General features: G+C 35.5%; 3 protein-coding genes across 6 annotated transcripts; 2 read left to right on the top strand and 1 right to left on the bottom strand.

The window, feature by feature from the left end:
- Positions 1-21,470: 21,470 nt before the first annotated feature.
- LOC120081451 (stress response NST1-like protein) lies at positions 21,471-24,820 on the top strand. Its single transcript, XM_039036331.2, has 2 exons — positions 21,471-22,126; positions 24,407-24,820. The coding sequence occupies exons 1-2, from the start codon at positions 21,716-21,718 to the stop codon at positions 24,575-24,577; spliced, it is 582 nt and encodes a 193-aa protein (XP_038892259.2). The 5' UTR covers positions 21,471-21,715; the 3' UTR covers positions 24,578-24,820.
- Positions 24,821-25,286: 466 nt separating this feature from the next.
- LOC120081438 (alkaline ceramidase-like) lies at positions 25,287-28,596 on the bottom strand. 4 transcript variants are annotated; one of them, XM_039036322.2, is made up of 4 exons: positions 28,362-28,596; positions 27,348-27,662; positions 26,177-26,345; positions 25,287-25,635 (listed from the first exon to the last, which is right to left on the bottom strand). In XM_039036322.2, the coding sequence occupies exons 2-4, from the start codon at positions 27,596-27,598 to the stop codon at positions 25,630-25,632; spliced, it is 426 nt and encodes a 141-aa protein (XP_038892250.1). In that variant the 5' UTR covers positions 27,599-27,662; positions 28,362-28,596; the 3' UTR covers positions 25,287-25,629. The 4 variants fall into 4 exon arrangements, with proteins under 4 accessions (XP_038892250.1, XP_090172384.1, XP_038892232.1 ...); XM_090316258.1 differs by having other exon boundaries at positions 27,348-27,677; positions 28,362-28,502; XM_039036304.2 differs by having other exon boundaries at positions 25,629-26,345.
- A 10,500-nt stretch (positions 28,597-39,096) lies between these two features.
- Positions 39,097-47,134, top strand: LOC120089418 (S-adenosyl-L-methionine-dependent methyltransferases superfamily protein). The gene is made up of 16 exons (XM_039046877.2): positions 39,097-39,568; positions 39,890-39,991; positions 40,173-40,239; positions 40,472-40,653; positions 40,882-41,142; positions 41,809-41,892; positions 42,012-42,059; positions 42,150-42,214; positions 42,564-42,612; positions 42,687-42,942; positions 43,476-43,603; positions 43,874-43,954; positions 44,028-44,102; positions 45,813-45,973; positions 46,337-46,487; positions 46,589-47,134. The coding sequence occupies exons 1-16, from the start codon at positions 39,215-39,217 to the stop codon at positions 46,784-46,786; spliced, it is 2,262 nt and encodes a 753-aa protein (XP_038902805.2). The 5' UTR covers positions 39,097-39,214; the 3' UTR covers positions 46,787-47,134.
- Positions 47,135-72,089: the final 24,955 nt, after the last annotated feature.

Genomic DNA, 72,089 nt, shown 5'->3' on the forward strand with positions numbered 1-72,089 from the left:
ACTCGTAGGTGAACGAGATTCTTATTCAAGTTTCGTCACAGTATCCGCTTCGATTCATGCAGCTACTATGGGTCGGTATAATGCACGCAGGCCAAGTTTTTTTTTACCCCTTGAGGATGAAAATGATGTAAGCATGGTTGTATAATTACTCTTTTGCCCCTTACCACCAACCTACCAAATTTCTTCACATTCTCCAACTAAAATTAATTTATCCAAAAACCATTAACAAAAAATTATTCACAAAAAAAAATTTCCACCAAATTTGTTGGTTATATAATTACTCTTATACCCCTTATTAAATTCCCACTTTCAATTTCAACCACAACCTACCAAATTAATCCACATTGTCCACCTAAAATTAATTTATCAAAAAACCATTAACAAAAAATTATTCACACCAAATTCGATTTGTTTACAACCCCACAAAAAGTTCTCTTCGCCAAATTGTTTCCCGAACGAAATTCGTCAAGTCAAAAACTTGTATTTCACGAAGTTGTAATTTTGTACACTCCGTCGTAAGAAGGTATGCATTTCATTTTTTTATGTATCCTCAATAGTTCACAAATTTCTGGGAAAGTTGACAAAACTAAATGACACTTTTGGAGTTCAATTTATGCTTACTTTGTTTATTGTTTGTTTGTTTTAATAATGCCTTGCATTTGATATTTATTTATAAATTTATAAAAAAAAAAAAATTAAAAATAGCAATTTTTTTTTTTTGAAGATACCTGGTCGGGCTTCACCAGGTAGAAAGCAAATGAGTTCAAATTACCTGGTCGAGCTTCACCGGAACAAAATAAATGTTGGAATAAGTTTGATACCCGGTCGGACTTCACCAGGTATTCACCGTTAGAAAGAAAATGAGTTCAAATTACCCGATCGGGCTTCACTGGGTATTCACCGGGTATGGAATAAAATGATTGACCCCTCACCGAGTGACCCGACCGAGACTCATCGAGTCTTTCTCGAGTCTGAGCCCAGTAGAGTCAACCCTAGCCCGGCCGGGCGCACAAAAAACATGATTCTGTTTTTTGGCCCAGTGATCTACCCGGCTGGGTGGACAACCGGGCCAAAAAAAACAAAATCATTCTTTTTTTTTTTTTATTTTGCTTTTTCTTTAACTACATTATATTAATACATTTTTTTTATATAAATTGTAGGAAAATGCCTCGTGTTTGGATTTGTTTCAATGGCGTTTGAAATGAAAGGGAAAATGATTACGATGGAGGAAAGTTGCGGGGGTTTGACATTGAGTTGAGCACGACCTATAATGAATTCCGGACCGAAGTTTATAGGATAAGTGGTATAATGTCATATGAGTATAATCTTGTTATAAGATGTATACTTCAATTGAGATCCAAAGCCCCTGCATTTGTAATTCGGAATGATGAAGATCTACACACATTCCTTACATGGGAAGAGGTCTCAGTAATACCTCTTTACGTATCCACGCTTTCAAAGTATTCAACAAATCAAGGATTTCATCCAAAAAATTCATATGTCCGACGAACTGAAGAAATCCCTTCAACATCTAGGCCAGTACATTGGAAGATGGAGTCGGATAGTCCATTTTCTCCCACATATTTTAACCTATCACTTACTTTGTCGCCTAGTAATTTGACGACTCTTAACTTAAGGGATGATATAGACCAAGGTCAATATTTCAATGATTGGTCTTGGAGGGAGAAGGATGATAGAGAGGAACCCAAGATTAATACCCACCATACACCTCATGCAAAAGAACAAACAATCGAAGATTATGGAGGCTCGTCACATGCAACCGGTCGTGACTTGTCACATCCTTCTAGTAGCACAATCACCATGCCAGGTCAGTCTTATTCTTCTGAAGATGTGCAAGTTGGTGACATATTTATATTTAAGAAGGATTTAAAGATGCAGTTTATCTATGTTAGTAATTAGAGGTAACTTTCAGTTTAGGGTGAAGAAGTCGACCACAACATTATACAAAGTTATATGCTTAGTTAAAGAATGTAAATGGAGACTTCGAGCCGTTAAATTGAAAAATTGTGAAATATTTAAGATCTCTAAGTATGACAATGTCCACACATGTAGAAATGAAATATTGACTAAAGATCATAGACATGCTTCTAGTTGGGTTCTCAGACATTTAATTTCGTCAAAGTTTGAAGATGTTAATCGTTCATATAGATCGAAGGACGTTGGGAAGGATATAAAACAAGAGTATGGTGTGAGTTTAAGTTACGACAAGACATGGAGGGCAAGGGAATAAGCGTTGGTGCTTGTTTGGGTGTCACCAGGAGAATCGTACAAGAAGTTACCTAAATTTGGTGAAGCCTTACAAATTGCAAATCCTGGTTTAGCATTTAAATATGATCTGCAGGAAGACAAATATTTCAAGCACGTCTTTATGGCTCTTGGTGCTTCCATTAGGGGGTTTCTAAACTACATTTGCCTTGTTTTAATTGTAAATGGAACACATTTAAGAGCTAAGTACAGTGGTAAACTCCTGCTTGCGATTGGGGTTGATGGAAATAATCAAATATACACAGACTCGTTCGGTATATCTGGTGGAGAAACTGATGAATCTTAGGTGTGCTTCCTTCCTCAATTAAGATGTGCAATTGGGAAAGTTCATGATTTGGTTATCATATCAGATAGACACCCTAGCATAAAAAAGGCAATTATCACAGTCTTCTCAGAAGCATTTCATGGTTTATGCATCCATCACTTGAAAGCTAATTTATTAGTTAATTTTAAGAATAAAGTTATTTTGGATATTTTCGACAAAGCAGCCAAGGCACGTCGTGAGTCTGTGTTCAACTACCATTGGAATCAATTTGCAGGGTATCCAGATGCTCGTAAATACCTAGAAGATATTGGTATTCGGTGGTGGGCTAGGGTGTACCAATGTAATAAAAGGTACAATCAAATGACAACAAATCTAGCCAGTGCATAAACAAAGTGTTAAAAGATGCACGACAGTTACCAATCACGTCATTTTTGGACCATATTAGAGGTTGGTTACAGGACTTGTATTATAGATGTCGAACGGATGCATCAAACAGTACGTCAAGACTGTTGGACTATGCGATGGCAATCATTCGTGACGCGGCAGACAAAGCAAGAAAACATGAAGTTAGGCCAATTGACCAACATGAGTTCGAGGTGATAGATGGAGGTTTGGGAGGCCGTATAAATATTCACACAAGAACATTCACTTGTCGCAAGTTTGATTATTATGAAATCCCTTATTCACCCGTCATTGCTGCATGCAAGCTTCAAAATATTGATCCTATCTCTCTTTGTTCAGGGGTATACTTTATTGATGCAGTGTTGGCTGTGTATGCTGAACCTATATGACCACTTGGACACTTTTCTGAGCGGAAACAATCATCAGCCTTCGTCGATGTTGAAACATTGCCTCCAAAAAGAGTTCCAAGAGTAGGTCGCCCACGAACAACAAGATTTCCTTCTGCAGGTGAATTTTGTCAAGTCCACGGGTGTTCTAGATGTGGGCAAGAGGTTACAACAAAACAACATGCAGTCAACCTTTTAATATTGTCAAGTGATGTATGGATTTTTTATTTTATTTTGCATGATATTTTTGTGAATTTGGATGATATTTTGCAATCATTGATATATTTGTTGCTTTTTTTTGCATGCGTCCGGCCCAAAATTGGTATATATTTGTTGTTTTTTGCATGCGCCCAGCCGAGAATTGGTATATGTTTGTTGTTTTTTGCATGCGCCCCGCCGGGAATTGGCACCAATTTGTATGCGCCCGGCCGGAAATTGGTATATATTTGTTGTCTTTTGCATGCACCCGACGGGGAATTGGTCATTTCATATGCCCATACCTATATGAAATGTAAGTGTGTATCAGTGGTGTACTTTTATGAATATTCATTAAATCAAACTAATTAAGTTACCTGAAAAGCATGGAGAAACCCGTAAAGACTGTATGTCTGTTGTTTTCCATCTGCATTGCCCTTATACGCCTGTGCTTTAACTTTCAGTCCTTGTTTGAATCGTTTAATTGTATTCGCAAAAAAAATTTTGCTCCAGTCCTCATTACAAAATCTATTCTAATCGTCTATGATTGCTAAATTTTCAAAATCTATTTGTTTTTCCTCTCTCTACCCATCATATCAAACTCAATAAAATAAAACATTTTCACTGCATCAAAATCGTTTTCAAACTCAAGTCTTGGAAAAATAGAGTCCAACTCGTATGCCTTCATGCCTTCATTATTGTTTAGATACTTAGCTCTAAGTCTAACAAAAGAATTTTCTCCCCTCACAATTCTAGTTTGATGTTCTAGTCCTGTAATAAGGTTAAACTCTACTTGGCTGAAGGATGCTTTATTCCCCATAAGAGTAAAGCTAATAACATCTCTCCTAGGTTCCTCAACCTCTCGAAGAAAAATATAATGAATTAGTGGTCCATTGAAGATGATATTTGTGTCAAGGAGAGAACCAAAACATGTTTGTCTAAACATGGCTAATTGTGTCGGCGTTAGTTTTTTTCTTAATTTTAGGGATAGTTGTTGGGATATTTAGGAACGCGTTTTGTTTTGTTTTATTTTTATCATTTAAGGTCGGATGGGTTTGAACATGAAATCATGCGTTAGACATAACTGATGCGTTTGCTCCCATGCATCGGAATGATGATGCGTTAATCTTAGCATGTAATGACCACGCATTCCTATCACAAGTTTTCTTACGCTTGCGCCAAGTATAACACAAACGCAAGTTTCTCGGGTAATCCGAGGTCGAACATAAGGACTTGTCACTCAATAATATTTGTGAAATGATACGTTTGAGGCGATGAATAAGAATAAAAATAAAGTGAAGAAGGTTTAAATGTTTTACACACTACTCCTACTCCTAACTAAACAGATTGAGCAATAGAAGACTTACAATGAGAATAAGTAGAAACACAACAACCAATAACACATAGTAATGTTTACTACCTTAATTCGCCCGAGTAATCCCAACTCGTTGCACTAACACATCACACCTCTCGATGGTCAGTCGCATGACTATATCTCTATAGTGCATAGTTGTGTCAAGCATAAGATTGTGCCTATCTCTAGGAACAATACGAAACTTACTTAGTGCGTTCTATCCCTTACCTTCTCAGGCAGTTGTATACGGCTACTTAACTTATAGACAAGCAATGCAGCATCCCATAGACAGGCGTTGCCATAGCCTTTCACCAAGCAAAGAGGATTAACTCACTATACTCGCACAACGCACACCTCTCAATGGGTTGCTACATGCGTCCTATCTCTAGGCTACATGATTAAGCATGCAATTGACTTTGATAAATAAATTGAAGATAAACTATGATAAAGATAGAGATGATGAAGAATACGACAATGAAGGAATGAAGATTTGCATTGATCACAAAATATCTTAATCTTTCAAGCTAAAATGTAATACAATACAGAGATTAGAAGGGAGATTAAGGACTCTGCGTCAAGGCTGCCAGTGGTGCCATGATTGAATGGTGGAGATGTCTCTGTCGAGCTCTATCTTTGACGAATACTCCGATCGTCACTTGGTCTGGGTTATGGAGATGAAGAATTCTCACTGGAAATCTCTTTCAGGCTCTCATCTGTGATCACAAACTTCTGCCTTGAGGTAGAATTTCGGATGTCTTAAAATGAAGGTCTCAAAGGCTATTTATAGAGTTTGGACGCCGACAGCTGTAATGATGAAGGTATGGTTCACTGCTGCTTTTGTCGCGGTATGGGCATTGTCACATCGCCTTATCTTGTTGATACTCCCAAGGTATGCGTTCAAGTTGAATTCAGCTGAAGTTATCAACGCGTTCTACCCGTCTTGCGATTTTCTATTATGGTTGTCAATCTGTGGCCGCATTCTCTATTTGTTCACTGCTTTCTCCATACGTTAGACGCATGTGTTTACCGTAACTTCCATGCGTTAGACGCATGTGATTGTCGTCCACGTCGTCTTTGCGGTAGACTGGCTTCAACGCATGTGTTTGTCTGTGATTGTTAGCTTCAAATGCATACGTTTGATTCCTGCGATAGCTACAAATATAGACACTTTAGCACGGAATAATGCATAATATTGGGTCAGTGAGGATTTAGGTGCTAATCGATGCAAAACTCAATTTTTCACAAATTCTAAGTATTATCACTGTGTTTTCTACCTGTTAGCCCTCATAATTCTAAATAAAAGGCTTATAATAACTAGCATTTCTTCCAGTTATCAATAGCCTTTCCTATGTGGAACAACATGAAATGGCTGCAAGAAAATGGTCATTAGGATGAACCTTCATATCTAGTTCCATTATAACTTACATTTTTCATGAAATAGATAAATTAAAAGACAACACATCAACACATCAATGAGTACTTAAAAAGAACAAAATTAGAAGACAACACATCAGCACATCAAATGAGTACTTAAAAAGAACAAAAATTATATATAAATATAAAGAAAAAAAATTGGCTTGGCCGTGTACGGGACCAGGCCAAAAACCAGTAGTGATTGCCTACCCCTACCCGGTCCCGCCCGCCCCCTTTCCGGTCCAGTCCACTTGCCCCCTTCGCTTATTGATTTTGGCCTGGTCCCGACCCGACCGTACCCTTCCCAGTCCCAGTCGGGCACCCCCTACCCTTACCCGGTCTCGGTCGAGTCTACCCATTCCCCTCCCCCTACCCGATCCCGGTTGAGCCTTCACTGAATTTTGGCCCGGTCGGGCGTCGGATCGGGCCATATACCAATCTTCCCCTCCCCCTACCTGATCTCGGTCGTGCCTTCATGTGAAAGGCTTCTGGATTTTGGCCCGGTCCAATACCTGGTCGGATGCCAGACCAAGCTACATACCAATCTTCCCCGCCCTTAAGCCCAGCCACCCTCGTATGAAGCCCAGTCGGGCGTCTCCTACTCTTACCCGATTTTACCTCCTTCCCCTGTTAGGTTTTGTGTCCTAAAGTCTCGTGTCCAGTAGTTTGTAAACAACTTTGTACGAACACTTGTGATGTATAATATAAATGATATTTACTTCACTACTTGACTTTGCACATTTAGATGTTTTTCATTTTACCACAAACCAATAAACTTAATATCCATGATTGTCTTTATGTAACTTAAGCATGTATGTAGTGACATACAAGTGGATCATGTCTTAAGTTACAACAAAAAATAGTCTGTAGTATATGGATATAGGAAGGAAACTTTATCCTGATAACACTACAAACGCGGCCCGCTTTGTGGAATTGTTACAAATATTGCGACTTGTCATAAATGGTCTGATTCTGATCATTCGTGTAGTGGACATGCGAGCAGGGGCATCCTATACAAAGAGTTTGTATAAGACTTGACCTCGAAGTGTTAATGTCTTGTCATATAACTTCGTTCATGATTGAGACTTCACTTCACTAGGATGACCATAGGTAACATGATCTCATTCCTTAGTGAGTTGGGAACTCCTGCCATTGAGGGCGGTCCTTTGATTTGCATGGGTAGTGGCCAGAGCGCCGACTCAAACCTACCATTTTGGGGATTCATCTGATTTGGGAGCTGGAAACTTAGCTTCACAAGATGGAGTTCACTTCTTCCCCAAAGTAGGGGTAAGTAGATAGATTGCTCTCTTAAGGGCTGATCCCAGGGCTTGAACGATGTGGCTCCACGTACCTTCTCATGGCCCGAGAGGTGTTCACACATAGTAGACTATGTTGTATTGTTCATTAAAGGGATCGGTGGTACTTAAGGAGGAATATGTAATTACAAGGGCAAAACGGTAAATTGGCCTATTGTAATTACGAGCATCTGTGAAGGGTCATTGTACTAATGATTGGTTACATCCAATGGACATAGAAATATATCTATGGCAAGAATAGTTCAACTTTCGGTCTTTAGTGGAATGTCTAGCAGTTAATGGATGGTGGCGTGACTAAAGAGTTTAGTCAGCTATTCACGCACCGTTGGAGCTTCGAGCCATAGGTCCATAAGGTTCCCTTGGTAGCTTGGATACAAGTTGAGAATCGGTTTTTGGGTCAATTTGAAATGTTCAAATTGACAAGAGGGAGTTCGATTATATATGATATAATTGAACGAGTTAATTAAATATGATATAATTAACTTTATGTATGAGATACATTAATTTGGAGGAAATTGATATAAATATGATTTATATCTAGTAGAGGAAAATATTATAATTAATATATGATATTAATTTACATGTTATGAATATGATAAGATCACATTCATTGGACGGTTATAAAGGAAATGAGACGGCGTCTCTTCTATTCTAAATAATGAATGAGTGCATTATAAATAGTTGATGGTGTGCAGGAGTCAGCGGCGTGGACATTGTGTTAAAGATAGTATCATCGTTTAGAAAATCAGTGCCTATACGATAGTGACTACACGATCGCTTACATATACAATAATGTTAAGCGATCACTTACCGATTACACCGTCGCGCACTGTTAACTAAACGATCGTTTACCTTTTCCTAAGTGATCGTTTAGCTCTCGATATTTACTAAACGATCATATAGATGATCGCTTAGTTTTTCCTACGTGATCGTTTGGACGATCGCTCACCCTTTTCCTACACGATCGTTTATACAATCGCTTACCTTTTTCCACACGATCGCTTACTTTTTCTTGCACGATCGTATACCTCACCTAAACGATCAAGCATCTTGTCTATGCGATAGACGACCTCATCTCCTTGCTTGATCGTTGTGTACGGTCTCTCTTCCCTTTTCCCTCTACTAAATCCAAACAAAGCCCACACTTTGGATTCTCACTCCAATAATACTGAGGGCTCTGAGTGGTGGTGTCTTCTCTATTTCCTTATGTCTGAGTGGTGATTGTTCGAGGTAGACGATTGGGTTTTTAGACTCGCTATGAAGAAGAAATCTTCATCTGGTAAGATCTCTTGAACTCTTAAGCATTATGAATGCATATTAGCATTGAACTCTTAAGCATTAGAAATCTTCAGCCCGATCGGGTAAGACTGATTTCCAGAAACTCATATTTAGGTCCAAAATTATTCAGAAACACTGAACATGATGTTTTTAGGAAAAAAAAATTAACATTCAATATAGATCTAACATAGATTTCAAACAATCATTTTATAGCATCTAAGATAAACTAACATTGAGTTAAAAAAATGAAAATTCATACCTGATTAGTTGAAAAATCCCAAATAATCTTCAATGATAAGAAAAATGGCAAGGAAAATGGAGATAAATGGAGTGAGATTGAGGAAATGGTAGGGAAAATGATGATGACCGAAAATGGCAAGGGAGAATAGTGAGAGTGAGGTTTTGGAGGGTTTACGTCACTTTTGAAATGTGAAGGGCATTAGGGTAATTTTACTTAGTTTTCAAAATTGTGGGGGTCAAAAAAGCAATCTTTTTAAAAATGGTCTAATATTCAAAACTAAAACTTTAAAAGGGCTATTTTTGTCAATTATCTTTTTTTTTTGTGTTTGGAAACAATCCTTTATTATATATTTAGATATAAAAAAAATTTGAAAAACAATTTTGGTCCCTAAACTTTAATGAAAATAACAATTTAGTCCACAATTTCTAGTTTATAACAATTTAGTCCATGTACTTTTAGTTTTGTAATAATTTTTAGCCTATGAGTTTTTGTATATAACAATTTAGTTTTTGTACTTCAAATTTGTAACAATTTAGTCTTTAACGTAAAATAAATTATCAAATTTTGATGTCATTTTTTTATTATTTTATGATGTAGACTTTATATTTTATAATAATATTGAGTCTCTAATTAATTTATCAATTTATTTATGTAAAAAAAAATCTTACATATCAGTACTAATTTTTATAATAAGATTAAAATATTACAAATTTTAAAATGCAAATACTCTAAAGTTCCATCAAAGTTGAGGTTTAGAGATTAAAAATTGGTTTTTAACATAAAAAGAAAGGAAAATTTGTACGGATTACTCAATTTTTGGGTTCAAAATGTCAAATGACCCATTTTTAAAAAAATAATGTCAATTGACCCTCTGCTGACATCATCGCTATAACAAATTACGTAAATTGCCCTTACTGTTGGGTTTTATGTCCTAAAAAACTCGTAGTTTGTAAAATGGTAAACATTTTCTATTATCAGTATACTTGTTATTGATCTCATAGATTGTATGAAAGTCTAAATCCAATAAACTAAGACCCATGACTATTGTATGAGTACTTGAACTTTATGTGGAGACATAAGAGTGGATCGGGTTCGAGTAAATAGTCAAAATGATCTATGGTACATGAATGAGATTGGGTACCTTATTCTGATAATACCATTGGATGTGGCCTACTCTGTAGTTATTACGAAGAGTTGTAAAGTGTTGCATACGATGTAATCTTAATTCGTACATGTTATGACATGAGGAGTGGGGGCGTCCTATGCAATGAGTTTGCATAAGATCAGGACCAAGAAATAAGTCACTCTTATTTTATAACGTTGTTTACTGTTTAAGACTGACTATTTCACCTAGATGACCTAAGTAACTCGATCTTAATCCTGAGCTAACTATGAACTCCTATTTATTCGGGATTGCCCTTAGATTTGCATAGTTGAGGGTTGGCCCAACAGCACCGGCTCAATAAGACTTCCATTTCAGGGGTAAAACCGGATAGATAGTTGGGGACATAGGGTGCAAGACGGAGTTCACGCCTACCCGATTTAGGGATAGGAGAAATTTTTTTCTCTCAAGTATTGAATATAAGTCTTGAACAAGGGGACCCACCCTCTCACTGGGCGGAGAGAGTTTGGTTTGGTGATTGGATCACAAACTAGTTGTTCATTAGAGGATCAGTAGAGACTTGAGGAATGAGACGTAGTCTCAGGGGTAAAACAGATATTTGACCCAGCCGTTATTACGAACAACCTATGAAGGGTCGACTTGCTGATTATGGTTAAATCATGTGGACATAATATATCTATTAGGATTGGTGTCCTAATTCTCCCGGGGTCTCGTTGTTTTGTAAAGATACACATTGTTCAATGAATCAAATAAGTGTTATTTAATTTTGACATTTACTCATATCCAATAAACAAAGCTCTTTGGTTATCTTATGTGAACTTAAGCATGTATATGTGATATACAAGTGGATCATACCTTAAGTAATAACCTAAATTGGTCTGTAGTATAAGGATTAAAGTGGGATACCTGATCCTTGTGACACCACGGATACGGCCCGCTTTGTAGAAGTTTGCAAGTGTTGTAAACTACTACAGATGGTAGATCCTGACCATTCGTGTGGAGACGTGGAGCGGGGGTGTCCTATACAAAGATTTTGTATAAGACCTGGACCACGAGATGACTAGACTCTGTATATAACGTCGTTAATACTAGAGACTTGCATCTCACCTAAATGACCATAGGTGACACGACCTCAATCCTAAGTGTTTTGTGAACTCCTGCCTTTGAGGACGGTCTTTTGATTAGTATGGGTGAAAGTAGCCAGATTGCCAACTCAACATGCCTACCTTTTTGGGGACTTGTCTGATCTGGGAGCTGGGGACTCAATCCACAATATGGAATTCACTACTTTCTCGAAGCATGGATAAGTAGAGAGATTTCTCCATTAAGGGTTGATTCTGGGGCTTGAACATAGTGGACACAACTTCTCTTTGGAAGAGAAGACTCAGTCATATAGTAGGACTATGATTTATATTCATTAGAAGGATCAGTGGTACTTGAGGAGACAATGTAACTATAGGGGCATAACGGTTATTGGCCCAGCTGTACTTACGAGCGATCTGTGAAGGGTTGTCGCACTGCTGATTGGTTAAGATGGACACATAATATATCTGTAGTGAGGAGAGTTCAGCTGTTAGTCTTTAGTGGAGTGCCTGGCAGTTAACGGATGGTGGATCCCGTGACTAAAGAGTTTAGTCAATTATTTACATACCGTTGGAGTTACGGATCTACAGGTCTATGAGGCCCCCTTGGTAGCTTGGATTCATGTTGAAGGACCAAGTTCTTGGTGTTGATTTGAAATGTTCAAATTGACAAGAGGTATTTTGATTATATGTGATACAATCGGTATGATGTATGAGATACATCTAGTGGAGGATTCATGTAAATGAGATTTACATTAAGTACCATGGAATAGGAAAAGAACTATGGTTTATATGTTTCATGAGATAAAATATTACAATTATAGGTTATAAATATAGTATGATAAGTTGGTTATCATTTATATTTATAATAATATTAATTATTAGATAATTAATAATTTTTCTTTTAAATAACCAAAGTAGTGGGTGGTTATTAATCATGGTAATCGTGAGTTTAAAAGAAAATCGGTTTCCTATTTTGAAAAAGAGTTTTTATAGAAGTTTTCACAAAAGTTTAAAAATAATTTGAGTTTTCTCTCTGGCGAAAAGAAACTCATGGAAGTCGTCAAGTAAATACATATTTACTAAACGACGGTCGGGCTAGGTAAACGATCGTGCAGGTGCTAGCTAAATGATCGTGCAGTGTTTACTAAACGATCGCATAACTTTGCTAAACGATCGTTGGCCCAAGGTAAACGATCATGTAGAATCGATCAAGCTAAACGATCGCATAGCTTTTTCTAGACGATCGTATAGTTTTATCTAAACGATTGAGCATCGACCTATACGATAGGTCTCCGACTTCTCCCATTTGCCCAGTCGTGTACGCGATCGTTGTTTCTTCCATTCATCTGCCTCACACCAAGTCCAAACAGAGCCCACCCTCTCGATTCTCACACCGAGAATACCAAGGTCGCCTTGTTGGTGGTGTCATACTCAACTCGACACCGTCGAGGTTTTCTGGAGGCCGTTCGTGGTGCTGCGGAGGCCATTCGCTGTTGCGAAGGAGATCGTTAAAGACGAGCGTGAAGTGTTCGTGCTGTGTTCGTGCGGTGTTGCAGTCATGTAGATCGAGTGTTTGTGGTTGCTGTTGTTCGATCAGAGTATGCATCGGAGCGTGGAGACGCTTCTGCTGTTGTTAATACAGTTTTTCCTTCTGTACATTTGATGTTCATGCTGTAATTTCACTGTACATTGTAATAACTGTTTGTTTTAAAGTCGACTATAAATGATTTGTTGATTCATGATTATAATTTGGAATGGTCTTGCTTCCGCTGCTCACGAAAATCTCGTTTCTAATTTCCTTCAATATCTACAGTGAGGGGAGTGCAACTATGAGCTTTAGTGGAGTGACCCATTAGTTAACGAATAGGGATTAATTTGGTCTAATGAGTTTAGCCGAATAATCTTAGATCGTTGGAGCCCATGATCTGTAGGTCCGCGAGGTCCCCCTACTAGCTCGTAACGGACTAGCTCTAGAATAACGTGATAAGTTAATTTGAAATGTTCAAATTAGAATTAAGGGAATTAGTAATTATATGAGATATTTACATGTTTAATTTTAGAATTAAACGGAATAGAAGAATTTATATATTTAAATATTATTTAAATATATAAAGATGGATATGTGTTAAAACTCAACAAAAACACAAAATGGAAAAATGGGTTTTTCCATTATCCATCTTTGAAGTAGCTCACACATGAAGCAACATCTTGGCCTTGTCTTCTCCTAGCATGAGCTACAACTCATGCAGCTCTTCTCTTTGCATGTTGGTTTACAATATAATGAAGAGATTGGAGTGAAAATCGTGTATGCAATCAAAAGAGTTTTGAGAGAAAAACTGGTTTGAAGAAAGGTTCTTCAACAATGTTGCAGCAGTGAGCTTTTCTCCTTCATCTCTTGATTCAAGCTTGTTGTCCCATAACTCAATCTAAAGTACTAAGAGAATAGTGGGGAAGATCTTGAGGTGGTCTACAACAAGATATGGAGAAGATTGCAGCTGAAGAAGGATCTTTGAAGAAATTCTACAAGAGGTATGCCTTGAAACCCATTTTTCTGCAGAAGCATAGTTTATATTATGCCAAAATTAGTGAATTTGAGTGCTTAGATGATCCTTGTGCTTCCGCTGCTGTTGATAACATCCTACACTTACCTCTTTTTCTTTGAAAACCCATCAAAACTAAAAACTCTTCATTCAAATTTCCCAAGGCTAACAGCTTCGTATTGCTCATAAACTAAAAACTCTTTAAAATCCATCATTTCGGCTTGCAAACGATTCCACTGCCGCCGAAAAATCGAATCTGATCAGTAAATCTTTCAATCTGTGCCTGAAAATGTCTTAAACTGATCAGTAATAGGGCTTTGTGGTCGTTCTGGGTTTAGAAATACTATGAACCTATGGTTTTTTTTTTCGATGTGTTTTGTGGTTAAAGACGAGTAGAAAGAGTTTGTAAGCGAGATAAGTGAGAGTGAAATTGGTAGATCGATACTAGAGAGAGCGACACCAGAAAGGGTGGGTCGTTCTAGGATTTAGAAATACTGTGAACCTATGGTTTTTTTGTTTGTTTTTATGGTTTTCGATGTGTTCTATGGTTGAAGACTAGTAAAAAGAGAGAATGTGAGCAAGATAAATGAGAGTTACTAGAGAGAGCGACACCAGAAAGATCGATATCGAAGAAAGCGACACCAGAGAGAGTGATGCTAGCGAGAACGAATCCAACAAGAGCGATGCCAGCGAGAGTGAATCCAGCGAGATTTAAACAAAATGTTGTTTTACAATTTTTTTTTTTCCTGAAGGAGTTTACTAATTGAATCTTTATTTCATGCATGAGTGATTTAAGATGGTAACACGTTTTAAAATACTCGTAGCCGACCGATTTCCTGGTCAAGTAACAAGTTTGGCCCACATTGCTATTGCAAACAAGATTGTGAAGGAGAAGCTTACGCCAAGGCAGTTAGACATATTCAAGAGAACAATTTTTAGGCGATTTGTAGATATTGACATGGTGTTTAATAGCCCAATTATCCATCACATGTTGCTGAGAGAAGTGAAGAGGACGAGATCATACTCAATGTCATTCTCTGTTTGTGGAAAGGTTGTCACTTTTTCGAAGGATGATTTTTGGTTGATGACTGGTTTGTGGAAATCCTCAACACGAGCTGATTAAAACCAGCAGTCCTCGTATGAACTTGCAATCAAGTATTTTGGTAATCGAGTGACGAAGGACACCTTACATGTCCGTCAACTTGAAGAAAAATACAAGAAGTTGGAGTTTGAAAATGATGAGGATGCTGTGAAGATCACAGTAGTTTACTATACTGAGGTTACAATGATGGAAAAAAACAAACAGAAAAATGCAGTGGACTTCAAACGTTTTAAGGACGTTCAAAACTTATAGTACTACAACAATTTTGATTAGGGTAGCATTATTTCGGAGAGGACACTAGATGCCCTAAAGACTGCGTTGAATGATAAGAGCAGTCTATACAAGGCAAAGGTCAAAGGAAATAAAAATTACATTGTGAAGTACTCTTTGCGTGGATTTCCACAAGCGTTCCAGGTAAATTTGCTTAACATAATAATTGTGTTGTTTGATTTAACATTACTATTATTCTTAATATATGTTAAATTTTATATAGGTATGGACGTACGAGATTCTAGTTGCATTGATAGTTGGGAACATTGCGGAGCAAAGGAACAAGATGGCTTTGCCCCGCATATTACGATGGTTATGCTCCCACTTAGTATCCTTCAAAGTACTCGAGAGAAAGATATTTGAGTCTAACAATGTACGTTTACTCTATGCATAATATGTTTATCTGATTGTTAAATTGACACTAACCAGTTTACTGGGTTGTTAATACAGATGAAGATTAAAGAGGGTACTGTCATGACAGATGTTGAGAGAGAGTTTCGGGATACCCCAGTGGACAGACGACCTATATTTGATCTAGGTGCGGATGATGATAGTTCTGAAAGTGGCAATAGGTCGACTAGTGATGAGGGTAGTTCAGAAAGTGAAAGTGACGGTGATGATCATCATGGAGATGATAATGATGAAGTTATTAGGGTGGAGGGAGGGGATGAACACCAGCATTCTGAGTACGATGATGCTGAATGTGGAAGGGTGGAAGGAGGGACATACACACCTCGTGATGATATGTTCCATGATGTGGTGGGAGACGTACGCAATGAGAACGAGTTGAACCAACCTAATGTCCATCTTGCGGACTCCTGTATAGAGCGATTTATGGATGAGGAGCGTCCTGAGTGTGCTACCCGCCGTAGGGAGGGAGCCAATCCTGACGATTCTATTTATTCATACCTGCAGACTATTGACAACTCACTATCGAGGTTTGATGGTCGTATATCGGGTTTAGATAGTCATGTATCCAATATGGAGGAAAACATGATATACATGAAAGGACAATTGTCGGCCATCCTGTTACTGTTGCAGTCTATGTGCAAGGTTTGCATTTACTATCATTTTATGTCTTTACGTGTTTAGTTTTTACGTGTTCGTGAACTCATCATTTTACATTACTAATTGAAGGGTTCCACGATGAATGAGGAGACGACAAGGTCACCCATCCCATCTCGGGATCCCGACACCAATAATGTAACTGCCTCTGATACTCTCATCCTCCCTGTAGAGCCTTAAAATACCACAACTTCACCTACTCTCATCCCCCCTCTAGAGCCCGATACCACCACAACATCACCAATTGACGTCGAACCTATAAAGGCTAACGTCCCACAAACAGAGCCCGACATGTCTGCCGTACTCACCATGCCACATACAGAGGCTGACATGTCTGGCATCCCAGAGGCCGACACTTCTGGGATTGTTACTACCACAGAATGAGTTACACTGGTGAGTAATTTATTGATCAGTAATCTTTGTTTATATTTTTATATTTCTTGATGAGTAACTTTTTGTATCTCTTTATGTAGGAATCTCGGAGAATTAGCCGTAAGAGGAAACCTGTTGATAAATATACACCTCCAGCTCAAGTAAAGAAGAAAAGTGTGGTTAAGCATCCTCTCCCAGGTGTAGCTACGTCACTATCTAGAGCGATCGTCGCATACAACGTAGCATATGATGTTCCACACAATATCGTTACAGAAAGGATGGGTTGGATCTCGGACGAGAATACTGACAACAAGGTTCGAGAGAACTCCTTTAAACCACTCGCCAAGCAATTCTTCAAGGAATTGATTTCCTTGAGTTCGTGGGTCAAGTGCGGCTTTACATGTTGGATATCTTGTCCTTTTACTGACATAGTAATTTTTTTGTGCAGACCATAAATACTTTATTTTATTTTATGAAAGAAAATTTTTATACCCGGCCCGACATATGCATGCACAAGTTCACCATCTTGCCAATTGGTGTAACGGTAAATATTGATATTTCGTTTTTTAACTTCTCATTTTATTTCGTTACTTAACTTCTCATTTTATTTGACAAAGTCACCTTAATGCTCGTGGCGGGGTATTTAAACGAATAAAGAATAAGACACTTCTGGAGACTCCCCTAGCATGGGAGGATGAAGACGCGTATAAGGACTACATCACCGGTAAATTCGATGTCAAATGGGCAGATGTGGATTTCGTTTATACAGAAATGAATATCAGTGAGCACTGGATGGTCCTTGCAATGGACATTAACAGAGGCCACATATTCGTGTTCGATTCACTTTCGTCGTACACACCAATGATAAAGTTGGTGAATTGGCTAGAGCCATTAACTGTCGCAGTACCATCCCTACTTCACTACTTGTGATGTAGATCGTTCAAAGCTGGACCTATCCACAGCCCGTTGGAAAATCTCGCGACCTATGAACGTCGACATACAGCATGGGTCGCTTGATTGTGGCATCTTTGCAATAAAATTACTAGAGTACCTAGTGACTGGTGCTGATCCATCGTAATCACTCAGGAGAATATGAGTGAATATAGGATGCAATTAGCATATCAACTATGGGCGAACACTCCATATTTTTTATGTGTATAGAACATGTATTTTTTATTGTATTTTTTATGTATGTAAAAATATTTATTTTTTATATATGTAAAACATGTATTTTTTATGTATGTAAAACATGTATAATTGAGCTACTGCTCTTGTCATTGTATCATGTATCAATGGTATACATGTATAATTGAACATGTATTTTTTTATGTAAGTTCAAAGTTCAAAGTTCAATATCATACATTTTATCAGAACATGTATAATTGAGCTACTGCTCTTTTCATTGCATCAATGGTATATAGAAAATTATATCAAAGTTCAAGGTTCAAAGTTCAAACATTGAGAGAGCGAGATTTTGAGAGAGTATGAAGTTGTTGTTTTTTGCTACAAGTATGAAGATTGCTATTATAGAAATACTCCAGCTTGTTATTGTTTTTTGTTTACAAGATGAAAGTATGAAGTATGAAGTGTTACAAGTATGAAGTATGTTACAAGTATGACGTATGAAAAACTGATCAATGGTATTTATAATAAATGAAATGTTACAAGTTAGTTATAAACTAAACTATATGTGGGGTGTATGTGTCACGGTTTCTGGCATTTTCAGTACGTCGCATGGTTGTGAGCGGTTCGCTACAATTTTGGCAATTAGGCTCATAATTCCCACACCGACCACATTTCATTTATCTGTGAAATTCTCCTCTGGATGGTATTCTTCTTACTCTCCATCGCCCGACTTGTGCCAAAAACTTCAGAGGAATGATAGTCTTTTCTACATATCCAGGAGGTATCTTCCATTCAGATATGTGGCCAAGTGGATTTATAGGCTCCGCATATGCAGTCATTAGAGAATCCACTGTATAAAATCGACTGCAAAGACTTTATATGGGTATATTTCATTCCTTGACAGCAACAATTGCATGTGAACACGGGATACCAAATGAGTTGAATTCCTTACACGTGCATTCCTTCGTGTGAAGATTGACAATACCGTCCAATCGATTATCTCGCACGTGGACCCGATAACAATCAATAGGCTCAACCCGATATCGTTTGCCTTTATCGGCCTCACTTGCCAATTAGGTTTCACAGTAGTTAGAGTGCAATGTCGTTCGAGATGCCCAGTTATTCCTCCGTTCATAGAATCACGATTGGAGCATTCCTCTAACATGTTCAATCAAGCATACTATAGGCAATAGTCAATACTCTTTAGTTAACGAATTGAAACACCCTGCACTGTTGGATGTCATGTTATCATATCTTCGTTTTATTTGGTAAACTCGTATCCACCTTTGAAGACCGATGTCTTTCAGATATTTTGTGATAGCACCGTCTCAAAAACTATGGAGTTCGTCCCATTTTGTCTGGAACTCTGTCATGTGAAATGTGTCTGCTGCATCTCTAAATATCCCAACAACCGTGCTATTCTTAAAGTTTGTAATAAAATTTTGTTCTATATGCCATGTGCATGATCCATGAAATGCCGTGGGAAAAAATGCACGAATAGCATTGCTGATAGATACCATCCGATCAGACACAAACACCAGATTATCGGGTTCTCCAATACGGCATTTCAAGTTTGACATAAACCATTTCCATGATCGATCGATTTCATTGTCCACTATTGCATATGCTAGTGGGTATAATTGATTGTTCCCGTTCATAGAAACTGCAACCAACATGGTGCTTTTGTATTTTCCTTTCAAGTGTGACCCATCAACAATTATCGCAAGCCGACAGCTTGTGAAACCTTTAATACAAGACCTTGATGCCATAAACATATACTTGAAATGCACCTCATCTTCAAGTTCTATCTCAAAGATTGTACCCGGATTCTCTATTTTTAACGCTTCTCCATAAGCATGTAGTATGGAGTATGAGTATTTTGGAGTACCTCTAGTGAGATCATACATGGCTTCCCTTGCACGCCACGCTTTATCATAACTTATGTTCATGCTATAATCTATCCTCATATCCTCAACGATATGATAAGGTTTATAAATACGTCTTATTCCCGTGAACTTATGTTTAATCACTAACCAACAACCGTATCAGTTGCTTGTCTATGGTCGTGATTCAGAATTCCAATGGAACATGTGTGCAAACTGCAGTATTTTGTGATCTTAAATATATCAGACACTTCCATTTTGACTGCACGAAGGCTCTACTTACATGCCTCCCCAATACATTTGACAGTAAACAGAGATTTGGTTAACTTTTTGACCTTAAATTCGAAATTTTTGTTGATAAACAGAATAGGTAATCTCATTTTCAAGTCATTTTTGCTCAAAAATAGTTTACCAACTTCAACGTCCTCTGTCCCAAATGAAGAGGTGTCAGGCATAATCAAATTTTGTCATGTGACTTAAAGACACAAATGGTGGAACCATTGAAGCTGCTGTAGAATGACGCACATCTCCATGATCCCGATCCATTCCATTCAATCCTGTTGGTTGCTCATTCACATCCACTGAATGACCACAACTTTGCTCTGGATGACCACAATCCATATAATTGAATCTAGATGGTCTTTCATTACCAACAACTGAAGCAACGCCCAATTCTAAATTCAATCTTGCTGGATTAGTGCGGTCGTTGTCTAGTGATAATGTTGATGGTACAGTGTTGGTAAGTAGTGGAATATCATCCTCTTCCCGATGAAACTGATATCATTCCTCGTATTGTCTGTCCACAGTCGTATCATCATAACTCACATTTCCAAACCTCATTCCAATATTTTCGTCCTGATTCGATTTCAACGTTACAGCTAACTGAAGTCTACTAAGCTCTTCTCACAAAAGAAGGAAGCGAACATCATCATCATTCCTTATGTATTTTGGAGGGGCTTCATATTCAAGCTTATATTTAACTTTCAGTATAAGATCAAACTCTGAAGAACTGATATTTGTAACCCTATAAATGTGAGATTTAAGTTCTTCATACTTCAATGTATAAGGCACAATAATTCCTGTCAACTGTCCCCTAATATACGAACTTTCGTTCTCATCCCAATCACCTCCATATTGAATAAGTAGACACTTTTCTGTCATCCTACAAAGCAAGAGAACATTTTTCATTAAGTTGTACAAGCAATTGAAGTGTACTCTCGCTCTCAATCTCGCTCTCTCAATTTCGCTCTCTCTCAAAATCTTACTCTCTCTTAATCTCACACTCTCTCTTACTCTTGCTCTTTCTCACTCTCTCCCAATATAAAATTTCGTAATGCTACCTTTCCAGAAATAACACAACAAAAATAATTAAACAGACTCAAAATAATGAAACAACTTTATTAAAAACATGTTCCGTTCTGAAAAATCCCCGTTCGAAAAATCTCCGTTCAACAAAACACTGTAAAAAATCAGATAAGTAATCACCCTTGAAATGGAGTTTAGAGTTTAAAGAAATCGCCATTGTATTATGTTTAGGTATTGTTGATTTAATTTGAGGTTTTCGTCATGAAAATTATCAAATCATTCGTACACTGACGAGCAATCACATCAAACCAGGGAATTTCAAGCGAGAGCGAAAGTGTTTAATAAGACGAGAGCGATATTTACCTCGTGAAGTTGGTGTAAGGGTAATAAAAATAGATCCTTTGACATTTTGGACCCAAAAATTGGATCATCCAAATAAATTTTCCTAAAAAGAAAAACAAAATGAACCCTATAACCCATATGGGTTTATTTCTCCTCCCTCACTAATTACGGCAGCCACGCCAACCCTAGTCGCTCCGCAACTGCCATTTGCACAATGCTTCCATCTCGAGCTCTATGATCCAACTTTTTTCTTTTTTTTGTTTCCCCTTTTATTCTTCTCCATTTAGATAATTCGAAATCTTGTCAAATCCGAAAATAAGATTTCAGATCATTTTGATTTTGAAGCCCAGAAGCTTGTGCGACATCAATGGCGTTTACGCCTCGTTCCGCGATCCGCACTGCAACCGATCTCTCTAATAACCTTCTTCGCTCCTTATCCACTTCCACTAAATCTGCTCACCACAACAATCACCAGCAGACGCACAAATACTTGGAGGCGAACGCCTTTATTGGCAGCTGGGAGGCGCCGAAAGACCCCAAGGAAGCGCAGGCCAAACTCGCTCAGCTCCGAAGGGACTACGCCAAGCAGATGAAGCAGGTACGCAAGAATTACATCCAGGAGGTTGAACTCTTGAGACTCGAAAAGGAGCGCAAGGACGAAGCCAAAAGAGAAGCACTTAGGGTTGCCAATGAGGAACGCAAGAAGCTTAAAGCTGAAGCTGCTAAAGTCCGAGCCGAAGAGCGTAAGGTTGCTGACGAAGAGTTCCGACTGACTTTGGTAAGTTTTTTTTTTCTATCTTCTTTAACATTTACGTCGTGAGATATTATTGTTTGAAGATTCTAATTGGTGAGAATTTGGTTGGAAATGCATCCGCTACTTCTTCCAATCTATTTGGATTCAGAAAGCAATCTGTTAATTTTTCTTTTAGTGATTGGGAGAAGTGCAATCTGTTTTCTTAGGTTCAGTCGAACAGTTTCCTTGCCTGAATTTGTATATTTATTCTTATATGCTACATGTTAGTATTGCTGCTCTCGTTTTCTTGTCTTAACTTGGCTGAATGTAAAGGAAGGACCATGGAGCAGACAAGTTTTAGAATGGCTAAGTTCTTCGATATTTTATTGAATTTCATGTGCTGGGTTACTGGGTAACTCCTCTAATCCCAGTGAGCACCAATTGTAAGGCCTCCCTCATAAAGCAGATTGCCCTTGATTTTAGTGGGTGCCAAATGGGCAAGTTGCCCATCTCTAGAAGAGGCTTAGTCACTCTTATTCAAGCCTATTCAAGCCACCCCTCAAAAGTAAAATCTCCTTATTTATGATATGCCTCTCTTTTCACACTGCCTTCAAAGGTGGACCGTGAGGCTTTTTCAGGACTTCCGTTCAGGAGTGTTAAAGAATAAGGGGGTTGCCACTTGGTTAATTGAACTAGAACCAAAGTCCAGCTTCCTTTAATATGGAAGGGCTTGGTATCGGCAACCTTAGAATTGAAAATTATTTTGTCTTTCTAAATGACTTCAGAAGTCTCCTTTCCGTTAGCTTCTAGATTGATTTTGGGATATGCAGTGGCTCTCTCTCAGAATTCCTAAGTAAGCATTTAAGAATAATAGTAATAATAATTGCCTTGCCCCACTTATTTTTCATCTGCGTGGCTTCTGAGTCTAAATTTCAGCTTCCGTTATCCATCCTCGATTGAAAGATTTCTAATCTCCAAACTTGTACTATCTTGGGAAACAAATGCACGAGAATCCACCCAGATGTCATTCCAAATTTTAACTGGAAAAATCCCCAACTGAGGAGACCTAGAAGTTTCGGAGATTGCTCTTGGTCCTAGAAATGTACCTACCTGATGCTTCTAATGCCTGCTGTAATTACACCTTCCGGTAAACTAGCGTGAGCTATGCTCTAATTTTCTCCTGGAGTTGGTTTATCTAGAACGCTGAAGACCACCTAGGAAGAAGAGCTATATTCTTTTTCAATATTGTTTAAACCAACCCGCATCTATACAGTCTGTGGCGGAAAGAAATTCCTGCTTGTTGATACGGATACTCTTAGATATAACAAAAACGTATAGATGCTTTATAATAAGTTTCTGTATAGATCTTGTTACTCTTAGTTTTGATTTTTATTCTTATCTTATATCTTGATGTCATTAAAATCATTAGTGTATATAATTACGCCTCACGAACCTTATCGTGTTGACATTCCATAGTCATGCTCATGCGTTAGTCCTTGTTGGTCAAATGATATGATCGCTATTCTTGCATTGGTCTTTGTTGACCATCCCTTCCTTAGTGTGAGAAAGACATTATTATGGTCATTCAACAGAAATTTCTTCTGGTCTAGTTGGTGGTAAAGAAATGCAAGAATTTTCAGAGATGATGGGTATGTTTAAAATACATTTTCAAGTGTTTAATTTAAAAAAATAAGTCATTTTGAAAAAAATTGGAGTGTTTGGCATGTCTCAAAATAGTTTTTCAAGTGTATTTTAATCAAATTTTATCAAAAGTGTTTAAATAAAAATGAGTTTTTTTAAAAAAATATTTTTTCTTAAGTCAATCCAAACGGACCCGATATCTCTACCTTGGATCACTTTTCAAATTGATTTTATTTCATTATTTGTATTGTTGTAAGCAAAATCCCCTCTTTAAAGTTTAGTCTCTCTTAAGTTCTAATTGGCAAGCTTAGTTTTAAGTTTGGAGCCCTATAAGCTCCCTTCATTTCATTTATAACTGAAATTTGTTTCTACTCATCAAACATAGGTCAATCTGTTGGTAAAAGTTAAAATAACAAAATAATAATTTAAAAAATCATAATAATAATAATAATAATTTAAAAAATCATACTCCTACTCATCAAAGATCTCAATTATCTCATGACCTTCAATTGGATTAACCCGTCTTGAAATTACTTCCTGAGGAGTAAGGATGGTAATTATTTGGTTGTTTGGGAAACTTGCCCTATATTCTAGTTTTCTTGTCCGACATTCGAAACGATGATTATCTGTTTATCTGTAGATTCATACAATCATCTAACATCGCTCGATTGATGTCATATGTAGATGAGAGAAAGAGCTGAAAAGCTTGAGCATTGGAGAATGATGGAAAAGAAGAGGGACGAAAAGAAGAAAGAAAAGAATGATCTACTAAGACGGCAGAGTTCCTTGTGGGTTGATGAAAATAAACTGGAAGAGAAGCTTTTGGACGCCATTGTTAATACCACCCCTCTCTGAGTTTTTTTTACTTTTCAGTCATAATTTGTCCAAACATTGTTCCAGTTTCTTACATTTCTTGTTAGAAGCAGTTTTAATCATTATCACTAGATTCTAAATGATAATTTTCTGCATATCCAAGGTTTTGTTGTTCACTTCCACACCTCTTGCTTATGATGAAACAGTCAACATTTTGCATACAGTGGTACCTTATTATTGTTGTTGTCGGGGAAAAAATTAGAATGTTGTATCATGTTATCTTCATTGCTCGTCTCTTGGTGTTTATCTAAATAATTCATCAGTTTTAGTTCTCTTTTGTCTAATTGGAGATTGTTTTGTGCAACTTCTTTGGCTTAAGTTTCTTCCATTTGTTAGTTACTTATGGCTATTTTCATTTCATGTGAAATTAGTTCAAAATTGCTTAAATAAAATTGTTCCAACTCATGTAACAAAAAAGGAGATCATCACAAAACTCTCAGATTTAATGAAATGAAAATAGCCATGACAATTTTAAAACAAAATTTTAATGAAGAGTCCAAGTTGATTGAAGTATAAGGTGATATTAATTGTAAGATTCGATTGTGCAAATTTAAAGTTCAGCAAGTATAGCATTATTCTTTAGTTTAACAAGAAATCACCTCTAGTCACGATAACATGTCTTAACCAATAACATGTCTTATGCTAGTATCATGATACTATTTATTAATTAAATGTGTTTGGTTCTTGCAGGTAAAGAAAGCTCAAATGGTAAGATAATCATGACAGTTACAAGTACAGCCATAAAGTATGTGAGTTGGTAAACCATATCAGTTACAATTACAACCATAAAGTATATAATCATCGGACTTTGCCACGATCCATTGCACTCTAGAACTTCCAAATGAATATGTAAATAACTATTGATTGTTTCAAAATTGGGAAACTAAACTCCAACCTGCTTCTTCTGGAAGACAATTCTATTGCAAATAAATGGAAAATCCCTATAAGAAAAATCCTATAAGAACAGTAAAACTTGAAAACTGCTTAATAACCTGCCAAAAAGAGAAAAATAAGAAAGAAGATAGGACACAAGTTTACACCTGCAGGAAAAAAACCCAATCTAAATCAATGGCACTGACATTCTGAGTATGATTTACATCCATATGAGAAGGAAAAAGAACAGGCGAGGGGTAAAAGAATGTCTAATCCTATTGATGATAACCAGCCAAAACCAAAAACCCATTTCAAGATTTAAAAAAAATGTCGTTTTTCCTTCCCAAGACACACAACCTTCGTTCACTGGCTCTTTGGTTTTTGAATCTTCACATATGGAAACAACCCCAAAAAGTGGACTACTCTCGGGTTCCACCCTAGTTGTTGAGCACGACAAAACATTAAAAATGTATTTGCGAAATAAGAATTGAATCCCATTAATACATGCCATAATGCATGACCCTGAGGGTTGAAATACCAGCTAGAGATGTTCCTGCAGTACAAGCGATCGAAAAGCCAGCAAACGGTCCCAAGAGAGATGGTTGTCAAGTATAACTTTGCAAGCCGCTTCGCGTGTATATCGTTCGTGTGAATATAGTACTTGTACATTCGAGGGATGCAGAGAAGACATAGTATTGCATAATGTACCTTAAAGCCTGCTCCAAAACGTATGATTGCATGAGCAACAGCAAAGGCAGCTCCATATAGAAACAAGAACGTAGGCATCGTACTCCGGTAGTGCCAATCTGGTGAATAAAGGATGTAGATGTAGAGGAGCATTTCCCATACCATTGGTGTTTCATCACCTTGCTGTTGTCTGAAATTGAATTTATCGTTTAATCCAAAAGATATGATAACGGATGAAGATTTGACAGAACATATAAGCCAATTTTATAAAGAATTCACAAATTTCAATGGCATCCACTAGCCATAATTAGCATTCATCAGAACATTTATGAATACTACATCCTCTATTTATGAAATAAACCAATAAGATTCCAGAAAAAACTAATTTCACAGGGCACTCAACATTACACGCTACCAAACCTCGGCTAGAGGGGGAAGAACATGTAAAAAGTTGCAACTCCTAACGCATTAGAAGAATAGAAAATCAGAGGTGATAGAAGAACCAGAAAATTCATCCATGAGAGAATGAATTCCAATAATTGATGAAATACTGAGACAGTTCTAACTTGTTCTTTTTTTTCTTTTCTTCTTGTGTGTGTGAGAGTAAATAAGCTATATTAGGTTCATCGACATAAACAAACTCCATTACTTAACGAAAATACAACTTCTACAGACTGGATACAATTGTTTTCAAGTTTTTTGTAAGCCCAAATGGCTAAATCAATCTTTTTCCCATCCCAACGTGTAAGCACAAAGCAAACCAAACAGCACAGTCCAAATTTTTGTTGCGCAATTGAAAGAACAAATGAAAGTTTCCCAATAATTCTAGTTTATTTTTAGAACTAAAGGACGTTTCCTCGTACCTTTCCTTTAGCTGAAAAAAAAGTCTCCAAAAAGAATAATCTATTGACATGGACAAGAGTAAAGCTCTTGTTCACCATATTTTCCTTATACATATCCAATATATTTTGTCCTTTTAACTCCACACCACAACATTTAGTAATTTGATCACTGGCGGAATCTATAATATATAGGTAGCTTAAAGACTTTTAGATTTACTAATCACAACCTCTACACAGAAATTTAAAACTTCTAACTCAAACAATTAAAAAGAAATTCCAAGCCAAAAAATAGGACTGCCACATAGTCATCTTCGTGCTTTTATTCTTCAATATAAAGGAAGAAGACTTACACTCGTTGCAAGGTGGCATGATACAACATGCTTCCTATGGCAAGGACCATATTTGATATGTGAAGAACACTAAACCTCTTCTCAAACCTTTGTCTCAAAGCATTTACGAGACCAATAAGTGCTAAAATGAGGCATGGAATATTTGATACCGTGTTGAAGAATTCGGCAATATAAGAAGAGTAGACATAGTTCTTTTCACACCACTCAGGAGATGTGACAGGACCCCAGAAACTAGATATTGTATCTGCCATTCTACAATCAAGTATACCCGACAACACTTGAATTGCCTGCTATGATGGTTCAGAATTTACAAACCTGTAATCATATTCTCTAATAAGTAATAAGTCAGTGCAAAAAGTAACACACATACAAGTCAAAGTAAAAACAACTTCCATTTTTGACCCAAGCAAATACTGAAACATCTGAAGGAAATATGTATTTGATGAGGAAATTTGTCTGAATTATCACGGAATCTTAGAACTAAGGGATCAATTGCCCAATTTCATTAACGAAAACAACCCGCAGGTGTGAAATATCTAGACAGAAAGAGGCTCTCCATCTTCCCGAACTCCTTGGTCAAGTTAACAATCTCGAAACCGCAATATCAATAACCAACTTCATGTTTTGTACTTTACTTACAATAACAGAAACCGCCAAACCTAGAATCGCACTAACCTAAGAAAACGTAATTGCAACTTTCGCGCATCATTCCTTAACACTCTTTACCGTGCAAAGAAGAGACGTCAAGAGTGAAATAACTTGAACACAACGATACTAATAATCATGGCAACGTTTTCTGAAGCAAAATTAGAACCTTAACCACGCTGACCATGGCACCTTTTTCCATTTCTTCCATTTTTTTCATCATGACTTGACTTCCTCGGGAAATTCATGAAACAGACAAAACAGTTCGAATCTCCAAACACAACAATCACGGAGCAATACAACTATTCATATAGAGCAAAAATCAAAATTGAAAGAGGGAAGGGGAAAAAAATTGAAGAAACTACTAACCCGTCCAAAATAGATCTAAGCTAGAGAAGAACCATTGTTGGATCGTTGAAATTCAAATTCCTGAGGTCTTTCTGTCGGTGGTGCGAAGCGATCGGAGGAGATCTGAGCTGAGAGTCCGAACCAATTAGGGCTACCCAGAAGGAGGACGACGAGCGCGTGGTGAAGATATAAGGGAAGATGACGGAAATCAATTTGTAGCCGTTAGATTATATACGTCGACGGTTGATATTGCTCCGGTCATCGAGCTTTGGCGCGGATCGTGATTAATGGAATCAGAATCTGACTTTGAATCGCCTTAATTCCGCGTGTTGTCTACGCGCTCACGTGCTTATGTAGCTCGTCACGCCCCTCGCTTTTTTTTCCCCTTTTTTCAAATAACGCCTTTTAAATAACGCCAGTAATGTTTTAAATAATAAATTAATTCTTAGGTTAAATCTATCAATATCTCTCTTGGGATTTTCCCTTTTACATCTATTTTCTCTCCTTTTTAAAATATATATATATATATATATTACTTGAATTTCCTTAGCCCACTCTCCCAACTTTTTTGGATTTGATTTTTGAAATTATATTTGTATTTTAAAAAGCTATGTTTGGTTCTACGTAAAAATTACAATCATAATTTATAAATAAAAATTATATTTGTATTTAACTTGTCAATAATAGACTAATTATTAAATAAATATATATATATATTATCAATATATAAATTAATTAGAATCAGTAATAATTTCAATTATAAAGATGTAAAAATTGAGTAATTTATAATTGAAATTAACTAATTAATATATTTAATCAACATCGTGTTAATCATAATCTAATATTTAGTCACTTTTATAATTAATTAAGTTCAATATTAATATTTTTATTTTTAATTAAATAATATAAAAAATATATTTCAATAAACAATCTATTATATGAAAAGTGAAAATGAGGTAAAAATATATATTAATGATTATATGATAAATATATACTATTTCAACTGAATAAATATATATCGCAATAATAAATATATACTAATGGTTATATGATATGTTAGTAATAAACGAAGTAATAAAAAATAATCGCAATAATAAATATGTAATGACGGTTATGTTTTAGTTATCTTGAGGTTGAATTTTTATTTCTACTATTTTTTTAACCATATTTTTTAATCTGCACCTTGTATGATTTTTTTTTCTCTCTTTTTTTTTTTAGAATTTATCCATATCTATCTATATACCTATATATTTAAATATATTAATTAGATATAATTATAATATACAATTCCTTTTTATCTTGATTGTTTTCTTCTTCTTTTTTTTTTCTTCTTCTTCTTCTTTTTTTTTTTTTTTATCAGATGTAGTTTCGTATTTTTTGTGTTTTTGTAATTTTTTATATTTTCATAATTATTGTAAATATATCAGCGGTCCTCGTATATCAAAGAGGGTATAAATGAAAGAGTTAAATAACATGTAGCGGAAGTATCAGGAATCCATAAGCATTCAAATTCACTAATTTTTGCAGAAACTAAAACATGCTTTTTCTAAAAAGATTGTTTTAAGATCAAAGAACTCTCCAATAATCTAAATGTACAGCAGCAATCTTCACTGTGACCTCAAAGTCTTCCCTATTATCCTTTTGGAGCTTTAGACATAGTTGTGGGACTCAAGAAAAGCTTGAATAGGTGAATAACAATGAAGAACACACAACAGCCGGATAGGAATAACAGTTTATTCTCACATAGATTTTTCTCTCAAAATTTCTGCACTAGTTTATCTCAAATGGCTCCAAACTTCTTTATATATTGCAAATGAACATGCAAAGAAGTCAAATGCATGGCTTGCAGCTCATGCTTGGAAAATTAATGAAGAGAAGTTAATGGCTTTTGTGTGAGTATGAAGATGAAGATAATGGAAAAAATGTATTCTCCATTTTGTGCAACATGCAAAATCTGGTTTTCATTTTTCTTTTAAAACACAATATGATTTCAAAACTATTTTGATTAATAAAGTTGAAAAATGATTTTCTAAAATTAATTTCATAAGTTAATTTAAAAGTAGTAATTAATTTAATATCAAATATTAAATTAATTTTTGCACAACAATTATGTTCATATATTTAAATCATTTAAATATATGTTCTCTTGTTTCGTTTAATTTGAACGTTTTAAATTAATTTTTCAAGCTACTCTAAAGCTTATCCATTTACGAGCTAGTAGGGGACCTCGCGAACCTATAGATCATGGGCTCCAACGATTTGAGATTAATTGACTAAACTCATTAGTCCGATCTAACCCTCATTCGCTAACTAATGGGACACTCCACCATAGCCCATAGTTGAACTCCCCTCACTATAGATATATCATGTCCACTTAATAAACATAAATAAGTCGATCCTTCACAGGTTGTTCGTAATCACAGCTAGGTCAAAAATACCGTTTTACCCCTATGAATACATCTTTTCCTTAAGTTCCTACGGATTCTTTAATGAACAATTCTGATTTATAATCTCTATGAACCAAATCCTTTCTCTATCATGAAAAGGCAGGGCCCCGATTATTCAAGACCTGGAATCAGTACTTAAAGAACAACCTATCTGCTAACCCTAAATAGGGTAGGAGTGAATTTCATCTTGCAAGGTTATGTCCCTAACTACTCATTCGATCTTAACCCTGAAATGGTAAGCTTATTAAGCAGTGTTGTTTGACTACTCTCACCGTTGTAAATCAAAGGATCAAACAAACAGGAGTTAGTAGCTAGCTCAGGATTAAGATTGAGTTAACCTAGGTTACATATTAAACGAAATAGTCAGTTTTAACAATAAACGGTCATTATAAATAAAAGTGTCTATTTTCGTGATCCAGTCTATATGCAAACTCATTGCATAGGATGCCCCTACTCACATGTCTCAACATGAACGATTTGTGGATCACATTGTTTGTAACACCTTACAACTTCTTGTAACAACTACAGAGTGAGTCGCATCCAATGGTGTTACCAGGATGAGATACACAATTTCATCCATATACTTATTAGACCATCTAGGCTATATACTGTCAACTTGATCCTGTTTATGTCATTAGTTACAGCATTCAGACTATAGCCATTGATACGTTTATTGGATTTCCATAATAAGATGCAAAATCAACAAGTCATTGTTATTAATAAATATAATGTTTAACATAAACTGCGAGTTCTATGACATTCCCAACAAGAAAACCACCACTAATTCAAATATATTGAAGATGATGGAGCATAAGACCATTACTCTTGAGATTCAAACAATTTATGGGGCGTTTGGCCCCCCAAGTTGGGTTGGTTTGGGTGGGTACAAAAAAAACCACCCACCGTTTGGTTCACCCATTATTAAAGAGGTTTATTAGCTCGTTATTTGCGTTAACTCACATTTCTCACCTCGTTATTCGCATAAACTCTTCCAATTACTCTCCTCCTATAATAATTACCAACTCAACTCAACTCTATTCTACGCACCAAGCGCTCCCTTAGTGGTTTTTTAAGCTTTTTCTTTCTTTCTTTTTTCCCTACTTTTCAATTTTATAAATGTAAATGCACACTATTGAATTCAGTTAAATGATTGTAATTGTTTTTTTTTTTTTTCAATTTTATTGTAAATACTCATCGATTCATATGTGATTCATATGTTTGAGGCAAATTATAATATTTTAAGGATTTTCATCTTTATAAACAAATATTTTGTTTGAAATAAAGTTTGAAATTAAGAAAACATCATTGCAAATTTGTAAGTGAAAATAATATTTTGGGGTTTCTCAAATAAAAAAAATGGTTTAAATTACGAAATGAAATTTTGATAATAAACAAATCATCTAACCATCAAATAAATAAATAATAGGTAATTATTACAGTTTTTTTTTTTTTTTTTTAAAAAAAAAAAAGATAGCGAGGTCACGACTTTTTTAAAAAATAGGATTTTTTTTTATAATTTTAATTAAAGATTCAAATTAAAAAATAATAAAACCATAAAAATCAAAATAAAGTTTTCTTTCAGTTACTTTCCTAATTTGATCTATTTTAAATTTTAAATTTAGATTTAGATTTAGATTATTATGTTATATACGTATTATTAAATTCTAAATGTTTATAATAATTTTTTAAAAATAAAATAAAATGCGATTTGTTAATACTTTAAGAGAAATCGTCAAAAATATAAAAATATACAAACTATTTACATACTGTGGCAAAAAATCACATCAATGGATATTTTTTAAAGAAATTCAAAAACTACCATTGATGGTCTTCTTCTTCTTAGCTTTATTTTCATTCAATTCCAAAACAATTTCGTTCATTTCCGATCATTCGTCAATTTCAATTCATTTTTTTCTTCTTTGTTGATCGTTTTCATTGTGCTTCACCACACAACTCAAAGGTTTTCATCCTTTTTTGTCGATTCCATCGATCACACAAGTGCATTTCTTCTTCTCTTTCCTTCGTTGCCTTGTAATGTCACACATTTCATTGTTGAGTGAAGAACAATCCCGTTCTTTGAATTTCATAGTATTTTCTTATTTTCTTCCCCCCCTCCCCCTTAAAAAAAAAAACAAACAAACAAAAAAAAAACAAAACTCCCAGAGGACAACAACTGTTCTTGTATGCCCATAAATCAACTTATTTAACTTGTCTTTCACAATTCCAACAAGTTGTTGTATACAACAGTGCGAAGCTATTTTGGAAGCCAATTAGTCGAAAATTCGAAATTAGTGCATGTTGTTCATCTTAGGGAAGATTAGATCGAAAGGGGTCAATATAGATAGAGATTGTGCTCTATTTCTATCTATCTTAGATAGGTAGAGATAGATGTCTATCTTTGTCCATCAAGGATAAAGAAAGATATAAATCTATCTTTGATTGATCTTCACTCGATTTATAGTGGCTTATATGGTTGGAACATCAGATTCTTAAAATTTTGAACACGATCAACATTTTATTCGACTGAAAATGCATAAATGATCAATGATGTATAGTATTACTTGTCTATCTCAGATAGACAAATATAGACGTTTATATCTGACTATTTGTGATAGACAAAGATAGAACTTTACGTGATAAACGGAGATAAACGTATATCTTTGTCAATCAGGGATAGACAAAGATAAAATTCTATCTTTGATTTATCTTCACTTGAGAGTTCAAAGAGAGGAAAGTATGTTGTAAAGTAGTCTTTTGCTTTTTTTATGTTGAAAAGTAGTCGTTTGTCTCATAAGGTTGAGTTCATAAGTAAGCCTTTTGTCTCATGAAGTAACGTCACAATACAAACTTACAACATTACGAGATAAATGAGATAGTTTGTATTTGTCTCATAAAGTTATAAGTTTGTCATGTGAAGTTACTTCACAAGACAAAAGACAGAAGTAAACTCAACTTTATGAGACAAGAGACTAACTTTTGTCTCTCATAAAGTTGAGTTCATTTATGTCTTTTTTCTCGTGAAGTAACTTCATGGGACAATCTATTGATCTTCACGAGGCGTATTTATTTTTTCATAATGTTGTAAGTTTGTCTCATGAAGTTACTTTACGAGACGTCTCGTGAAGTAACTTCACAGGACAATCTAGTCATTTTCACGAGATGCATTTATTGTCTCGTGAAGTTGCTTCATAAGACGTCTTATGAAGTAACTTCACGGGACAAAAAGCATAAATGAAAGGAAAATTGTAAACTATGGAATTAGTTACAATCACACCATTGAACTTTCAATTTGATCAATTACCCTCCCGTAGTTTCAAAATTGTTGCAATTAGATCATTTTAATCAAATAAAAAGACCTAATTGTAACAATTTTGTCCTCAATTCAAAATTATCAACAATAAATCCACCTAATAAACAAATATAAAAATATAGGGCAGATATTAGTGTTTACCATTTAAGTCTATCACTGTCTATCTCAGATAAACAATGATAGAAATGAAAGAACCCTAAGAAGGGATCATGATGGGAAGCGGATCGTCCCAATTCCCAAAATTTCAAAGAATAAAATTTTACAGAAGAAGAGAACAAAATATGCATTTAAAAAAACTTAATACAACATGCAAATAATAAAATTATCCAAAAATAAAAATCCTTACCTTTGAAGAACACTTTTTTAATTGAGAACACCACCACAATGGTTTCCGTAGTATTATCAGGGAGGAAATTCAGGAGGAGTGGGACTCTGGCCATTTGAGATTTTAGATAGGGATAGAATATTAAGAGAGAGGAGAAAGAGGATGATGGAAAAAAAAAATCACAGAACGTTTTTGTGTTGAAGAGAAAATTTCTTTTATTCAATTTTCCATAAAACTACAGAGAACGAGAGAGTCTCCCACTCCCACATTTGGGAGAGTAAAAAGTGGGGAACCCTCCCATAATTAGTTTTTTTTATATATATTTAATAAATATGGTAATATATATGATAACTACCACGTCATATAATATATATATTAAACTATATGTTATATCAAATATAACATATAATCTATAGTTTCTATATTGTATCAAATACAATATAACCTATAGTTTCGTTTCTCTCACCAGTGACCTTTAATGCAAATCACATTTACATTAAATTTAATAATATGAATCTAATTCATATAATTAAAATTTGAATAATATTCAAATATTTATTTTTTCTCATTGATATTATAATGTGTCAAATACATTATAGTAATTATAATTTAAAGTAATTATATCATATATAATCAATTAAATCCCTCGATGAATTTGAATAGTTCAAAATAATCAAAAAACCAATTAAATCCTGTTGAGTTACCGAGGGGACCTCATGGACCTATAGCTTGAAGCTCAAACGGTACGCGAATAATTAATTAAATTATTCATCATCCGTTAACTGTCGGGCACTCCACTAAAGACCGATAGCTACACTATTCACACTACGGATGTATTTATGTGTCCATTGGATATAACCAATCAACAGTACAACGACCCTTCACAAATCGTTTGTAAGTACAGTTGGGTCAAGATTGTCGTTTTACCCATGTAGTTATATTTAACTCATTAAGTACCATTGATCCCTCTAATGAACAATAAATCATAGTCCAACTATGACTAAACCCTTATCGGGCTAGGAGAAGGTGTGGCACCATATTGTTCATACCCCGTAATTAGTCTTTAAAGGAACAATTTATCTACTTGCCCCGACAACGAGGAGTGAGCGAATTTCTTATTGTGTAGCTGTGTTCCCAATTCCCCAATCAGACGAATCCAAAAGATGGTAGGCATTTTGAGTCAACGATTTGGCCACTCTCACCCATATAAATCAGAAAGACCGCCTTCATAGGCAAGAGTTCACAACTCACTCAGGATTCAGGTCATGTTGTTTATGGTCATCTCGGTGAAATGTAAGTCTCTATTATGAACGAAGTTATATAATAGACTAAACATTTCATGGTTCAATTTTATACACATTTCTCTGTACAGAATATCCCCGCTCACATATCTCCACATGAATGATTATGATCAAATCATTTGTAGCACTTTACAACAATTGTAACATCTACATAGTGAGTCGTGCTCGTAATGTCATCAGGATAAAATATCCAACCTCATCCATCTACTACAGACCATTTAGGTTATCACTTAAACATGATCCACCCGTATATCCCTACATACATGTTTAAGCTACGGGATATCCTTGAATGTTAGTTTATTGGTTTGTGGTCAATGCAACTAATTTTGAAATAAACCATCATATATTGTATTACATAAATAAAATGTTTGTACAATGTACTTAGAAACTATAGGATCCTACGAGATTTAGGGCATCAACCCCAATAAGAAATCCATTAAAGTCTATCACTGTCTATCGTAGACAGAGATAGAATACTATCTTTGTCTATCTCAAATAGACAATGATAGAAATCCATCACTATTTATCTAAGATAGTATTATATATATGTCTATCTGAGATAGATAGTGATTAGAGATGTCCACGGGGAATAGGGCGGGGGTTCCGCGGGGATCGGGTTCCCCGCAGGAAAAATTCTCCGCATTTATTTTTCTTTAACATTTTTTTAAAAATTTCAATTAAATATATATTTTTTATTATTCTTTAAACATTTTCAATAGAATTTTCATTTAAATGAAACATTACCAATTCTACTATTTAAAACAATAATACACATGTAATTTAAAAAGATATAATTAAAATGCTAAATTCTCATAATTTTAAAAGATTAAAATTCAACATTTAGAACATCTTATCTTAAATATTACAACATCTTATATATATATATAATCTATAATTTATATACAAAGTCGGGGCAGGGTCAGGGACGGGGAATCTTGGCCCCGAATTGTAAACGGGAAAAAAAATTTCCCACTCCCTCCTCCATTCCCGTGTATTCGAGGATTCCTCCGCCCCCTTTGGGGCGGGGGCCCCTGCATATCTTTTGGACATCTCTAATAGTGATAAAGTTATATCACTGTCTATCTCAATTCAAAATTATCAATAATGGATCGACTCAACTAAAGAAATATAGAAATATAGAGTGCAAGTGGTATAAGAACCATGAAACAGATATTGGTGTTTACCTATCATTGTCTATATGAGATAGACAAAGATAATGCTCTATTTTTGCCTATCTTAATTCATATGCATCAACAATAGATGTATCGATGTTAAAGTTTTTGTTAAAGTTCTCGAGATAGATAGTTGACATACAAGTACATTATTAAGTAAGCATTATTAAAACATAAACATATATTAGTATTTACTATATAGAAATAGACATAGAGTGCAAACCATGTAGAAACTATAAAAACACATATTAGTGTTTACTATATAAAAACGATAAATGGCTATCGTGCACTGTTTGATGAAGAAAAAGACGTGGGAAAATGATGGGTATCAGGCGTGAGTGTGGATATTGGGCCGATTGATGGGTAATCCAATTCATGTGGGCTGGAATACTTTTGGTATTTCACTACCATGGGTTGGACTTTTCTTCAATAGTTTTGGAATGAGTTCAAAATTTGCTATTCATGTAAATATTTTGGACTTTTTTTATTGCATTTGAAAAGACCCATACTTCAACCCTATCATCATTTATATTTTATGTCAAATCAAATCTACCAGATCTTCTTTACAAAATTGTTAAATTAAAATTTGCCGTTTATCTCAAAAAAAATAATAAAATAAAAATAAAAGACTTTAATCATTTACATCTTATGCAAAATCAATCTACCATTTTTTTTCTTTACAAATCTATTAAATTAATTTTTTTTCTGTACAAATTTGTTAAATTAAACTTCCACGTTCTTTAGGTACTTTTTTTTTTCTTTTCAAAATTGTTTTGATTATTTTGTTATCTATTTAGTATTGAAAATATTTAATTATATAATTATCCATGTGAAATTATAAATATTCAATAACTATTTATAATATATTATTTATTTGTTGCTCAAGGTTCTATTTCAATATTTATATTCTAAATTTAGGTTTATGATTTATAAGTTTGGACAACTATTTTTTTTTTAAGATATTATAATTAAAGTGTGAGGTGGGGGAATCGAAACTCAAACCTCGAGGTCGATAGTACAAGCACTATGCCATTTAACACTTTAATTTAACAAATGAATTTGATTACATTTTTTGTATATTTAATTTTTTTATAACTACATTAAAAGTTGAAATATTTTTCAATTTTTTTTAATTACATTGTTTTCTTATATGAGTTAAGAATTGACTTTGATTACGATTTTTTTTTAATGGTGTGGTTCTATATTATTTTATGTTTAAGTGAAAATATAAAACTCTTAAAAAATATGTGAACATAAAAAATCAACCCGACACTATACAAGTATCCATCACATAAAGAAAAATACACCATATATTCATCGTAGCTAATTGTGAAATCACTGTAGTCAAAGAACACATCTAAACGGTGTTCATTGTAGTTAAAAGAGCTTTCCATATAATCTTCATGATAGCTAGTTGCGAGTTAAAATCATTAGGGGACTCAAACACTAAAGAGAGGTTTGGACTGCAACCCATTTTAATGTGATAGTAAATAACAAATTTGAGATAATAATATAGCAGTTGATGGTAGGTTATGATAATAGTGGCGAATGTAGAAATTTTGTTGATGGGGGCTTTATAGAATTTAGTAAAAATAAATATAACAAGCTTGAATAAAGGGAGATAGAAGACAAATTTATCATTGGGCTAACTAGTGATTTTGACATTATGCAAGTTTATATATATATAAGGGCGTAAAGTTGAGGGGACTCAAGCTTCTCCTGGGCCCATACTAAATCTGACCCTAATAATAATTAGTATCAACTATTATAATTGTAGCTCCAAATACACTCATTTATTATTTAGTCTGTAAATTGAACAAACCTAAAATTTAGGGGCTATACTTTAACATAATAATAATAATAATAATAATAATAATAATAATAATAATATATTTATATATTATTATTATTATAGGGGTTGTTATAAATTGAAAAATTTTAAAAAATATAAAACTATTTATAAAATTAGAAAAAAAAAATATCGATAGATACTACTATTGAAAAATTTTAAAAAATGTAAAATTATTTATAGGAATAGAAAAAAAAAATATCGATAGACACCATTAGACTTCTATTAGTGTCCATAATGTTAGATTTCTATCCATTTTTGTCAATATAAATTTTTATTTTATATTAAAATTTTGATGTTTCGTGTAGAGGATTTCACTCATTTTTCTATTTTTGAAAACCGTATTTTAATATTTTAATTTATTTTTTTGTTTAGTGGCGCTAATCCCTGCCAAAACCCTGGAGGAGACCTATTTAGTATTCACCATGGCATAGCAGGCACCGGAAGGAGCTCGAGAAAAGCACACGGCCATGGGGAAAGCCGACGATATCCTCCAAACTCTCGGAAATTTCACCAGCAAAGAGAACTGGGACAATTTCTTCACCATACGCGGCCATGGCGATGCTTTTGAGTGGTATGCCGAGTGGCCTGAGCTCAAAGACCCACTCATTTCCCACCTTCCCATCCTCTCTAAATCCCCCTCTCCCCAGATTCTCGTTCCTGGTTGCGGCAACTCCAGTCTCTCCGAGCAGCTCTACGACGCCGGCTTTCGATGTATCACCAACATCGATTTCTCTAAAGTTGCAATCTCCGATATGCTGCGCCGGAACGTGAGGGAACGCCCTGATATGCGGTGGCGCGTCATGGATATGACGAACATGCAGGTAGCTGAATCTGATTATGGAAATGGGTGTGCGTGTTCTTGTAGGATGTTCTTGGCTATACAGTACATGCTAATTTTGGTGCGGGGTTATTTTTTAGAGCGACAATGAGTGGAATGTATATAGTTTATGAACCGTAAGGCATCGAAATTCCTAAACTTGTAGCTCGTTAGATAAGGACTCTGCCAAAATAAAATAAGGGGACAAGTTTGAATCTTATTGTATGGATTAGAAGGTATCCGAGTTATGACTATAGTTCGTTGCAGTTCATTTTCTTTTCCCCAAAGGTTGCATTTCCCCTTTTTTCTAAGCAGTGATTTACAGTTCACGGACGATACATTTGATGCCGTCGTTGATAAAGGTGGATTGGATGCTTTAATGGAGCCAGAAGTTGGTTCTAAGCTAGGAAGTCAATACTTATCAGAGGTACTGATTTTGAAGTCAATTTTTGTAAGAAAGAAATGGTACTTTTCATTTTTTTCGGCCGTTTCTACGTTATTCATTTTAATTAAGCAGTGGGAGTTTATTTTAGTTTTAGTTCCTATCAAAAAGGTAAAAAAAAAAAGAAGGTTTAATTTGATCTCACTTAGGTGGATTGTCTTTTCAGGTGAAAAGAGTTCTAAAACCAGGAGGGAAGTTTATCTGTCTTACCTTAGCAGAATCACATGTTCTAGGTACTATCTTCAAACATATTATTATAGATAAACTCTGCGACATTCAATTTATATTTATTTACTTATTTTTGTATTTTGTCAGTTGTACTTTTAAAGGGAAAAAATGTTTTCAATACTTTTTGGGGGAAACATCATAAGAGTATGGTACTATGGTGGAAATTATTTCGCCTCGGAATTTTCTTCTGTTTGCTTCTATTAAACATGCATTCTGATTCAATTGTGCTCTCCGCAGGCTTGCTTTTTCCCAAGTTCCGTTTTGGATGGAAAATGAGTATTCATGTCATACCTCCAAAACCACTGAGTAAGCCTAATTTTCGAACCTTTATGGTGGTGGTGGAGAAAGGTGAATCTACTACATGGCACCAGATAGAATCTGATTTAAAATTTTCTTTGCTTGATTCCCGTGGAAATCAGGTTAAATAATGCATTCTGCTCTCTTAAGTCATGAATTGGCGTTGGAAATTTCAAATTCATTGACTAGTATTTATTAACAGAATGGGACCTTGTTCAAGTTGCCTTTAAACACGTTGATTTGATTGAAAATCATCCTTGGTTTATGAGCTCTCTAATATAAGAACTGTTATGCAGACCTTGGCTCAGTAATTTGCTAAAGTTTGATTGAGGCTACTGATCTATTTTCAGACCCGTGAACTTGTCCAAACTCTTGAGAACGAGAATAGAATCCGCCAGAAGTATTCAAGTGGTGCTGATTTGTTGTTCTCTCTCGAAGACCTGCAACTTGGAGCAAAGGGAGATCTGCAGAAGCTTCACCAAGGCCGTCGGGTTCAAGTTACTTTAGGTGGACAAGGGACCTCTATTTTCAGTTACAGAGCTGTACTTCTTGATGCTCGGGAGCATTCTGGCCCATTCTTATACGAATGTGGGGTTTTTATAGTGCCCAAGGTATGTTTCCTAGAGTCGAAGTTAATTTATTAAAGAATCAAAATAATTCAATCCTCGTATTATCATGGAAAATTTAACATTTTATATTTGTCTAGACATTGTAAATTACTATTTAATCTATAATCTAAAGCCTTGAATTTATTCTACTTCAAAGAAGTTAGGGTACCCATACCCTATGGAGAATTTTGTTGTGCTGTTGAACTTACTGCTCACCAAAATGGGTTTGGGACATGATATTTCAATTGCCATAAGGGTGCGTGAATTTTGAAGAAACATCAAACTTCAGCCTTTGTTGAAATATTTCCTGACCCTGCACATTCTTGGACGCTGGTTTAGCCCCTGCAAGAAAAAGAAGAAAATTATTAATGTAGGTTTTATTTGTTATTTTTAACTTTCTTTAGCATATAGTAAGTAGATCATCGGAATATTGTAAAGGTTACAGGGAGGGTGGAAATTGAAGTACATGTTTATGGTGTACTTCCCTTATTTTGGTTGTTTATATGCTGGGATGCATCTCAGTGGATGGTTGAAATTTCCTCTGGTTGTTTATGCCTTTGATGCATGTGGCTCACAGCATTGTAGACGTGGGCTCTGCATGGGTGAGGGTGCCTCACAGCACTGTGTCATTGAAACTTTTTAGTCATATAATGAATTATTATATTTCAGACTCGAGCCCATGAATGGCTGTTCTCTTCAGAAGAAGGCCAGTGGATGGTCGTCGAAAGCTCAAAAGCCGCTCGCCTTATAATGGTACTTGTTTATTGAATATTGGAACTTTGTGTGTACCTTTCTATCATTTTTCTATCTTTATTCATTACAAAGTGATTTCTATCTTAGTATCCATTACAGATATCACTTATTTGCTCTAGGTTCTATTAGATGAAACGCAATCTGGTGCCGACATGGATGCTATTCAGGTGCAATTTGCTTTGCCTTTAGTTTTACCGTTTCGATATGACCTGATATTGTTAACATAGATACTTTTCACATCTTTGTTGAACTTTCAGAAAGATTTGTCTCCCCTAGTTAAACAATTGGCACCTGGAGAAGATGACAGTGGATCTCAAATTCCGTATGTAACACAAACCGCTATATGCTTCCTCCCCTTCTTTCCAAAGATACAAGTAATGCCTTTCTTTACGTCAATTATTGTAGACGTGGGCTCTGCATGGGTGAGGGTGCCTCACAGCACCGTGTCATTGAAATTAGTCTTCTACCCTTCTCTCTCTCTCTCCATATATCATATTCTTCATAGTGACATGTCTCTCTCTCTCTCTCTCTGTATGTATGTATGTTGCAGTATTGCGAAATTATGTTGCAGTTCTATTATGTACTAGAAAAAGTGAATAATTGATGCTTTGGCAGTGTCACAGAAAAATTGTCATTTCCTTACATAGAATATTGGTTGTTATTGGTTGCAGATTTATGATGGCAAGTGACGGAATCAAGGAACGCAATTGTGTTTTTCAGGTCTTTACTATTTCTAACGCCGTGCCAAATTGGGATATCATAATTTTCCTAACTCCTGCTTACTTTCTCTTTAGGGTACATCTTCATTAACTGGTTCAATAGTGGTTGAAGATGTAATATATGAACACGTTAGTGGTGATGCCAGCCGCATCTTCCCATCTGGAGATTTGAAATTCCGTCGCCTTATTTTCCAAAGAACGGAAAGCTTGGTGCAGTCTGAAGCTTTGTTGAGAAGTCGAGTTGATGACAAAGTTTCTTGTCAGATGGACAGGAAAAAGTCTCATGCATCATCCAAATCAAAAAATAAAGGAAAGAAGAGAATGAATAAGGGTAACAAACTCTGGAATTTGGTTTAATTTTCAGGATTAGATTATTTTCATTTGGATGTGAATAGAATGATACTTGAGAAGATCCATAGATTTTGGGATTGGGACATATGGGAATTGGAAATTTAATTCAAGTGTGCACGTGTTAAATTAAATTTGAGCATAGATAGAAAAGTGAAAAGGACATTATTGGTAACCACAAAACCCAAGAAAATGTTTGGGATTAAGATTCTCAACAGTTTTTTTTTACCAGCACAACATTTTTTGTATTGAGGCTCGTGGATTCAAGTCTTAAACCCTAGGATGGTCTCTAGGGTGCTGCAGTGGATCCTACAGTTATTTCTTTCTCTTTCTTTATTTTTGTCGTGTTTCCTTTTTCCTTCGTAGTGTGTAACGTAGTTTTTGATCCCAAAAGCTGCGAATGCAATTAAACTACTTGAAACTTTCAGGTTTCGCCCTAAAATAGTCCCAACAAAAGTTCCCACCTATTCTGCACCACTTCTCACTTTGTTTTGTTTTTTCTATTCCTTGATATAGTGACAGAATCTAGTGATCAAATGAAGGTTTATCATGGCTACCTGGCAAGTTCTTATCATTTGGGGATCATTTCTGGGTTTATGTTGATATCTCGATATTTGGAGATTGTTGCATCAGCTGGAACAATGGTCAGTTACCTGTCTTTGATCCTTCTACTATCTCATCCTATCTTGAAAATGGAAACCAGTACTTTTCTACAAGCAATTTAGTTGTTTAATATTGGTTATAGACAAAAGTAGAATCCTACCATCCTAGGTCGATTTAACCGCTTCCTAATTTTCTTTTTTGTAAACAGAACATTTTGTAGAGGTCCTCTCCTTCTATTTATGTCTTGCATGTGTGTCTTTTTCTCTCGTTTCTTTGCGTTCCCACTGAATTTAACTAGCTGTTCTTGACAGGTGAATGCAGTTGTCATTGGGCTCGGAGCAGGTTTACTGCCCATGTTCCTCCGTGCATGCATGTCTTTTTTACACATCGAGGTAATTGTGCTCCCGTAACCCTGAAAACATGGTGACATCTTTCATAAACTGTAACGAGTGTAAAATGATCCAGGTGGTTGAGTTGGATTCAATGATCCTCAATCTTGCACGGGATTACTTCGATTTTTCTGAGAATGCAGATTTGAAGGTATTCTTGCTACACCTTTGTTACTTTTTTGTTAGCTGATATAATGTTTTTGAAAGTTTAAGGGCTTCAAGCTCTGCTGGTATGACTTCATTCGAGTGCAATAGTTTATTAAAGAAAGATTTATAGGTATATAATTATTATATGCATAATGGCTTTGGAGTGAGTTTGGTTTAAGTGTTTTCATGTAAGAAATATCAGCAGTTGTTTCTATTTCTTATATATATAAATAACCAAACATTCTTTGAGAAAGAAATGAAAAAATGCAAAAGTATATAAAAAATGAAACGCACAAAGGGAGGATGCCAACTACAAAAAGGATCTCCAATCAAGAGAAATAGGACCTAATGGGTAATTACAAAGAAGCACAAAATTTAGCAAGGGACCAAAATCACTTGGGAATATTGTTTCTTTCCCTAAAGGCACTGCCCCAGAAAATAGCACTCACCACAACTTGCTGCAAAAAGCTTCCTTTCTCTTGAAAGGGAGGCAGAGAAAGAACTCATTGTTCATCTCTTTGCAGCCGCATCAAAAAACCAATTTTAAATGGGGTAAGTTAGATCATTACTCCAAAGAATATGATCAAATCCTCCGCCATGCTCCTATACAGAATACGTCATGCGACTCAAGCAAATTGGGCACTTTCTTCGACACCGATCCTCAGTGTTAACTATTCCGTGGATAACTTGCATTCTTGATAATTTTCACCCTCCACAAGCAAGGACAAAGATACCAAAGGGAAAGGGGTTAACTGTACAGAGAAAAAAGGACTTATATGAAGATTCATCGGATGGACTAGGACTCCAAATATGAATTTCCCTTCTCCTCGCCATATAACAAAACTCCCCAAGCTAAGAAAGAAAAGCAACGGTAGTGTCCATTGTTTTCATATCGGACAAAGGAAGGTGCAAACCAAAAAATAGGAGAGGAGGTCATAGGATGAGATAAAACAACAGCTGCCGAATGATATTAGATGTTAAATTACTACTGCTACTAAATGAAAAAAATTTAGCTGATAGGATAGTAGTGATATAATACATTTTCAACATCCTCCACTCGTGACTTAGAGACTAGCTTGGGACCTGATCAATATGTTAAAATATGTCATCTTGTACTACTTTTTATTAGTAACATTTTCTTTTGGGAAATGATGAAGGCGTCATGGGTGTGTCAACCTAGTTAAGATATCTGGGTGCACGATCTCCCAGTCTTCTAGTCTTTTAGTTTCCTTGCTTATTATGTCTCTTTGTAATTCGAGCATTAGTTTCTTTTCATTTTTTCAATGAAAAGTATTGTTTCTGTTTCAAAAATTGGGGAAAAGCTGGCAGCTTGGTACTATAGGAGAACGAGCATAAAATTTCTTCTTAGCTAAACTATCACTGGACTAAAAAGTTTTAACTATTAGATCAAGGTAAATTTAATCTTTTTAGTGCACATCCTAGAAGGAAAGCTAAATTTCTTTTTTAAGATCAAGCTACATGAGCACCGCTTCCTAATTTCCATCCATGCAAGGGTTTTTTTCCTCTTGTTATTACAGAAATGAAGTTAACATGACATGGCATTTCTGAATGCTTCTGCCATGTAATAAGCGTCAATCTTGTGCATTGTTTGACTTGTTATGATTTCGAGTCATCTAGATTTGTTCTTTTGAGACTTTTCTACTTTGCGCTTTCTATGTATCTCAAGAGTAAGGGTTATCCATTGGCATTTCAGGTTCATATTGCTGACGGGATTCGGTTTGTTAGAGAATTCAGAAATTATGGGACAAATGATTCCTCAACCGTTCTTGACAATGGAAACTCGTCTCAAGTAGAACAGCAAGGAAACAAGAAGATTGACATACTTATCATTGACGTGGATGCAACAGACTCTAGGTAGTCTGAACTATTATTTGTGCCATATTTTTAGTTTGTTTATTCTCTCTTATATGGAACCCCTCTCTCTCATACAAAACCTATATTAGCTTATAAATAATGAACGATGGACTTAATGATCTGTTCTATAAGTTGTACAACCATGTCTTTGAGTTCTAAAGCTTATTATTAATGAATGTACAACATATGAAAACAGAAGTATGTGAAGAACATGGTTTCTAAAGCTTATTATTAATGAATGTACAACATATGAAAACAGAAGTATGTGAAGAAAACCTTGAAACATTTATCTGAAGACTCCCATAACTTACCAAACTGTACCCTTCTCGTCTGCCTTTTCATTGTTTATCTGATCTTTTGCAGCTCTGGAATGACCTGCCCAGCGGCTGACTTTGTAGAAGAGCCATTTCTACTGGCAGTGAAAGACGCCCTTTCTGAGCAGGGTCTTTTTATTGTAAACTTGGTCACACGATCTCCAACCGTTAACGATATGGTTGTCGCGAGGATGAAAGGAGTGAGTATAAACATTCTGAACTATTCAGTATTTGTCCTAAAAGGAAGGCATGTATTTTAAGTTTTGTTTTCAATTGTATCTTAAAAGTGTTTCTTGTGCAGGTCTTTAATCATCTCTTTTCCCTTCAACTTGAGGAAGATGTGAATGAAGTGTTGTTTGCTCTTCCTTCAGATTTCTGTATAAAGGAGGATCTCTTCAATGAAGCAGGTCTTCAACTTGAGAAACTTTTAAATCTAAAACACCTAGAAACGAGGCAGAGCATAGTTGATGCCACAAAGAAGATCAGATGTTTGAAGTAGAAGCTTGCACTTTCTCTGAAGTAAGTTAATTTATATTTAGAAAATATTGTAATGTACAGTAAGATATATGTTTTCTTTAGATTTGAATTTATCAAGGAAATATTAGTGTTATTTTGCTTAGAAGAATGTTGGTTTGACCATGCTAGAAGGGCTAAAACATGTTCATATCTTTCTCAATTAAGTTTTCGTGTCCTCGTTCATTCTTGAGAAACGTGTAAACTATATTATGTTTTGTGGTAACTCCGTCAAATTGAGTTTCTAGTATTTATTTATTGAGAGTTCAATGATGTACGGAGTGGTTTGAACTTTTGATCTAAATTGGTTGAACTATGTCCAGATTGACATTTATATTTTTATTTATTTATTTATTTATTTTCCTTTTTAGGTTTGATTTAGATATTATTTGCATAGGTGTGCAAGTGAATCAAATCAAAACACTTGATAAACCTTTGACATTTTACCAATTTCACAGCTTATACAATGACTTTAGACATACCAAATTTTTGTAGTGTGATAGGTGATGTATATAAGACTTGAGAATGTGTTTGCCATCCAAGGGTTGATTGATAATCACTTAAATTGTATCCAAAATAAACGAAAGAAACCTAAATTCCATTACTAAAAAGTTAAAAGGTTAAATTCTATATTTAATCATTATATTTGAGTCTATTTGATTTTAAAATTTTAAAACTTTTTAATGGTTAAATTGTTGTGTACCACTACCGACTACCATTTATAAAAGACCATAAATTTTTTTTTTTATTATTATTATTTTTTAAAATTCATAGGTCTCCTAGATGATTGAAAATTTTGAATTCTATTAAATTTATATTTAATAGATAAATTAATCATCTAATATTAACTTAAAAAGAGAAATACATTTTTGATCTTTTTAAGTTTTGGGTGTAGATTAAATTTGGTTATCATTTTCAAAATATTACACATTTAGTTTTTAAATTTTGATATTAGTTTCTATCGAGTCCATAAGTTTTAAAATGTTATAATTTTACCATTGAGATTTGAGTTTTGTTTCTATTTGATCCCTAAGTTTTAATATTTTACATTTTTAACCTTATTTTTATTGAATATTCAATTTCAATCGTTGACATCAATTTCTATTAATTAATTTAAAATTATTATGAGGTGAAATTTAAAATTCGATTTTAAAAGTAATGAAAATAGTGAAATTTAGGTAATTATATCTCGTTTAATTATTTTAAAATTCTTAAGATTCATTAACAGTAAATAAGGAAATGAGCATTTAGTAAAAAGTTGAAGTTAAAAATTAATTTTTGAAACAAAATTTAAATGTCAAAGGTAAAATTATAATATTTTAAAATTTATGGACTAAATTGAAATAAAATCTAAAATTTAAAGATTAAATGGGTAAGATATATATATATATATATATATATATATATATATATATATATTTTTTTTTAATTTTTTTTTTTAAAAAGGATCAAATAGATGAACCAAAACTTAGTATTTTTTCCTAACTTAAAATTGGCATGGATACGGAAAATACGTGTGCAATGCTTTATGGCCTCGATAAATGGATGTAGCCGGTCATTGCAATTAAGAAGCCGTCAATTGTCGCGATCGGGCAATCCCTCTTCGACTCGGGCCAAACCCTAACGATATCTCAGCCATGTCGTCCAAGCAAGGTACGATCGATCTATTTAGCTCTTTTTCCGATTTCATCTTCGTTACGGTAGCATCATCGATTGAAATTCAAAGTTGTTGGCTGTGCTATGACATATAACGCTTCCGTTTTTGCTGATTTTAATCGTGATATGGAGAATCGATTTTGTTGTATGTCTTTTTAGGAGGGAAAGCAAAGCCTCTGAAGCAACCCAAGGTTGATAAGAAAGACTACGACGAGGTATGCTTTTAATTTGTTATTTTATGGATCCACGCCACCAATCTATTTTCTTCCTGGTTCTCTTTATTTTGGATACGATTTTTGGGATCGAAGAATTTCAATCTGCCTTATAAAGTTTTGAAGGCTGTAAATGATTTCGTTGAAGTTTCAAATTAGTTATTATGGTTTAGCCTACTTTCAGGGTCTCATCAAAATTCCCCTTCTCCTCAAGGAGAATCGAAGATATATTTGAGTAACGTGTACCTGATTTTTGGGTTTGATCTTGTTTTTCCCTTTCTCATTATTATTATTATTATTATTAAAAGTTGAACTACAAGAATCATTGTTGTCCATTTCATTCACCTAGGAGGAAAGTTCGAGCTAAAATTATTAATGGATGCCCTCATCTGAAACCACGGTCTATTCCATTCATTGGTTATTTTTAATTAACGATTGCTTGATGAAGGGAAGATGGAGGGAACTGTAACTACCTCTACCTTAATTCGTTGTGGAGGAATTCTTTTCTGTAGTCAGCTAAGTATCCTGGCTAGGAATTATTCAGGACTATAATTTGATTTTTTCTGGGTTTTCTCAACAGGTTGATCTGGCCAATATTCAAAAGAAGAAGGACGAGGAAAAGGTGAGAACTTAAATTTTAAAGTTGAACACTGTCGGTTTAGTTTAGAAGATACTTGGTTCTTGAATGAATGCCAACTGTTCATGTTGGTGAGTGTCCTTTTAAGTTCAACTTTTGTTAATTTTGAACCACTAGTTTTAAAAAGTGATCATTGATTCTTTCATTTTAATTTCTCTCTCATTTTTTAGATCGAGATTTTAGTATCAGTATGTATGACAATTCACTCGTTAAATTTCTTAAAATACAACCACAAATTTGTATTAAAGGGTTTTCATTGTATATAAACTCTATGTTAAAATTTTGCAAATAAGAACCAAAAGGATGAAAGTACATAGACAAAAATGGAGATTTTCAAAGGATGGGAACCGATCATTTTCATAGTACAGGTCCAAAACAAACCAAAGCTGAAAGTTACAGAAGTAGTATTTAAACATAAACTAAAACTGCACACAACTTCTTCTGGCCCATTGGTTGTGTGGAGGATTGCTACTTCTAAAGTATATTTTTGAGATGTTTGATGATATCTACAGGCGCTCAAGGAGCTTAGAGCAAAGGCCCAACAGAAGGGAACCTTTGGAGGTGCTGGGCTCAAGAAGAGTGGGAAGAAATGAGGCTTCCCAAGCAAATACATGGAGGTAGATTACTTGACGACCTGAATTTGCAGACATTTAATGGCTTTTGAATAAGTTGATTGTCTTTGTGTTCCCTGTAAAACCCTTGAAAGAAAGGATAATATGCCGTGGAATGATTATAGAAGTTGAATGCTTTTCTATATTCTGAACTTCCTTTGGCTTCCATATCTTGAACTTCCTTCTCTCTCTCTCTCTCTCTCTCTCTATTATTTGGGAAAAGATATTCTAAACTGCTTAGCGTAGGGTAATTTTTGGGGTCAAGAACTTAGTATTGGGATTGCATTGTGGTTGGGAAATTTTCTAGTACTGCTGTACTGGAACGGGAGTACTTTCTCTGTTTAAACTGTAGTTTTGCCTTTTATTTTTATTTTTGTTGAATTACAAATTTGATTCATAACCTTGATTTTTTTCTTTTTAGGTCGGGGGTTTCAATTTTTTTTGAAATTCATGGATCTACTATACCAAAAATTGAAAATTTAGTTTGATTAGACAAAATTTAAAATTACATCTCATAGATCAGTTAACACTTGTTCGGCACTCTTGAACTAGGATTTAGGTCCTAGATTAGGAACTAAAGGTCGGTTAAAAATGTTTTTTTTTTTTAAAAAAATAATTTATTTAAATATTTTTGGCAGAGATTATTGAAAATATTCTTTCAAAATTATTTTAGATGGTTGTCATGTCAAATACTCTAATTTAAAATTAAACACTTGAAAATTCATTTTGTATACATATACTACAAATTTGTTTTTGTTTTTGTTCTTTTTAATGACACCCACCTAAATTATTGATATTCCTTATTTTATTTTTTGAAACAATTAATATACCTAATTAGGTAACTTATATCAAACTATTTTTCTAAACATATATCTACTTTCTTCCTTTTTACTATTTTAAAAAAAAATACTTATTCGATGAGTTAAGATTACCAAATCAATTTAGTTTATTATATGAAAAACTACATCATGAAGTATTGAAAGATTTTTGTAAGTGGTAGATAATCACGCCTATCATATTTTTGAGAAATTATAAAAATCAATTTAGTTTATAATATGAAAAACTACATCATGCCTATCATATGCAAAAATTCTCTCTTTGAGTATATGCGAAAGGTCACCTTTCTCATGAATTTTGCATTTGAGAAATTTATTTTTGTCAACAAGTGATAATTTATCTTTTTTTAATGCTGTATTGCTAGTTTTCAAATTAATAATTCTATTTTTTAAACTAACAATTTGATCATTTAATTCCAAAGAACAAGGTTCAAATTTCTCATTTTTATTTCTCAAGTCATTTATTCAAGTTTCAGTCCACAAGATAAAGATTTAAATTCTATCATTTTCTTTTTTAAAAAAACTATTTTATCATTCAAGACACATTTCTCATCATCACAAGATTTATCATCATGCAAAACATCATTAACTGCTCTATTCTTTAAACATGTATTTTCATTTATCAAAGGCTTATTTTGAATAGATAACGCCTTATACTTTTGTGATAATTTCACATATTTAGAGCTAACTTTTTCAAGATCACATTGCATACTTTCAAATACATCAAATAATTCGTCATAAGAAGGGGTTCGAGAATTTCTATACGTATTATCAAGAAAATTTCAAGTATCATATGCATATTCAAAATGTAAGATTTTATCACATATTTGTTTATCCAATGCACAATATATGATATTTATGACTTTGATATCGAAAGTAAGCAACTCACTATTCAATTGCAATTTAGATATACATGCTCACAAACATACATAATATTAAATTCTATAACGAGCATAAATATTTTCATTCTACTTTTCCAAACATCATAATTCCTATTATCATCAAAGAATGAAGACTTATCAATAGAATGATCTTCTAAAGTTGTCATAACTCTAGCAATTAAGCTTTTCAAATAAAATTTCAAAATATTAAGATACTTATATATCAAAATAATATTTGAAAAATAATTTATGTAAAAGTGCTATCGCTCTGATATCAATTGTAGGATCGGTATGACAACCCTAGAGGGAGGTGAATAGGGTTTATTTAAACTAGTAAAATTTTTTTTGCTCAATTAAATAAACTAACAAACTTTTGTTAATTAGTAATTTAAACAAGAATTTTATGCAAATACATTCAATTCAAAAATATCAATAAATTGGCATAAAAAAAATTCAAGAACAAACTATAGCAATTAATTCTATACAATGAAATATATTAATAAATTAATCGCAAAATTAAATAAGAGAGAGATAGAGAAATTGACACCAAGAATTTTATAGTGATTCGACAAAATCGGGCTACGTCAACTTCCCAAACTCTTTTTGGGTACTTCATTAGAAGTATTTGACTTTTTCCATGACTTAGAGTTGAACCGCTACAACGTTCTTTTTTCGAACACAAAAACAAACCTGATCCTTCCATGGTTGAGGATCAAACTATTACAACGACTCTTATTTTCGGTCACGAGCAACCCTTACAATAGTTTGAAAAAATAAATAGCACACTCGACAAACTCTCTAAAAGAGCGGATTTACAAATTAGCACTCAATGAATCAATCCTCACAACATAAAATATTTCTCTTAAGAAGAGGATAAAAAGAAGAAAATTAAAGCTTGGAGAGAGAGCAACAATGGTAACTTAGTGAGTTACGAATGATTGAAAATAATAAAAATTGTTGTCATGACTTGGAGAAGAAGATGAGTTTAAATAGAGATTGTTGAAAATCACCTTTAATTTAGCCATTGGATCTTGAAAAAGAAAATTGAATGGTAAAGATTTAAACCCAACTAGCCGTTAGACACAAACATATATATATATATCATTTTCTTTTAAAATCCAACAAAAAGTAAAAGTTCATCATGTGTCCAATTAGCCGTTAGACACAAACATAAAATAATATTATATTCATTTTCTTTTTAAATTTATTTTCATTTCAAACCAATCCAAAAATCATAAGTCTATCATGTGTCATTCCTCCTATGCTCCAAGTGATACCTTTCAATTGACCCACTTTGATGAAAAAAAATCTACCACGTCATCAGCTTAAAATTTTTTTGTTAAGCTTGTTTCGACTATATTTTTTTCGTTTGAGCTCTGATTTAAGTGAAAATGTGTTGCAATCGTTATTTCAAGGTCTATGCAATGGAAGCTTCAAAACACTCAATTGTTAATAAATTAATTCAGGTTTGTTATCATTAAAATATTGATTAATTAATTAATTTAAATTAAGTAATTTGAGATTAAAGGCCAAAAAGCCAACAAGGGAAAACTTCTTCCTCTGGAAACTGTAGGGGCAGTTGGAGATGTGACGGAATAACAGATCCTGTAAGGAGTTGAGTAATAACTTCATGTTGCCTTTACGTCTGATGTCGAATGAAGTTCCTCGTCAAGGTCTGCTGGCGCTAAATTTGTTGAATTTGGTGTTGAACAAACTCTTGTAGCTCAACTTGTTGCTGCATGAGCTCTCGTTATTGCCGCAAAAGTGTGTCTTGTTTGCGCAAAAACTCGTTAAGACTCCTTAAGATTGGTTCCTGGAGGTCGTCATGTAAGAACTTGCACAAGTCATCAAAATCCACGTTAGCTGATTCATCTTCGGGTGTAGGAGGAATGTTGCATTGAGTTCCTTCGTCAATGCGTAGTGGATGCTTACCTACCTTACCAATGCCTAATCCTTCCCCCATTTGAAAAGTAGTGGGAGGAAAGAGAGGTGGGTCATAAGCACTAGGCGGTGGTAGAATGAAGCCTGCAATCACTGGCTCCTAAAAAATTAGTGCCTTGCCCTTGTTTTCTTCTGGTGGTGGTGGTGGAGTTTGCTCCCTTGGTTTAAGTGGTAAGGAAGGGAGGAAGGATTCATCTGGAAGGATTGGAGGGTGTTCATTCAAATCAATAGGCAACCTTGGAGATTCCTTTATCAATTTCTCTTAAGGCGGAGAAATGATCTCAACCTCAGATTCACTGTGGCGAGATGAAGGAGTCTACCGCCTAGGCTGTGACGGGGGAGATTTCTCTTTTTCAATTTCTTCATTTTCTTTTTCAATTAGATTAACGTGAAGGAGGGTGATCTTTCTTTATCATCAGCCCGAGGTGGTGCGATCAAGTTTCCTTCTTCAACAGGCGAAGAAGGCGCGCTGAGTAATTCTTCTACTTCAGTGTTTGGCGCGGTTTGTTCAAATAACTTTTTCACCAACCTCATTCTCTTGGGCTGGGGAGAGGTGTTGTTTGTGACTGAGAAGGCATATACTATTTTCTTGCTTAACCGTCTCAGGTTGAAGTGGTGAATCCTTTAACAGTCGTCAGAGAGTGTTGTTTGTGATGACTTCTTTAATAGGCACCTCTTATTCATCTTCCAAAACCGATTAGGCAGGGCACAACCTTGTTACAAGAAAATAGAAGAATAGCTGCCCCCAGGCTTGAAAAATATAGCTCGCATTTGAGCTGCGATAATGAGCCTGACATCCATAGGGATGCATCACATGATGCAATATATCACCACTACTTGATTCCTTGATATGAAGCTATCGTGCATGGTTGGGAGCAACTTCTTCTTGACAAAATACAACCACACATTTGCCTCAAGAATTAGGCTATGCGGTGGCAGTGTTCTAATCCCCTTAGCGGAGGCGATTCACTTCGACCTTAGCTTAGCCAATACTCTTAATGTATCTTTCATCTCCTCACGTGTTGGCTCTTCGATTTTTCTGTTCCCTTCAACTTCAGGGTCGTTTTGCAAGTTGAACAACACGTTTATCCTCTTGGCGCTGAAACCCACTTTTTCATTGCCTACCTAAGCGTTGTATTTTCTGGGGTGAGGGGTCCCTTCATAGAACACATGGACCATAGTTGGTTTGAGCTTTTGAGGTCCCTCGTAGAAGTCCCGCCACTTCATAATGCTGATAATATTTTTTAGAGTTGATGCCCTAAATCTCGTTGGATCCTGTAGTTTGTAAACACTTGTATGAACAAACATTTCTATGATTAATGATATATGATATTTTATTCATTTTTTTTCTATGAAATATATGATATTTTAGTTGCATTAACCACAAATCAATAAACTAACATCCATGGTTATTGTTGTAACTTAAACATGTATATGGAGACATACAGGTGGATCGTGTTTAAGTGATAACCTAAATAGTCTGTAGTATATGGATAAGGCTGGGTACTTTATCCTGGTGACACTACGAGTATAACCTACTTTGTAGGTATTACAAATGTTGTAAAATGCTACAAATGATCTGATCTTAATCATCCGTGTATTAGACATGCGAGCGGGGATATTCTATACAAAGGGGTTTGTATAAGACTGGACAATGAAATGTTTAGTCTCGTTATATAACGCCGTTCATAATAGAGATTTTTATTTCACTAGGATGACCATAGGTAACATGACCGTAATCTTGAGTGAGTTATGAACTCCTGCCTATAAAGGCAGTCATTTGATTTGTATGGGTGAGAGTGGCCAGATCGCCGACTCAACAAGCCTACCATTTTGGAGATTCGTCTGATTGGGGAGGAAACTCAACTACACAAGATGGAATTCACTCCTTCCCCGAAGCAGGGGTAAGTAGATAAATTTCTCCCTTAAGGGCTGATTCCGATTTTTGAACAACATGGCGCCACACCCTCTCTTGGCCCGAGAGGGGTTTAGTCATAGTGGGACTATGATCTATTGTTCATTAGAGGGATCGGTGGTACTTAAGGAGTTAGATGTAACTACAGGGGCAAAATGATAATTTGGCTCAGTTGTACTTACGAGCGATTTGTGAAGGGTCATCGTACTGTTGATTGGTTATATCTAATGGACACAGAAATATATCTGTAGTGAGAAGAGTGCAGCTGTCGATCTTTAGTGGAGTGCGCGATAGTTAACGGATGGTGGATAATGTGATTAAAGAGTTTAATCAGTTATTCATGTACCGTTGGAGCTTCAAGCTACAGGTCTATAAAGTCCCCTTGGTAGCTCAATGGATTTAAGTTGAGAATCAGTTTTTGGGTTAATTTGAAGTGTTCAAATTAATAAGGAAATTTGATTATATATGATATAATTAAATTAATTCAATTATATATGATATAATCGACATAATGTATTTGATACATTATTGTTTATTCGGAGGAACAAATATTTGAATATGATTCAAATATATTTTCTATGGATAAGATTCATAGTTATTAAATTTAATATAAATATGATTTATATTAAATGCCATAAAATAGAGAAAAAGGACTATGGTTTATATATTGTATATAATGCAATATTAAAACTATAGGTTATAAATATAATATGATAAGTTAGTTATCATATTTATTTATAATTATTAATTATTTGATAATTAACCCATTTTCTCTCTAACCACCCTTTAGTGGGAAGTTATTTAGTTTTTTGTGGCAAAATCAGAAAAATGAAATTTGATTTCATAATTCGAACTAGAGATAAGCATACACGATCGAGTATCTACACGATTGTTCTTCAGAGCCTATGTGATAGACTCGTCTCTCTAAACGATCAAGAGTCTTTGCTATACGATAGCATTGTTTCTACTCGATCATCTTCCTCTTCAACTCAAAACTTCCCTCTAACCAAAATTAGCCAGAGCCCACCACTCTTGGATTCTCACACCGAGAATACCAAGGTCACCAAGTGGTAGTGTCCTCTATTGGTTCGAGTTTACTTGTTGCTGTTTGCTATTGTTCGAGGAGAGTTCGTGACTTGTTCGACGCGTTCATGAACAAGTACGATCGAGGGATTTACTTGAAGAACGATTCTTCAAAGGTATAATCTTTTAATCCTTTCTTTTATTTAGAAAGCATGCTGTAAATTAGTTTCTGATGCATAATCTGTTCTTGTCGACTGTAAATGTATGCATTCAATCGAAATGGAATTTGAACAATCCACTTCCACTCAAAGGTTCTCTGTAAATAGAGTTCCTTCAATATTCACTATGAATGCGAGTAGTGGTGCAACCTTAGGGGAAAACCCTATCTCCAACAATAGTGGTGATCTCCTTTTGGGTGCTTTCTCCGCCTCAACCTCCCTTTTATCTTCTCATTTTCCTTTCTTTTTCTCGATGCATCCTTTCTACTCACCGCCTGACTTTCACTATTCTTGGGCTGCTATTTTCTTCTTGCAACCTATTTTTTCTTTTCCTCCTCTATTTTCATCTTTCTCACACCCTTCTTAATTTCTTTAATATTTTTGGTGATACGTTGAGCTTTCTCTTTTTTCCTCTCTTTCTCCGCATCACTTTCTTTATCAAATTCCACCGTGGCTCTATCTACACTATCCATTTCTTTAGGCTCAACGGGTTTAGTTCTTGCCACTACACCGACTTCTTCAATCTCTTCATCATGGACTTCTCTTTTATACTTGGTCGTTGCGATGAGACTCTATGCTTCCTTTCTCAAGTCATAGAAGCTTTCTTTTGTTTTCTTTGATTTCTTGACCAATAGGGCCACCAATCGTTCCATAGAAGATGCGGGGAGAATCACTTCTTCTTCTTATGCTCTTGAGGTGTGCCTCACCTCCTCTGTTTTGGTGCTCTTTCGTCGCAAGGCCACCATTTTTTTCTTCCTCTTCTATTTCCTCAAGGTTAGCCTTAGATGTGACTGCCTTTTCTCTTCTCTTTTTTTCCCCCAAATTCTTTTGTTCAGGCTTTGCGACCATTTTTTTTTCACCATTTTTTCTTTGCTGCCTTTTTATTTTCAAATGTAGCGAACAACTTCATTACGGGCCCATCTTTAGCACCAACTGGGCTTGACATGTGAGATGCCAACGCTTTAGGACCACTCGGTACAGGGATAGACCTTTGCGGTGAAACTTCCTTTCTTTGCCTAGCCGTCTCCTTGCTTGATTGGTCGTATTATTTCCAAAATTTTCCCAAACACTTCTCCCTTATCCCTTCTCCTTGCCTCGTTGGTGCCAACAAGGTCACTGGCGCATGATTGTATTAGATGAACTCTTTGTTGGATTTTATGCCCTAAAGTTCATAGATAGTAAATGTTATTAATTGATTGGTATCAATAAAGAGTTATAGATGTTAAATCAGTAAATGTTATTGTTTGTATTGTTGTCTATTTTGTCTAAATAACCCTAAATTCAATAAACTAACATCCAAGGTTGCCTTAAGAATCTTGAACTGTATGTGGAGACATACAGAGATTAATGTTCAAGATATAGCCTAAAGGATCTATAGTATAGGGATAAGGCTGAGTATCTTATCCTGGTAACATTATGGATACGACCCACTTTGTATTTGATACACTAGACCGTGAAATAGTAACCACTAAATGTAACATCGTTGACTAGTCAAGTTTCTCTTTTAATAGGATGACCTAGGTGACTTAGTCTTAAACCTGAGTATATTATGAAATCTTGTTCACGAGGGATTGACCTTTGATTTGCATGGGTGAAGTTGGCCAATTTGCCAACTCAATATGCCTACCATTTTGGGGCAAGACCGAGTGGGGAGCTGAAAACATAATAATACAAGATGAAATTCACTCATTCCCTCCTTGAGGGTAAGTAAATAAGTATTCCCTTAAGTGGTGTCTCCAGGACTTGAAAAAAGGGCTTTACCCTCTGGCCCGAGAGGGGTTTCTGTTTATTGGTTGGACCATAAATAGGTTGTTCATTAGAGAAGCATTGGTACTTAAGGACCCAGAGATAACTCAAGGGTAAAACGGAAATTTGACTCAGTTGAAGTTACGAAAACTCGTGAATGACTAACTTGCTGGTATTGGTTTATATCCATAGACACAAAAATATATCTGTAGTGAGAAGAGTGTAGTCTTGGGTCTTTAATGGAGTGTACCTATCACACCCCGTCCTAGACTACCCTCCGAGTCTGAGAAAGGGCGTGACTGCAGCAGTTATCAACCCTTTTGTTAACACTTACTGCTAATAACTCTTGCGGAAATAATTTTGATACCAATGAATAAATTCAACAACCAACTGATTAAGTAGGCCCATTTTATTACAATAATGAATGTTTATACAACTCCAAGACTTAACTATAAAGTTTACAACAACAACTGTAAAACCCTCCGGAAGTGTAACTGTGGCTTGTGGCTGACCTTGACCTTAGCAGCACCCTGAAACTCCTCACCTTTTGCTACCTGGGGGGGGGGGGGGGGGGAAGGAACATTTGGAAAGCATGAGCTATAAAGCTCAGTGAGTGGTGCCTTTAGATAAACAAATAACTTTGTCAACAGAAATATACTTTTGGAAAGCAATGCATAGTCAACAAGAGCATTACCACAAGTTCAATATTATTTTCTAGCCAAACTGCTGGACAATCCCCAGCTCGATCGCTACTTAAAACAATCAACCCCAGCTTGACCGTTGGTTATCATATAATAAAAACATCCCTAGCTTTACCATTGGTTATCCCTGGCATGATCCTACATTTTCCCTAGTACTTTCACACGTATACTAAGACAATAACAATTCCTGTGGAAACTTTCCCCGTACCTTATTATCCCGCCAATGTGCACATCGACTATTTTCCCGCTAGCTATGCTTAGGTAACTTGACTATATTTCCCGCCGGTCGTCACCTACTATCATTTCTCGTCGACCGAAGCCGACTATATTTTTCCGCCAGCCGAAACCGACTATATTTTCCCGCCAAGTACTTTTTCAAGCATGCTAACTATATACCCCGGGTACAATTTCAGTTTCCAAAACAAACATACAAGCAATATCTTAACAAGCATAGTAACAAGATAAACATATATCCCTGATCATGCCAATTTAACATTATCCCCTATATATATTTACCTATATATAGAAATTATATCAACAATACAACACACAATAACCACTTACCTTGATCGTTTAGGAACCTTTCTCTTTAGAAGTTCCTTGGTCACCTCGGGCTCCCTTTTGAACCCTACGATCCAGATTCAAATTAAAACTCAGATTACTCATAGTTCTAGAACTTATTTTAAGATACTTTCTTCTAAAAACATGTCATAAAATATCTCAGAAAGCTTACCCCAAAATATTAGCTCAGAACTTCTCGTGCTTTGGCCATAATCTCAAAATCTTCAAGACTGGCCCAAGCTTACCCGACAGCCTGACCCTTCTATATTTTTCTCAATTTCCAGCCCGATCCCTTAGAGCTTCTTCTCCGGCATCCCTACCCTGAAAACTAGACTCTCCTAGATTTCATATGGATTTAGAATCACTCCAAACGCACGAGTATTCTGGGAGAACTTCTTGTCCCAAGTTGATATTGTTTCCAGACTTTACTGTCTACTGCGTTCCCCTTGAAGCTTTATGATCAACGCATGGATTTTGCTATCAACGCAATGTTTACTCAGCTTTCCCACTCTTCTTAAAGTATTTTGAATTGTGATTTGAAAAGAAGTCCTTGACCCTATTTATAGACGTCCAAAAACTCTTTAAGTTCGACACCTCCTACTTGGCCGCATGTCCAAGTGTCTCTTCCTCACATTATCAACGCAACTTTTGATCAACGCAACTCTAGGTGTCCTTCTCCTACATAGCCAATGCATGGCTTAATTTTGCATGTCTCCTCATGCACCCACCTTAAATCCTTAAGGCTTAAGACTCCTTCCTAGCAAGACACATGTCTGATGACGTCCTTCATATGAGCTCATCCTTCATATGCGTCCACAAACCCTTGGATGTTCAACGCATAGTATGCCATCAACGCATAGTCTATAATCAATGCATAGTGTAATCATCAATGCATAGTGGGTCATCAACGCATAGCAACCCTTGGTTCCCCTTGGTTTTCAACACAGAACCATCGCAACCCAACTTACTCAGCCACCGCAAGCCTTAACCATCGCAAGAGCCAACCACCATGCGTCCAACCTAGCCCATCGCATGGCCTATGTCCAACGTATCCATCGTGCATGCCATCATCAACCTGCAACGCATAGCATGGTCGCACGGCCTCGACGTATAGGACGGTTGCTTAGCATCGACGCATAGGTCGCTCGGCATCACCGCATGGCTCGCTTGGCATGGGCGCTTGGCATCGACACATGAGCGCTTGGCATCGACGCATAGGTGCTTGGCATCGATGCATGGAACGGTCACATGGCACCCTCCTGCGCATGCCTGGCCCTGCATCCTCACATACCCTTGCGTCCGCATGCCCTTTGCACCGCCGACCCTCGTGCCATCCCAACCTTCCAATGCATCACTTTCAACTTTCTTCCTTCAACCGTATGGATGCATACCACCCTTCCAACGCATCCATCGCATCCAACGCACCCATCATCCAATGCATCCAACGCATCCAATGTATCCAACACATAGCAATGCCTAGTCCAACACTTAGCCAATTTTCTCCTTGGCTTCCAACGCATGACAACTCTTGGCAATGCCTCTTGCCAATATTTTGGCCAATAATGCTTCCAACCTTACAAACGCATGGTTGCCTTTTCAACTTATGCGTTAATGTCTCCCAATACTTCATGCATTGGTCCTTTTTGACCTTACACTTAGCCAATATTTCATCAATTAAAGCTTACCTCAACACTAATCAAGGAAAATCTATTTAACACTTAGAAATTTCCTTCACTTCAACATAGGATTTAACTTCCACTTAGTTAATTACCTTAATCACCTGCTTAAGTAAGAAAAATGGAAATCCGGGTTTTACAGTACCTACAGTTAATGAATATTGATTAACTTGGTTAATGAGTTTAACCAATTAATCTCATATTGTTGGAGCTTCTAACCTACAGGTCCACCAGGTCCACCAGGTCCCCTCATTAGCTCACTGGAGGATACTTAAGAAGGATAATTTGAATTATTCAAATCAATTTGAGGAAACTATATATTAATGTAATTAATATATAATTAATCATGGATATGATCTATGATCAAATTGGAAGTAATATTTGAATAAGATTCAAATTAATTAATTCAAGTTAATTAGATTGACAAAGAATTAATTAATAGAGAGATTTTGCATATATACATGGGATGTATATGATAATTGAATGTATATATTAAACTGGGTTTAATGTATAAGTAGTTATTTTATTATTGTGTAAATCAAAATTAAATAAGTGTTATTTAATTGTAAAAATTAAATAAGTGTTATTTAATTAAATGGACTAATTAATTAAATAAATTTTATTTAATTAATTATAGTAAAGGAAAATATATTGGGAAAGATGCTTGGCTCTTCTCTATATAAAGACCTTCCCATGACCCTTTGAGAATGGATTGAATACACAATTCTCACTGTAGAGAAACTATGACAATATACAACTCCTTAGTGTTATTGTACAAAATTTTCTCTAGGCCAAATCCTCTCTACTCTACAAAACACTTTTCTCCTCTCCCTCTCCCAATAGTTGGATACCATCTCTCTATTGGAATCCTAGAGAATAAGGAGGTAACTCCCGTGGTAGTGTTCGAGATCGCTCAAGGATTTGTTCGTGATCAAGACTGTTTGGAGATCCGTTCATTGGAACCTTGAAGAAGATTGTTCATCGCACTTGGGGAATCTACAAAGTTAAAGAATTGTTCTAACCCTTTCCCCAATAGCATGCTAATTTACGTGTTTATTCATTCTATCTAGTATAACGATTTTTTTTATTGTAAAAATCGAATTATGGGATGCAAGACGTTATAACACAATGCTGCCACTGTGGGATTTGATCCCTTCCCTCCCAACTTAGGATTGTTGGGACAAATCTTCTTCTTGCGCGGTCTACGATGGTTGTTCTAACTTGAGTTTTCCCTTCTCAATGTTAAGATGATCTTGAGAGGGCCGGTTCTTAAGGGAAAACTATGACCAATGGAGTTAAAAGGGTAGGGTTAAGAAGATTTGGTCTTAGGGCAAGGGAAGAGGCGAATTGGGAAACAAATGGGTGCTATAGATCAGGGGGTAGGGAGGCAAACAGTTGAAATTTCTACCAGCCAGAGTACATTTGTAGGAATAACGACCTTATATTGCCGACGAGGGGGTTGGGAAGGGATGAAGAAGCCATGAATTTTGAAGATAAGGGAATGATGGTGGCCTTGGAAGTGCCCTTACGCTGTCCATGAGTTGGATTTTGACGAAAAAAATGAAAGAACGATAACATAAGAAAGTTTGATAGGTCTCTGGAGCTTTCGTCAAAATTTTTGCAGAGAGAGAATTTAGGGTTTCAGAAAATTCGGGATGAAAAAACGAAAGAGGAGTGAGGGGAAGGGATTTATAGGCGTTAATAGGTGCATAGGTTAAGACATGACATCAGCATAATGATGGTGAATTAAATTAATGGAAGATGTGACGTTGTATCAGGCGGTGCATATGATTGACGTCCTTTCAAATCCCATTAATGGTAAAAAAAACCTTCCAGGTACCTTTTCTTATGAGCATGTTAGATGCAATGAGTTGTCATCTCTCCGCATCCTACACTCATCGCAATTCTTGTTTTTTTTCCCCATCAATTCAAAGTTCAATCAAGCCTTTCAAAAATCATCGCAACTACTTTTGAAAAACTAATTTCCACAAAATTCAACCAATTTAAATAAAAAAAAACTTAAAATTAAGAAAGCATGTAATAAAGTAAAGATAAAAGAGTTAGGATGTTTCTCTAGTGAGATATCATTATTTTTGCCACAGGGACTATCCATCCATTCTTCACTCAGGTTTTCCAAGATCAATGGACACTTTGTTGCGATCAACTTCGTTTCCATAGTATGGTTTGATTCTTTGCCCATTGACCTTAAACACATTTGTTACTTCTTCGTTTATCAGATCCACTACTCCATGCGAGAAGATTTCTTTGATTATGAAGGGTTCTGACCATCGTGACTGCAATTTTTCTTGGAACAAATGCAATTGTGAGTTAAATAAAAGAACTTTTTGTCCAACAAATAAGGATTTCATATAGATGCGTTGATCATGCCAACACTTAGTCCTTTTTTTGTATATTATTGTGTTTTCATAAGCTTGGAGTCTCCATTCGTCCTGTTCATTTAATTGCAATTTCCTTTCTTCTCCAGTTGCATGCAAGTTTGGGTTCAACTTTTTGTGGCCCAATGGGCTTTATGTTCTAGCTCCAAAGGCAAATGACATGCTTTCCCAGACATCAACGCATAGGGGACATCCATATAGGTGTCTTATATGTGGTTTGGTAAGCCTAAAGCACTTCATCAAGCTTTTGCACCCAGTCCCTCTAAGTGATATTGATGACTTTTTCCAAAATAGACTTAATCTTGTGATTGGAAATTTCTACTTGTTCATTTGTCTGTGGCTAGTAAGCCGTTGCTATCCTGTGATGCACACCATATTTAATTAGTAATTTTCTAATGATGCGATTTATGAAATGTGTACCTTCATCGCCGATGATCGCTTGGGGGGGGGGGGGGGATGCCAAAGTGTGTGAAGATATTTGGACACTGACTTTGCATCATTTGTGGTATAGGAAATAGCCGATACATAATCAACAACCACCAAAATGTAATTGTGGTCGTTTGAGGGGGGAAATGGTTTCATGAAGTCTATTCCCATACATCAAACAACTCAACTCCTAAAATTTCAGTAAGTGGCACTTCTTTTCTCTTTGAAATATTACCTGTTTGCTGGCATTTATCTAATAACTTGTCGAAATACAAGTTATTGTTCTCTCAAAGTTGGAATAATTAGGATATCTAGTGATATTAACACACTCATTATGAAGGAAAACACATGAAATTCCACACATGTGATAAACGCGTACAAAAGTATCATTTTTAATAAAAACTGCTTCACTACACATTTCAATGCAAGAATAAAAAAGGTTTACTAAGTTAAGGCCAAGAGGTATGCGTCCGAGAATATTCAACGCATGAAAGATACACTTGGCTTGTGCAATTCGTGTCAAATCACCACTTGCGAGCATGGGCATCTGACTGGTGGTGTCTGAACATATCAGAAGTGGTAGGCGGCTGTTCTAGAGTATGGAAATTAAAGCAGTCAAATCATCAAGTTGGTGAGATTTGTCTATAAAAGGAGAAGCCATCTGCATAATCAAGAGGAAACCATTTTTGCACATAAAATAGTTGGAATTTTCTGTAGTTAGAAGCTCTCTACTGTTGCAAGCAAGAAGTAGGAGGGAAGATCACCATTCTTCCATTGATCGAGAGGTGCTGACCGAAGAAAAGCTCGAAAGAAATATCTTCCTCAACTCCTCTACCAAGTTGGTCATAACAAGCATTAAAAACAAGCCAAAGAGGACAAGAGATTGAATTCTGCGGCTTGGCTTCTTACTTTTCACATTTAATTCTCATTCTCCATTTACTTTCATCAAGCTGAGATTGTTTGTATAAACACTTGATATCTTTAATTCAATCTTATCTTCAACCATTCATCACTTCCCCATCTGTTTACTTTCAAAATTGTGTGTGTTGTGAATTTTCTGACTTAATGAGAGCATGAAATCTGTTGTTAAGTCTTCATAATCAGTTGACTAAAGTGGTAAAATGGTTAAGTCACTCGAGAGAGCATTTTAACTATTGAACGCATTAAGTCAGGGCGTAAAGTGATTTTAGAGATAAAATTGCTCATGTCTTTTGTCTGTTCTTTGTAACCAACGCATGCACCATAGAGATAGGATTACATGTGGCTTTCGCATCGAGAGATGTTGAACTTAGTATTAAACTAAAGAATAGAATTCCCAACGCATAACACATACATTTATATTATGAACATACCTCTGTATCATCTTCATCTCATCTTCATTGTGCTCACATAAGCTTGCTATGCCAACTAGGAAATCAATGCATACCACCGACACTTAAAATCATTCATCCATAAATCCCTTTCTTCTTGCATGCATGCCATTAGCTTAGTGTAAATAACCAATTCTTCTTAGTTAATTAGGAAACATTTGCATTAGATCTGAAACAAATTTTTCATTAGAATATTCTAGAATCCTTATGTTCGACCCTAGACTTACCAAGAAACTAGGTTAGATTTATACTTGGGTCTGACTCAGGAGAACTTGTACACATAACAAGGTGTGCACGCATCTGTCCCCAATGCATAGCCTTAATTTCATACCAAGCGAGATCAATCCTTCATCCATTTTCATTCATCATACTAATTCATCTCCACTAACATTAATCACCATAAGCACATTTAGAATCAAAATCACGAGGCAAACACTATTACATCTCACCATAAAATCTTTGGCATCTATGAATAAGATGGGCTAGTAATACCCACACTGGAGAACTTTAGCCGTCGTTCGATCTTCGCCGAAGTGACCACCAAAAGGTGATTCATGACATTGAGATAACATGTGTTGGTATGCAATTTTAAGGGCGCATTGCTAAAGATGTAATCGGGTCCATGCCTGTATAGATTAACCTCATCCCAGTAGTAGAACTTGTTGGGGTTTGTGCCCTAAAGCCTCGTAATTGATTAGTTTATTAATTTAATTAGTACTTATGCAATATTAATTTATCCATTAACCAAAAAAATTCAAGGTTATCAATATTAATTCTTGAAGGAAATAGAAATCATAAGAAATCTTAAGTATATGCTTGAGGACAAACATTATTTAAATTTGGGGGTGTGATAACTTGTAAAAAATACAAGTTATTATATCTCTTTCATTTAAAATAATAAGGCAAAGATATGCAATCTAGATAATTTTACCAATAAATCTATACAAAAAGCAAAACACGCGATCACATACTTCTAACGCATAACATATTTAAATTCCAAACTAATTTTGCTACTTCTATGCAGTATATCCTTCAACAGTCTAATGATCACGTGATCGCATACCCACTAATGTGTTCAAAGCAAGAAGTTGCCCGAGAAGAAAAGAAAAGACAATCACATAAGCTACAAGTGTTGAGGCGTGACATGACATGGGCAGTAGGTGTCACATCACAAGTTGCGTTGGTGGCCGACAAGAAAACTGTGTTGAAGATTCAATGAACCACTGATACGTTGCAAATGACACGACAAGATATGGAATTTAATGCGCCCCATCAACGCAATCATGAGCTTGAGAAAATAAGTGCTCGCGAATGCCTATAAATACCCATGCAAATGCCATGCAGATGGAGTTAATATACATCGTGACATATATCAGGGGATACAATGTGGGAGACGAGAAGAACACCCTGAGAAGGGATTCTGCTAGAAACCCCTATCATTCTTCCATAGAAACTCCTTGGTGAGAGCTTAGGATTCTAGGGAAAGACGAAGATAATACTGTTTGATTATCTAAGTGAAGTAGCTGTAAAACAAGCCGGAGGAAGCAAGACATTGCGAACCACGACTTTACTCTTTGACCCTTTCTTTTTGTTTGTGTATTTGTATTGTGTTTCTTGTATTGACAAATTCAGAATTATAGTATGAATACATGTTTATTATATATCTTGTCTATCTTTTTCACCAATATCATGCATAGCTAAATCGCTTCATGAGTTGAGAAGATTGTAGCTAACACGACTTAATAACTAGAGGAATCATGCGATCAACTTATTTTATGCATGCTTATATTTGTTGCTTGAATCAATTGAGAAATTGTTCTAAGTAAATATAATCTAAGGTTGAAAGAATTTAGATTGAAACCCCATAAAATGAGAGAAAATGTTCCTTAGAAATAAGTACATTATCTGCATATTACACCTACTGCATGCATCTTAGAGTTAAGATAATGTGGCAAAGAACACTGAAAAGTGTTGGTCATAACATTGAGTGTATAACTTGATCACATATTTCATCTAGTTGTTTAGAAAATGTTAGTAAAAATTCTTCTCAACCCTTCTATCACATAACTGTTATCCAACTCGCACTACTTCATTTTAAACACAATTCTAATCTCATATTTAGGTTTAAGTTTGCTTATTCGATCACTCTGAACATGTTAAACTCGCATTAAGATCATATTTTTAGTTTCATCGCGTACTTACAAGCACATTTAACCCTGGACTCACTAGGAACTTTGGTCAAATTTGCACTTGGGTTTGACTAAAGAAAGTTGAGCGTTAAATCTCATAAGCATTATTATTTTATCGCATGTACAGAACGCATCAAGTTTTTGGTGCCGTTGCTGGGGATTGTGTAACTAAATGTGCTAAAGCTATTTTTATTGATCTTTGCAGACCTTGACTTTCTGGAGTATTATACCTTGGCTGCGAGAGAGGCACAAACATTGTATGAGTGAAGGAAATACTCCTGAGCTTGTATACGACCTAGAAATAGAGAGAACTTTTCGCAGAAGACAGGTACCAACTGCTTGGTTCGTAAATGGATGCATTATTCTTGAAGTTAATGAGAGTATGCGGTAATGGTTGTGTGCAAACAGTTTAAGAGTCATGTGCTGATCACAAGTTTTCTTGTTGATAAGCCAAGTATACCGAGCAACAAGTGTCTTAGGATGTTCTAAGGTCGAACGCGGGGATTTGATTGCGATAATGTTGTAAAGTAATGAATTATGCGATAATAATAAAAATGCGTTAATGTTGGTGATGCGATAATGGAAATGCTTTAATAAAATGCGATGTCTCAGAAAGCTTAATAAATTCAGGATGTGAACGGATGAGTAATGTGGCAAGCTTTTGGATAGAATCTATGAAGATGAATGGGTTAAGGGGAAGGCTATTTGGAAATCATTAATCCATACAGGAGATGCGATCGTGGTTCTTACTTCCCATTGGCTTACACCTTTCGGTGGTTACCGCACTAGTCATATCTCCATGATGTGAATAAGAGAAGTGTTGTAGAATGCAAAGTTATTTCTATCTCTAGAAGTACTTCTTACTTTACTTAACAAGTTTTATCACCTTTCTCTTTCGAGAAGTTGATTATCATACTTAACTCTGCTTTCGCAGGTGAGTATGCCTTTAAGCCTATGTTAAGCATGAAGAAACTCTTATACAAGAGTACTTATGAGTGGAAGCAGATCTTTCCAATTCATTGTGACAGAACTTCTACATATACATTCGAACATACAAATATGCATTCACAACGCTAAATTACTGGCATGCCTAAAGGATTAATAAATAAGAGATCGGGAGATCATACCACTTGAAGACTTTTCTTCATAGCAATCTCGTTTTCGCTGGAACGATAAGTTATCATTCAGCAACACCCAATCGTCTACCACGAACAGTGTCCACACGAACAGAAGAAGATGGGGATGGCACCACCACTCGAAGCCCTTAGTATTCTCGGAGTGAGAATCCAAAGGGTAGGCTTTGTTCAGATTTGGCCTTTGTTCTTCGTTGTTGAATTTTCATTCTGCATTTGTCTTTCTTACGTTTTCATGGAGAATTTCTGTGCGCAACCCTTAAGATCGCGGGAGAAAGACTCGTCTATCGTATAGACAAAATGCTTGATCGTTTAGGTGAAGTATACGATCGTGTAGGAAAAGCTAAGCGATCGTCTATACGATCATTTAGTAAAGCTCAGGCACTAAACGATCGTTTAGTAAAAGATAAGCGATCGTTTAGTAAGTAGCGTACAGGGATGTAAGTGATCGTTCAACACTATCGTATAGGCTCTGATTTACTGAGCGATGACTCCTTAGAATCATAACACACTGTGAGCTATTTAAGCGTCTCAAAACGATTCTTCATCTTACTCATCTGTTACGAAAACATAAGAGACACCAACCAATTATCCCATAATTGTCCAATTAATAAATAATAAATATAATCACATTATATTAATAACCTATGGTTTAATATCATATATTAACCATAGTATTTTTCCTCCACTAGATACAAATCATATTTATATCCAATTCCCCCCAAATTAATGTATCTCATACATAAATTCAATTATATCATATATAATTAACTAGTTCAATTATATCATATATAATCGAACTCCCTCTTGTCAATTTGAACATTTCAAACTGACCCAAAAACTGATTCTCAACTTGTATCCAAGCTACCAAGGGGACCTTATGAACCTATGGCTCAAAGCTCCAACGGTACGTGAATAATTGACTAAACTCTTTAGCTATGATATCCACCATCCGTTAACTGCCAGGCATTCCACTAAAGACCGACAACTGAACTCTTCTTATCATAGATATATTTCTATGTCCATTGGATATAACCAATCATCAGTATGATGACCCTTCACAGATGCTCGTAAGTACAACTGGGCCAAATTATCGTTTTGCCCTTGTAGTTACATCTTACTTCTTAAGTACCACTGATCCCTCTAATGAACAATACAACATAGTTCTACTATGTGTGAACACCTCTCGGGCCATGAGAAGGTGTGTGGCGCCACATTGTTCAAGCCTTGGGATCAACCCTTAAGGGAGCAATCTATCTACTTACCCCTACTTCCGGGAAGGAGTAAACTCCATCTTGTGAAGTTGAGTTCCCAGCTCCTAAATCAGACGAATCCCCAAAGTGGTAGGTTTAAGTCGGCACTCTGGCAACTCACACCCAAAAAAATCAAAGGATCGCCCTCAATGGTAGGAGTTCCCAACTCACTCAGGATTGAGGTCTTGTTACCTATGATCATCCCAGTGAAGTGACGTCTCTGTCATGAACAGAGTTATATGATGAGACATTAACATTTCGTACTCAAGTCTTATACAAACTCTTTGTATAGGATGCCCCCACTCGGTCTTCTACACGAATGATCAGAATCAGACCATCTGTGACAAGTCACAACACTTGTAACTATTCCACAAAGCGGGCTACATCCGTAGCGTTACCAGGATAAGGTTTCCCTCCTATATCCATATACTATAGACCATTTTGGTTATCACTTAAGACATGATCTACTTGTATGTCACCACATACATGCTTAAGTTATATAAAGACAACCAGGGATTTTAGTTTATTGGTTCGTGGTAAAGTAAATAAAACACCAATGTGCAAAGTCAACAGATGAAGTAAATATCATATATTATACATCACAAACGTTCGTACAAAATGTGTTTACAAACTATAGGACATGGGACTTTAGGGCATCAACCCCAACAAAGAAAACTCAATAACATCTCTTAGCATGGATCAAGTCATTCGATTAACCTTCCCCCATATCCTGGGGGTTTAATGATTCATGAGCATGGAAATAATAGATGGAAGAACATGGATAAAGATGGAGATGAACATGATGATAATATTGAATTAGTAAATCATTTAGATACAAAGTTACCTGATATCTTAATTAATAATGTTTTACAAAATGATAATACAGAGAGAATGGAATGGTTGCGAGATTAATGCCAATCTCTTAACAAAATGGATTAATGGTGAACTCTTGCCGGCGTGATGTGACTCGTGGAATAGATTGGTGAACTTCTTATCAGGTAAATTCTTCGGTGGCCTTCTATATGAGGATTTGAAGTTTTGGAATAGAAGGTTTCCTACAAAAGTTAGACTTTATGATCTTGTTCACTATATGTCACTTTGTTGTGCTGAGGGTCTATTTATAAAGCCATGCGTTTGTCTTCCTTGATAATCCCGCTCTGATTGGTTGCTATCATTTGTCGAGGTAGGTGAGAATGTTAGCGTTGCATCATGGTCAATGATCAGGACGTACGTCAGAGTATCTGCTGTACGATTTCAGAAATCCCGAGGGCATGTGTTGACATTTTTCGTTGAAGGATTACTGCATGCGATGATTCCTGTTTTTCCTGCAAAACATAGACTTTGACGTTCTTTTGCCCATGAAATGCGGCTAGCGGGTGTGTTTGCGATATCTTTATAAGACTTTGCTTTTTTATATCAATTAGCCATAACCGGCACATTTTCTTCCTATCTATTGCCGCATATTCTAAGAATGTGGTACAAATAACTTGTATTTTTACAAGTTATCACACCCCCAAATTTAGAATTATACTTGTCCTCAAGCATATTCTATACTTAAGAAATTCAGACTCATCCTATATCATTGCAATGTGCCGACTAGCTACTCAGAATGCTTTCTCCTTTACACAACCTTTTTAAAATCATTTGTTCCTTCTTATCACTATGAATGCTTCTTCAAAAGGATCTTCCTTAATCTTATTTTGACAAATTTCTGCTCAAAGTTCCCTTCTTATTTTGACAATTGAATTGCGTTTTTTTTTTTACAAAACAGGATGCGTTATTTATATCGGGGCGCGGTTTGCATTATGATTTAAAGAACATTGATCTTTGTTGCACTCTTCGTTTTGGCTTGCCCCTCGGATGTCATGCAGACATCCAACTGGTTATGCTCCAAGCTCAGCTCAACTC

Source organism: Benincasa hispida, chromosome 1 (genome assembly GCF_027475165.1).
Source record: "Benincasa hispida cultivar pf3 chromosome 1, pf3_genome.v1.1, whole genome shotgun sequence".
Taxonomy (NCBI): domain Eukaryota; kingdom Viridiplantae; phylum Streptophyta; class Magnoliopsida; order Cucurbitales; family Cucurbitaceae; genus Benincasa; species Benincasa hispida.

What these genes read in the sequence shown, in the direction of transcription:
- LOC120081451 (XM_039036331.2), top strand. Translation starts at nt 21,716, where the DNA reads ATGGCGTTTACGCCTCGTTCCGCGATCCGCACTGCAACCGATCTCTCT. An exon ending in AAGAGTTCCGACTGACTTTG is followed by an intron (nt 22,127 to 24,406) that starts GTAAGTTTTTTT and finishes TGTCATATGTAG; the next exon opens with ATGAGAGAAAGAGCTGAAAA.
- LOC120081438 (XM_039036304.2), bottom strand. Translation starts at nt 27,598, where the DNA reads ATGGCAGATACAATATCTAGTTTCTGGGGTCCTGTCACATCTCCTGAG. An exon ending in CATGCCACCTTGCAACGAGT is followed by an intron (nt 26,346 to 27,347) that starts GTAAGTCTTCTT and finishes ATTCAATTTCAG; the next exon opens with ACAACAGCAAGGTGATGAAA.
- LOC120089418 (XM_039046877.2), top strand. Translation starts at nt 39,215, where the DNA reads ATGGGGAAAGCCGACGATATCCTCCAAACTCTCGGAAATTTCACCAGC. An exon ending in TGGATATGACGAACATGCAG is followed by an intron (nt 39,569 to 39,889) that starts GTAGCTGAATCT and finishes AGTGATTTACAG; the next exon opens with TTCACGGACGATACATTTGA. An exon ending in TTGATTCCCGTGGAAATCAG is followed by an intron (nt 40,654 to 40,881) that starts GTTAAATAATGC and finishes ATCTATTTTCAG; the next exon opens with ACCCGTGAACTTGTCCAAAC.